Source organism: Panthera uncia, chromosome E1 (assembly GCF_023721935.1).
Source record: "Panthera uncia isolate 11264 chromosome E1, Puncia_PCG_1.0, whole genome shotgun sequence".
Lineage (NCBI taxonomy): Eukaryota > Metazoa > Chordata > Mammalia > Carnivora > Felidae > Panthera > Panthera uncia.
This window is the reverse complement of record NC_064814.1, coordinates 37024680-37096768: the sequence shown is the minus strand read 5'-3', so window position 1 is coordinate 37096768 and position 72089 is coordinate 37024680. Positions and strand designations below refer to the sequence as shown.

General features: G+C 42.5%; 2 protein-coding genes across 4 annotated transcripts; one reads left to right on the top strand and one right to left on the bottom strand.

The window, feature by feature from the left end:
• Nucleotides 1–35726: 35726 nt before the first annotated feature.
• Nucleotides 35727–67083, bottom strand: CCT6B (chaperonin containing TCP1 subunit 6B). Of its 3 annotated transcripts, none has more exons than XM_049636635.1 (14): nt 66847–67083; nt 65132–65195; nt 64185–64319; nt 58360–58533; nt 56161–56264; nt 50452–50562; nt 49905–50064; nt 47349–47431; nt 46672–46792; nt 46220–46367; nt 39718–39851; nt 37746–37848; nt 36422–36494; nt 35727–35911 (listed from the first exon to the last, which is right to left on the bottom strand). In XM_049636635.1, the coding sequence occupies exons 1-14, from the start codon at nt 66981–66983 to the stop codon at nt 35839–35841; spliced, it is 1620 nt and encodes a 539-aa protein (XP_049492592.1). In that variant the 5' UTR covers nt 66984–67083; the 3' UTR covers nt 35727–35838. The 3 variants fall into 3 exon arrangements, with proteins under 3 accessions (XP_049492592.1, XP_049492594.1, XP_049492593.1); XM_049636637.1 differs by having other exon boundaries at nt 35727–35906; XM_049636636.1 differs by having other exon boundaries at nt 46672–46768.
• A 39-nt stretch (nt 67084–67122) lies between these two features.
• Nucleotides 67123–68572, top strand: ZNF830 (zinc finger protein 830). The gene has a single exon (XM_049636638.1). It carries the CDS (start codon nt 67162–67164, stop codon nt 68275–68277), a length of 1116 nt encoding a protein of 371 aa, XP_049492595.1. The 5' UTR covers nt 67123–67161; the 3' UTR covers nt 68278–68572.
• The last annotated feature ends 3517 nt before the right edge of the window (nt 68573–72089 follow it).

Genomic DNA, 72089 nt, shown 5'->3' with positions numbered 1-72089 from the left:
TCAGAATCTTATAGGCCGTGCCCAGGCCCACCCAGCTGGTGAGTGGCAAAGCTCCCAAGTATACAGCAACCTGTCCCCTTGCTTCCTACCACCCAGCATCCCCTCTACACAAACATCCAGCATCTAGTTTTGGTAGGCAGATGTCCCATCCCTACCTCCTCTCCCTTCCCACAGGTCTGGTCCTGGTGGGGGGGGGGGTGCTCTGTTCTAGGGGAGACAAGAGACAAGAGGAAAAATCAGGCAAATGCCGCAGGCATGAGGGTTTGGAGAAATTCTCTGAACAGCTACACCCATCTTCCCTCCACCCCGTTCCTTCCCCAGGGAATCTTGGTGAAGAGAGACACACAGAGACAGAGGCCTCTTGTAAAACTAATTAAAAGGCCCTCCAAGCTTGACAAGCGGGTCCTTCGCTCCCCTGAAAACAGGCTCCTGCGCTCAGGTGGGCAGGTGCCCCCCTCTGCTGCGTGTGGTGAGTGTCTCTTCCCGAATCTTGCCCACCCTCATCCCCAGGGCTACAGCCCCAACCAGAGGCAAGGGGCTGGGTGCGCCCCCTCAGCCCTCACCTCTGCCCCGGCATGGGAGGAAAGAGAGCAGAGACTGGTTTCACTTTCCTCCTCAACCCTCACCCTCCTCTTTTTGCCAGACAGAAGAGCCACCCCCCCCCCCCCCCCCCCCCCCCCCCCCCCCCGCAAGCTCCCAGATCCTGTCCCCAGTCTTGTCAAACCTGGCCTCATCAGAGGGAAACAGGACTTCCCTGAACAGCCCCAGCAGCTCTGCCTCCCCCAGCCTGGGATGTGTCCTTTCATTGAAGCTGGAGCCTTTCTGAGTGCTCTTGGGGAAGTGGGAGAGCTGCCTACAGACTTGATCCCCAGGCCTCTGTAAATGTTATTTCGTTTTCAGGAAAACCCTGCCCTGCCTCCAAATCTTCCTTACGTGTCAATGCACAGTGGCTTTCCACTCTGTGAAGCCACCTTGAAATCACGCCCAGGGCTCACCATTCCCCACTCAGTGCCCACTATGCCGCCTCCCTCTTTTACCATCTCCATGACCCTGTGATATAACTGAGCTCCCTGACAGCAAGGCAGGGGCGCAGTGTGGCACCCACAGTGCCAGCACATAGCAGGTGCTCAATAAAGATTGGGTGGCGATGCGGTTTTCCCACTGCCTGGAATGGGAGCCCTCAGAAGGGTGAATCTCAAGGCTTTTTAGGTCTAGCGCTACGACAGGGCCCAGGGCAGAATCTACCTGAAGCAGGGCACGGCACGGGTACTCAGAGCACACTGCATGCATAGACTATGAGTAAAGCCAGCATCTAATTGGGCACTTACAAGGGTGCTGGGTGCTGCACTAAGCACTTTACACCCATTATCCTATTTATTCCTCACAATGACTATGTCGCATGGATACCATTAGCCCCATTTTCAGATGAGGCAATGGAAGATTGGAGGGTTAATTAAGGTGACTAGCGTGATACTGCTACTTAGCAGCAGAGCTACACTCAGATTGGACCTGTCTGACTCTGGAGTGCAGGCTCTTATCCACACCAGCCTCCTGGGCATTTACACCCCACCTCACTACACAGTGATCCCCTTGTTTGGGTTTAAGGCTCCGTATGAGTCCTTCACGCAGAGAACCAGAGGCTCAGCTGAAATCGACAATGCCACCCCTGCACCACCACCATCCCCCGCCACACACACACCATCCCTTGTTCAGGGACTCAGACTACAAGGGGACCATCAAAGGTAAAAACATCCTGGTCAATTACAGAGTCAATTCTCCGGCTCCAGGAGATAAGCCTCACCTGTCAGATGAAAGCCTTACCCCAGGCGCCCAGCCACCTGCAAATCATAATTAAAGGGAAGTCCACGGCCTCTGAGGCAGCTGAAACTCCAACTCGGCCCCACAGGCACACCTCACCCTGCCCTCCCCTTGCTCCAGCCACCCAGGCCTCCATCCAGTCCCCTTCCTGGACCAGGAGTCTTGAACGTGCCTCCCTTGTATGTTTTTTGTTTGTTTTGTCCTGATGAGTGGGAAAAGATACTAACAAAAAATTAAATCTAACAAATAACTTTACTTGCCGTTAATTGGCTACTAAGCAAACAGGCCACCATGGATGGGCACCTGGAGGGAGAAGAGACATCCTTGCCAGCCCAGGGCTCAGGGCCCAGCTCCCCAGAGGTTTCAGGTTGGAGGGCAGCTGGGGGGTACTCAGAGCCATGCACACACTGAAAAGAACTTGAGTCACTTTTAAAAGAAGGGGATGGTCTGTCTTGAGCAAATCACTTTACCTTCTGAGCCTCCATGTGCTCACCTGCAAAATGGGTGGGTCTCCTAACGGATCTCAGAGGCTGCCGTGGGGAATTCAAACAGTTCACTTAGGGGAAAGCTTTACAGGGAGCCCAGGGCCATGCAGATATATGGGACTGTGACAGCTAATAGTGACAATGGTATACACCCTTACAGAGTGCTCACATGGAGCAGGTGCTGTCCGAGGTTGCTTTATGTCCATTAAAGCTTATTTTGTTCTCAGCACAACCCTCTGAAGTGGAATTATTGCCGCCCCGTTTTACAGATGAGAATATTGAGGCACAGGGAGGTTAAATAAGTTGCCCAAGAACACCCAGTTCATGTGTGGCTGCAGCAAGCTGGTGAGGCAGGGCAGTTTGGCTCTCGACTCTGCTCTAATCACTGAACCACGCTGCCTCTCTGGAGCAGGGAGAAAGATCAGGGAGTCAGCCTCTCTGGACAAGATGGCCAGAGGCACCTGCCCCTGAGTGAGCGCCTACTATGTGCCAAGCACTTTCCTCACTTAATTCAACAGCCCTGCCCACCTCTACTTCACCCCTACCCCACACCCCACCACCACAAGCTGCACACCAGGTGATTGAGGGCCAGAAAGCCCAAGGTCTCCTGGCTGGCAGGGATATGAGCTATGTATTCTCATTCCCCTTTCCCTTTTACTTCCACTCCACCCCAAACTTGTCTTCCTGAGCCCAAAGCCCCTACCAAGCCCTGCATTTCTCAGTTCCAGGGACTGGATGCCCTCGGGGATGGGCAGTGAGGTCACTAGAGGCTGGACATAGGCCACACCCTGCCTTATACCTCCTGCCACAGGGTCCATCTCTCCCTACCCAGGTTGCCAGCTCCTTGGTTCCCCACCCCCTCTTCCCATTGCTACATCCAAACAGCCTGTCTGATCCAGGGCACCAAAAAGAGCCCTGCAGAGGGGGCACCTAGCATGGTCAAAGCTGGGCACTGGAGAGCTTTGGACCATGGGTGAGAACTGCTCCCCTGGACCAGACTGAGGTGCTCCTCAGCATTCTCAGATGCTCCCACCCACATGCCCAGGTGTGCCCCTGGTTACCCTCAGGGCACGACCTTCCCTCCTGTCCCCACTCACAGGCCCAGGGGAAGGGAAGAGGCTGTCCGGCTCTTCTGCCTCTTCCTCCAGGAGCCCCAACCTAACCCTTAGAGTAACTGGGCTCCACAGGACTCTACAGAGGGTGCGTGGGGTAAGGCTGCCCCCCACAGGCAGCCGGGGAAGGAGGTTGCTTTGCTCAGAAAACCTGCAATCTCTGTAAACTGGGGGTGGACAGTCTCTATGCTGGATTGTGTCTGGGACCCTGAGCCTCACCCTCAAACCCTGAAGCTGGGAGAAATCCATTTACAAGGATATTAGGAGCGGGCTCAGAGTAGAGACTGTGGGTGAAGGGCTTCCAGGTCCAGCACATGGATGTGGGACTCCGGAAGGAGGTAGGCAGATAATCCCTGAATCAGAACTCTCCCCAAAAGCAGGGTCAGGGGACATGTGCCAGCACTCTCCCCCGCACCCCATTCCTCTTTCACTGTTCCTACTGCTGGCTCTGGGCCTTAAAAACTCCCGTCCTATATGCACCCTCCCACAACCCCTAATTGTCCAGAAGTGTTCCTAGGATCCAACCAGGATGCCCTCTGCTGCAACTAAAGCCCAGGCGCAGATTCTCTGGTCCTGGTTGGTCTGGGTGCGTGGGGGAAGATGAGTGAGTGGGCACGGCTTTGTGCCCTCAGGGCTGCCTGGAGTAGAGAAGTGAGCAGAACACTATTGGAAGGGAACACGGGGTGGGGGCGGGGGGAGCCCCAGGGGAAATCTTCAGGCCAAAGGCAGCAAAGCCAAGAACAGAGCATTCCTTTAGATGTCTCTGTAGGAATACAGTCCAAAGCCCCGTTTCCGTAAAAACAACACCCTCACTGCTCTTTCACCTAATCGGAATGTGTCTATAGGAAGGACTGCATGCCTACACCAACAGGAACACCACTAATTAGTATTTAAAACCCAGCAGGAGGGGCGCCTGGGTGGCTCAGTCGGTTGAGCGTCCGACTTCGGCTCGGGTCATGATCTCGCAGTTTGTGAGTTCAAGCCCCGCGTCAGGCTCTGTGCTGACAGCTCAGAGCCTGGACCCTGCTTCGGATTCTGTGTCTCCCTCGCTCTCTGCCCCTCCCCCACTTGCACTCTTTCATGCTCTCTCTCATGCGTACTCTCTCTCTCAAAAATAAATAAACGTTAAAAAAATTTAAAAAAACAAAAACAAATAACGGCAGGAGCAGAGGCTAGCATGTGCCCACCCCAGGGGCCAGGCCAGGGCCTTGACACAGCATTGTCTTCTTGGGTTTGAACGCCAGCCAGCTCTCCACCTCCCTTTTTGAGCCACGGCCTCTTCATCCGTTAGGAGGAAGAATAATTCTTGCCTCATTTGGCACTTGAAGGAATTCGAGTGGCGTATTGCTTCGGGAGGTTTGAACACAAGGCCAGGTACCTACCCAGTGCTCCACCGGCATTCGAAAGCCAGTCTTTCTAGGGATGGCCTTGACTGGGTTCCAAGTCATCTCAGCCAGCTTATCCAAGCATCTTGGGTAAACTGCCCTCTCTGAGCTTCACCTATCACACGTGGTAGGTCTGTGCTGAGTCAGCATCCTTGGTAACCAGATGCTGCCAACCAACTGTTAGAGCCAGGAACCCTGACATTTTGGAAGGAATTGTGAAGCCAGCTGAGGGGTTTCCTGATGCCCCCCTCCAGTGTTAAGTTTCCTCCACCCAGTCATACCCATAGTATTTCAGTGCCCAGTTTTTTAGGGTCAGAGTCCCTGACCCCTCAGCAGGGAAGAAGCAAAAAGCTGTGCCTATGGATTGGCGATGATCACCACCAGCTCCCGCGGTGTCGTGTGGGAGGGACTCAAGTCAGCCGCCTGTCCGCATCTCAGGGCCCTCACACAGTGCCGGGCTTGCCCCAAGCTCCAGCTCTGAGACCCCTTCCATCAACTCACTGCACATCTGTCTGCTTGAGCACAGGAACGTCCAGGAGGACAAGAAGAGTGGGCTTCTGCCTGGCTCCACTCAAGCCTCTGTCCTGGGGATCCCTCAGAGCTGGCCTGCCCTTGGCTAAGATGGTCCTTCTAAGCCCCCCTATCTACAGGAGTCAGGCTGTGGCTGGAGACCCGGAGCCCTCCTAGGAGACGAGCCATGGGGCATCAACTTGACAGGGCCACTCACAGGAAAGGCCCAGAGAAGACAAGAGGCAAAGAGTGAGCCATCCGTGGCAAACTTGAGAGCAGACCTCAGGCCTGCTGAGTCCTGGGTCAGAGGACCTTTCTCCTGAGCTGGGAATGGCTTCACTGTCTCTACAGAACGTTACTCAGTGCTAAAGTGCACAGGGCAGATCTGAGTTCAAAGCCTGGCTCTCCCACTTCCTGTCAGGTACCTCAGACAAACCCACTTAGGCTCTCTGAGCCTCTGGTGGTTGTTGTCGTTGCTGTTGTTTAATCTGTAAAATAGTGGCATAATTGCCTACTTCACGGGTAGCTGTGAGGATTCAGAGAGATGATGGAAAGGAGTTCGGTAAAAGGATGCAGCCATGCCTGGCACATGATGAGCATACAGTATGGGGAAGCAGTTGCCACGGCCCCCATTTTATATTCACACGCACACATGCGTGCACACACACACATGCATACACAGTGTGTGCACATGGGCACACACACCCCCCACACACAAACACACCCACTCACTCACACACTCATACACACACACACACACACACACACACACACACACACACACAATGCAAACTGCAAATATTAATGAAAAGAAAGAAAAAATCTCAAGCCAACAACCTGGGACTTTGTCCTATCCCTGCACCCATTTGCTTCTGACGGCACTGGATGCGGGAGACAGGACAGAGGGTAGACTAGGAAGCGGGAGCGCAGGACGTGACAAGGGGCAGGAATTCAGCCAGGAGCTAACAATCAAACTGGACCTAGGTTTTCCACAGTAGCCCTGCTCACCTCTCCCAACCAGCCCCTGCTGGTCACCTAGCAACAAGCATCTATCCCGAACCCTTCCTAAATCGCTGAGATTAGGCACTGCTCCTCATCAGTGCCTTCCATAACTCCCCATCACCCTCCCTCCAGGCATTAGCTGCCCTCACCTGGAAATCTATACCTCAGGCATCCTCTGGGTCCACTTCTCAGGGTCAGGACAACGTAGAAAGCATTGCTGGGACCTGTGACAAGGTGTTCCATGTGGAGGGAAGGGACAGCCATCCTGGGGCTGGGCAGGATCAGGGCCAAGGAGGAAGCCCACAGTCCCGCCCTGAGAAGGAAGTGCACCCCGGCAGGATCCAGAGCCACCTGAGAACACTTTCCAGAAGACACAGCTGTGAAAACCCAGGGCTATTTAATGCCAGGGACCAATGTTTTGGGGAAGCCAGAGTGGAGCAGGGAAAAGAAGTGAACAGAAGCACTTGCTGGGTTCGTACTGACTGCGTGCTGAGCATTTTACACACGCTGTCTCAATCCACAAACCCCGCTGGGTTAGGACTTCGACCCTCATTTTACCAATAAAGCGGCTGAGGTCGGAGGAGAGAGGTCCCTCCCCCACAATCAGAGAGCAGATGTGTGACAGCCCTGGGAAGGGAACTCGAATCCGACTGACCCCGGGATGCAGCAATGTCAGGGCTGGTGTCTGTGAGAGGGTCCTCGAGACAGACCCTGCTCAAAAACAGGTCTGCGAAGAGTGCCCAGCACCCACAGGGCCAATCAGGGCTTAAACCAGTCAGTGCAGCCCTCCCCCACCCCTCCAGGGGCCATGCCTCCACCTCCCCATAGCCCTGGGCTCTGGGCTGCCCTGGAGGGGCCCCTCTGGAGGGTTCTTCCAAGTCCCAAGGTCTCTGACAGGCAACGGCCATGCACCCCATGAGGCTTCCATGCCTTTCTGGCAGCCCTGAGCTGCCTCTGAGAGCCAAGGGCTCTTTATTCCCTACCCAGAACCACCCTGAGAGGTAGGCTGTGCACACGGCTAGCAGCATGGAGGGACAGTGATGGCAACAGGATGCCTGCCCCTCATAAGGCCGCCAGTGCCCCCAGGATGGGTGCAGGGCATGGAGATCTGTACCCGGGATGGCCAGAGCCCTCCCCGCAATCGTCCTTCTGTCCACTTCGCAGCCCCCAGAACAGGCTGCCCTCTCTCCCACCTTCATGCCAGCCTTTGTCTCACACTGTTCCACCCCCAACATCGCTTCCTCCTTTCTTCCTGTCATTCAGTAGCTCTTGCTGGTGGCTGCACACTTGAATCATGAGGGGAGAGTCTGAATCGATGGGTCTGGGTGGGGCCCGGGCATCAGAATTTTTTAAAAGCTTCCCAGGGGATATCCCACCACACCAATGTGAGACCTTTAGTGGACTGCCCCTTTTCCTCATACCTCGGCCCTGAAGTCACCTCTTCTAGGGAGCCTTCCCTCACCACCCCTCCACCCCCAGCCTGGGCTGGGTGCCTCCCTCTGAGTCCCCAGGTGCCCTGATACCTCCACTACCAAAACCCTTATCACACAATACTATAACTGAGTTTATTACAAATCTGTCCAGGGCCAGGACCGCGTCTTATTCTTTTCTGCATCCCCAGCACCCAGGGACTGCCACAAAGAAGAGGCTTCAGAAATGTTTGGTGAATGGATAAAGGATTCAAGGAACAAATGAATGAATGAATGAACCCAGGTGCTAGTGCTCTGCTTGCTGACATCTCTTCCCCTTCTTCCTCGGCCAAGCCTCCCAGATTGCTAAGCTGCCCAAAGTCCCCTCTGCCTAATCAGCCTGCCCCAGCCTCCCAGCCTTGGCCTATGCAGGGTCAGATGCCTGGGGTGCCCACCACACAGGCGTAAACCTCTCAGATCATTCTAAATGCTGCCCAGGTCTCACCTGCTTCAGGAAGCACCCAGTTAACCAGGCGGACCCCAACAATGCCCCTTGATGTAAAACACCTGGCTTCTTTCCTACCACTTTCCTCCAACATGCAGTCTTGGACGGTCAGCACCTGGACTGACCTCACAGATGACAACACTTGGCAATAAATTCAGGACTATGACTCAAGAGACTTGAGTTCCTGCCACCAACTTGCTGTGTGACACCGGGCTAATCACTTAACCTCTCTGTGTCTCAGGTTTCTCGTCTGTAAATTGAGGGAAATAATAGTACCCTCCACATAGAGTTGCGATGAGGATTAATGAGTTAATAGACCTATCCTTAGAGTAACACTAGGCACAGGGTAAGTGCTATTACCATACTGTTCACTACTCTTATCAACCAATCACTAGGCTTGAGGCTTTTCCAGCCTGATGGATTATTTTACTATATCATCTGGCCCAAGCCCCCACCCGTAGGCAGAGCCACCAGCAAGAGGCAGTGACAGTCCTGAACTTCTGCCAGCTGGCCCCGGGTCTGAGTCTGTTGATACTTCTGTAAACACAGCCAAGGTACGCCCAGGCCACCACCCAGCCAGGACCAAGGCTGGATTTTTCAGCCCCCATTTCCCGTCACGAAGGCCCAGCTTGATTCCCTCTGCACACACTCGCCCCTCCCTTTAAACAGACGGGAGCACCAAAGCGCGAAGACATGGAAATTACCAAACGCAATTTCTCTCCAGAGATGACAAATCTGCTGCAATTTGTATTTCCAAACAGGAGCTGCAGTTCCCGGGCAGCTCCCAGGCGGGTTCCCAGCCCCCAGGGACCACCTCCTGGCCGGCACAAGCGCTCCCAGCTCCACCCCTGCAGAGGAGGGGGAACACACACGCGCACACACACACACACACACACACACACACCCCGCCCCCATCTTCACTCCAGGGTCAGCAGTGCTACCGCAGGAAGGGGTCAGAGCAAGGGTAGGAGACCGAGGAGAGAACCAGGTAGTAGGTCCCTCAGGGTTCACTCGGCCACACCTGCTCTATCTGCACAGATGTCAGAGCACCCAACAACGGGTCATGACCCGGCTGAAGGACCGGCCCTGCCCCCAATAAACAATCCCAGTGACAGAGCCCACCATGCAACATGTAAGCTGGGCCTCTTTATTTGCAAAATCGCATTTACTCCTGGCTCCCCTACCCTGGGAGTTGGGTGGTCCTTTTCCCATTTTATGGGAGAGGATATGTATGAGAGGGGCCCCTGGGGCTGGCCCAAAGTTGCACAGTTAGTAGGACATGATGTTGAACCTCTCACGTCCCTGACTCCAAAGCTAGCGTGCTTCCCGACCACCACCTTGGGTACCTCATCGAATCTTAGTTTTGTCATCTGCAAACTGGTTTGGACCAATGTTTCTTAATATATATTTCTAAATATACGCCCCTGTTTAAGCAACATTGAGAGCTCACGCCCTTTCTGTGACCTGCCCAATGAAAAAACAGAAGACTTTTGGTTTGTTTTCCAAAACAAAATTCTGAGAGAAGGTTCATTTCCAAAGATCCTGACACCAAAGTTGCTTTTGCCCATGCTAACTCCTCCCTGCTCCCAGGAGATTCGGATGCACTCCTTACAGGAGCACAGGGCCTCCACTGCTCACCCCACCATGCCCTGTTGAGAAGCTCCAGGCTCAGACCCTGGGGTGCTATCACTGCTCACACACTAGGAGAGGTAGCAGGACCTATGTCTGGGGCACCCCTCTGCACTGACAGCCTGAGAAAGTCACCTCTCCCCTCCAACGCTCTGTCTGTAACACAGGAATAACAATAGTTCCTAGTGGTGCTGTGAGAGCATTGACTGAGTAAATACCTAGAACACTGCCTGGCCCGTGGCAAGTGCTAAGTGTTAACTCTTGTTAGGTTCTAGGGATGTTTCTTCACAGAGTGTAGCAAGTGCAAGTGCCTGTCCCCTGGCTGGGCCCTAGGAGATCATTTTGTGGACATGTTCCATTACTGTAGCCTCTAACAGTGCTCAGGATGCACCCAAGAGTACAGTGGGTCCCATCATCTGTGAAAACCCAAACGAATCACAGCCTCTGATTTGTTTGGGCTCAATTCAAACAAAGTCAAACAAACCACAGCCTCTGATTTGTTTGGGTTTCATTTCAAATATGAAGGACTTCCATTTGAGGAACTAGCCATCTGGGAAATATTTTAAGTTAGATCTTTACCTCACTCCATGCACCAAAATAAATTCCAGATGGATCTCAGATTTAAACATAAACAATGAAACCATAAATGTACTTCCAAAACATGAATCTGAAAGTGGGAAAAACACCTTTCTAAGTAGGACGCAAAACCCAGAAACCATAAAAGAAAAGACGGGTCAATTCAACTACATATGATTGTCTATTTCACATGAAAAAAAAAAAAACTATAAATAAAATTAAAAGACAAATGTAAAGTCAAGGGAATACATTTCAATACAGGTTTCAGAAAAAGGCCTCATAAAGAAGGGCTGGAAATGAATGCGAAAATAACAAAGACCCAGTTTGAAAAAAATGGGTAAAGAACAGACAATTCACAGAAAAGGAAACAAAAATAGTCCTCAGACCTAAGACCTAAGATCCTCAGCCTTATTAACAAGGAAACACACAAAACCAGGAGCAGGATACCTATGGCTTTCTATCAATCATTTAAAAAAAAAAAAAAAATGTCAATTATACTTCAGTAAAGCTGGAAAAAGCTTTTTTTAATGTTAAAGTTTGAGAATACTCCTTTGGAGAAACAGGAAGTGCCCCATTTTGCTGGTGAATTGATAAAATATATAGCAGTTTGGCCAAATTTGACACAGCACTTCCGAATCTTATCCTACCTGTGCAAAATGACTTATGAACCAGGATATCACTGTTGCATGATCAATTCCACACCTGTGGGCATAATTAACCAAATGTAGGACCTTGGGCAAAGTGACTTAACCTCTTTGGGCCTCAGTTTCCTCATCTGTAAAATGGGGATAATAACAGAACCTGCCTCAGAGGTTGTAAAGCTTCTCGAAGAGTCACCTGGTGTGTAGTAAGTGCCCACCAAGTGTTACCATTCATATTATCATCATGATTAATGTTGTCACCAGCGGGCCCCACCTGGAGACTAGCTCCGAACACCAGTGTGGAGTTTGGGAATAGCTGAGTTGCCCATCATCTTCCATTAGGAGGAATCTCAGTCAGGCAAGACGAAATTGCAACTGTAACTAAGTAGAAACCCATCGCTATATTCTGCCCAACACGTACAGAAGCTTGGTCAGCAACGGAAACAGGAAAAATGGCTTTCCCAGAAGCAAATCTTGAGAGGGCCCATCCCAGCTCTTGCCCTGGGAACATTTTGGCTAAGTAGATGGGACCATTCCGTCTTGGAAAATCTATTCAAGTGATGGGTGAAAGCCTTGCTCACTCAAGGCCAACTAATAATAAAAGTAACCGATAACATGCTGTAATGTATTTTCTAAATGCCAAACAGAGCTAAGCATTTAACATACAATAGTCCTTTATTCCTCACACAACATTATCAGGTAGGTATTATTGTTCTTCCCATTTTATAGAAGAAGAAACTGAGGCTCCAAGGTGGAGAGACTGAAACAGCAGGTAAGTGGCAGAGCCCACATTTGGACCTGGGTCTCTGGTGCATCAGCCGTGCCAAGGTGGGTGTTCTGTCCACCTGGCAGGTGTATCTCCATGTAGAAACCACAGGGTAGCACCCTGGCTTCTTTTACGTAGCTGTCATTATGAATCAGGCCCAAAGGCAGAACCTTTCTGAGCACAAGGACGAAACTGGGGTTTGGAGCTTAGGAGGCACAGGCCGGGTCATGTGACCCATCCAGCCCATGTGAGGCACACATTGCGGTCCTTATCCCTATTTCAGAGGGGAAACAGGCTTGAGGTGCCATACCTAGCAACGGCAATTGTCTCCTGTCTCCTTCCTACCACATCTTTCTGTGGCACCTCAGGGCCTAAGAAACCGAGGCAAAGGCCTGGACAGCAGGCAGGGGGAAGTGAGGTCCCCTGCCTGCTCCTCCAATGAGAGGTCCCAGAGCAGAATCTGAAGTCTGTCCCCTCAGGCACAAGGGCAGGCACACGTGGGCTGCCAGCTGTCGTGGCCAATTACCTTCCTGGTAAAGGAGGGGTCAGCACTGGGGGAGGGGTGCGCAGTGAGAGCACAGCTTCCTGGAATCCTTGTAGTCCCTTTACCACAAGATAAATTGTTGCCTCTGATTCCGCTTCTCCCTCCCTCGCCCCAGCCCTACTGGGCTTCCTAAAACAATAAGAAAACACATTTCTCATCACTGCATTTAATCCTTCAGGCAGAGAAGGGGAGCTGCGCATCTGGTTCCAGGCTTGAGATGGGAAGGGGAGGAGAGGCCCAGGGAGGGGCTGTGCGAGGGCCAGTGGAGTCCAGGAAGAGACTCAGGGGGGGAGATGGCTGGAAACAAAATTCTTGGGGGAGGGGGCACAGCTTGCTCTACTGTGTATTTAGTGCCTGAATCACGCTTTCACTCTGCTAGGATCCACAGAGGCAGGCCCTGTTTTATGCTGGACAGGCAGAAAGGAGAAATACAGGCCAGGATTCATAGTGCAATGGGCACACAGACCTATAGGCCACTAGCTATGTAGATTACAGCATTCCACAAACTCCAATAGGGGAAAGTTATGGGCTTTGAGGGAGCAAGGACCAAGGGAAGACTTCACTCTGGCTGTGGAAGATTCTGCAGGGGACGGGGGCCTTTGTGCTGCTCCTCAGAAATTCACCAGGCTGGTGACAATGCGGAGGAAAAAATGTTAATTTAATTACGGCATTCTTCTCCTGCAACGGTCCTTACTCTAAACGTGTGAACAGGGCTTTACAGTTTTCAAAGGTGCCATCATCTCATTTCATCTCATGCCATTCCTGCAAAGCAAAGATTATTATTCTATTCTACTTACCCTGCAGAAGGGGAAGAAGAGGCCCATGGGGTGAAATGGCTCCCCTGGGTCTCCACAGCCAATCAATGGCACAACTGGAATTCAAGCTCTTTCTACAACCCCAGGGATGCCAGTGTGTCCCCAGGAGAAGGGTGCTGCAGGGGAGGCAGTGAGGGCAGAGTGGGCCCAAGGTGGGGTTAAGGAGGGCTGCGGAGAAACGGCCATGGCTCTGTGAAACAGGTCAGCTGCCATCCCCAGGCCCAAGCCAATCCGCCCACATTGCTAGGTCTGAACTGAGAGAGCCCCTGCCCTCGGGGGTGACATTCTCACTCGGCCAGACAGCCATAGTGGGCGGTGGACGTGGTGAGGGTTTTGAAGAAAAGGATATCTGGTCTGTCAGCTTAGATTTGTTCTTGCCTGCAATTATGGAAAGAGAGATATATAAGGAATCAGCTGCTATTCTGAAAATGGACCGAAGGAAAAGGAGCAAGGACATAACTTTTTGTAGCACTTACAGTGTACCAGGTACAAAGGTAGGTTTTTCATCTCCTTGACTCCTCCTGATAACCCTATCAAGGGAAATACCACAATCCCCATTACACCCACTAGGAAACTGAGGCTCAGAGAGGTGAAGCTACTTGCCCGAGGTCTCTGACTCAGACCCTCAGCTGACGCTCCTTCCTTTCCACCATAAATGTCCAGAAGAGGAGCAACCACAGGTGGTCAGAACCCGAGGAGCTGGGGGTCACTGTGTGGCATCCTCCTGGATACCCTAGGGGTCTGCAGAGAGACCCCTTCACCTTCCTTTTAAGATGATCAGGGCCAATAAACATAATTTAGTGCTAACATTGATTTATCAGAGCATGACCCTGGGAGTGGCAACCACAAAGCTAAACCAAATCACAAGAGAGAACCAGAATTCCAAAGGCTGCCATTTTAATGTGTCAGGAAGTGTGAACCTAACAGAAAGAATCTAAACAGAACTGCAGCATTCTCCTCAAGGTCAAAGGTTATTAAAACCTGGAGATAGGAAGATATTTCAAGATCTCAAGAGGCCAACAAAAGCCATGTCTGAGCACATGTTGTGGTGGCCTAGGAGGGGTTGCATATTTCCATAGTGGAGTGAGTAATGAAGGCGCTCGAGTCCTGGGGCACGGACTACATAACCACCTCCTTCTTTACTTTATAGCATCCCTGACAGAGCATCTAAATATGGAGCTTGGCGGGCTCCATCTATGCCGCTGATAAGAATCCAGCCAGAGTTCTGGCCGATGACTCTGATTAGGCAACCTTAACTGTCAAAGAAGGTGACTCCCCAAACCACTTAGGAAGGTGTAATTATCTCCTTAGTGGGTAAAGACCTTCCATCCTCATAGAAATATTTGAGAAATTCAAACCCACAGGGTGAACATTTTTAGATGTTAAAGGCTCTGTGCATATTGGCGCTGTATTTACAGTATTTTGAGAACTTGGCCTATTTGAATAGCAAGTTGGCCTTTAGTTCCAATCTAAAATGTAATTTAACAATTGAGTTATATTTGTGACTTTAAGGTGAAAAAATCATCTTAAATTCATATGTGTGAAGTGCTAGAACACTTAAGATAACTTAAGATTCCTTTGCATTTATAAAAATTACCTAATTACTTGGGAAGATTTCACAGATAATAAATCATAGTACTTAAAAATAAAATGAAATCTATGAAATATATCAAATGATGTTTTAAGTATTTGAAGGTGTGTGTGTTCTCTCTAAATAAACTTTTTTAAAACATAAAGAAAAGGGGGGTACCCGGGTGGCTCAGTCGAGCATCCAACTTCAGCTAAGGTCATAATCTCACAGTTCGTGGGTTCAAGCCCTGCATCGGGCTCTGTGCTGATGGCTTGGAGCCTGGAACCTACTTCGGATTCTGTGTTTCCTTCTCTCTCTGCCCCTCCCTTGTTCACTCTCTGTCTTTCTCTCTCTCTCAAAAATGAACATTAAAAAAAATTTTTAATTTAAAAAAAAAACATAAGCATCCTCTGAATATCCTTTCTGTGCAAACTGTCTTGAGGCTTGAAAGAAATCTCACACTGGGGCACCTGGGTGGCTCTGTTAACCATCTGACTTTGGCTTAGGTCATGATCTCACAGTTCGTGAGTTTGAGCCCCACATCGGGCTGTCAGCACAGAGCCTGCTTTGGATCCTCTGTCCCCCTCTCTCTCTGACCCTACCCTTGCTGGCACACACATGTGCTCTCAAAAATAAATTTTAAACAGATTTTTTTTAAAAAGAAAGAAATCTCACACTGACACGGAGCACTTCCTACGTGCTCAGAGCTTATACTTTAAATGAATGATCTCACTTAGTCCTTATAACAACTCCATAAAGCAGGTACAATTACTATTTCCATCTTCTAGGCACTGAGCGCTGGAGCCAGGATTCTGAACTGGGGCTGCTGGGGTTTCAGAGCTATCTGCCTTAAGCCCTATGCCCCAGTTCCCACATAAGAAAGAACCCCGTCAGGGCTGGCTTGGAAACACCAATGAAACAACCCGGTAGCCGGCCTCATCTTATGTGCATGAGTGTTTGAGCCATGACCCCCGTCCTCATCTCCGGATTTTATCTCTAGGGCTTCGCTACTCACTATGTGCTCCAAGAGCTAGCAGCACACGCATCACCTGGGAGCTCGTCAGAAAGGCGGAGTCTTAGGTCCCACCCCAACCTTTCTGGATAAGCACCTGCATTCACAGGAGTCCCAAGTGACGCGGGTGCCCACCAGAGTTTGACAAGTCCTGCTCTACAGCATTTCCTTGGACCCACCTCACTCAACCTGACAAAACAGGTTGCTGCTCCTGGTCCCTGTCCCCAGAAGATGCCAGCCTCCTGGGGATATGTGCAGTGTTAATACAGAGAGGCGCAAAGCCACTTGGCCCAGCCCTTAGTGAGAGTGGGGCTCTCCCACCACTCAAAGTTCTTCTACCAGCAGTTGCTGAGAAAGGTAAATTTTGTTGAACTGCTCAAGGCCACACTAATCTTTAATTATGCCATTAATGTTGGTCTCCCCCCACAAGATAGCTGTTAGGCTGGCAGTTACTGCGCTGCCCTGGCTTTAAACAGCTTGCAGATTTCCTGACAGTATTAATGGAAGTTTTGCAAATTGATTTGGGGAGATTAGATGGAGAGAGGCTGGCGTGACTCGATGTGAAGCCCATTCTAAGCAGCTCAGATCCTTCTGCCCTTGATCTCCACCCAGGGCAAGAGAGGAAAGAGAAAAAGTCAGGCCAAAGCCAAAAGTGGGCCTGTGACCCCAGGCCTGTCACTTCATGTCTGGGCCTCTTCTTTAAAATGAGCAGGTTGGGCTTGTCCAGATTCACCAGTGATTTCTCCTGGCTTGCTTCACTCCAATTTCTAAGTCTCGGAGGCTGCCAGAATGGCTTGCCTGAGAGGAAACAAGCTTCCTTTCTTCCTTCTTTCCCTCATCCATTCAATCATTCATCTTTTCACTCAGCACACATGACCAAGGATCTGTAGGAGGCTCCACAGTAGGGGACACAGGTTTAAATCAGCTGCTTCTGGCTGGCATATAGTCACCCTCACCATGGTCTGAGCTCAGCATCAGGTTCAGAGTTCATCATCCCCTCTGCTCCAAGAGCCACAGGACGAGGACCAGAAGAGACAGGGAGATGGGGCAGAAAGAGAATTGGCCTTGTGCCAGGCCTGGGTTCTGAATCAGCTCCGGCTCTAACGACTGTGTTAGTGATTTGGGCAAGTCCCTGTGTGTCTAGCCATCAGTCTCCTTTTCTGGAAAATGGGGAAATGGGAATGATAACTCTTGGTCTTGCTTGGTGGGGGAGGGAGGTGGTAGTTGAAAAGAATGTCATTAGTGAACCAGATGGCCTTTTGTGTGTTGATGAGGGAGAAGGATTGCTTCTATCCTGTTGCCAGGGAGCTGCCCTTCCCATCTCCAAGAAATCCAGCCACAGGGCAGAGTATCCAGGAGATCAAGCCTTGGCTGAAACCGCCAGGACTCCCTGCCCTTAACTCCTGACAGTGACCTCAAAGCCTTTAAAATATTCCCAGGGAGGGGCACCGGGGTGGCTCTGTCAGTTGGGCATCCGACTCTTAATCTCAGCTCGGGTCTTGATCTTGAGGTCATGGGTTCAGTCCCCTTGGTTGAGCCCCACATTGGGCCCCTTGTTGAGCATGAAGCCTACTTGAAAAAAAAAAAAAAAAAAAAAAAAAAAACAAGGGGCACCTGTGTGGCTCAGTCGGTTAAACGTCCGACTGTGGCTCAGGTCATGATCTCACTGTTCATGAGTTTGAGCCCCACATCAGGCTCTGTGCTGACAGCTCAGAGCCTGGAGCTGCTTCAGATTCTGTGTCTCCTTCTCTCTCGGCCCCTCCCCTGCTCAAACTCTGTCTGTCCCTCTCAAAAATAAACATAAAAAAATTAAAAAAAAAAAAACAAAACTGAAAACATTCCCAGGGAGACAGGCAGGGCAGGGGCAATAGCAAGACAGACCAAGGGCGGAAGGAAGCAGTCAGGGCAGTATAAAAGCCATGGTCTGCCCCCACTCCCTGTAGAAGGCCCTCATCCCTAAACCATCCCACTGCACAAAGCCAAGCAAAATCCCGACTCCAGTATCCCAGGTTGGGAAAGTAGCTGACTTGGGGAATGGCTTGGCCACACACCGTCAGAGAACTTGGGAGATGCTCTGGGCCTCCTGGCTCCTCTCATGCCTAAGGTGTATTCTTCTAGGCTGGACTGTCCCTGTATCTCTGGACCTGTTCTTCTAGCCACCAGCTTCTGGGTCTTAGCTCCTCTCTCCTCCTCTCTGATAAGCTGGCTAACCAAGTTCCTAAATTCTGCCCAGCACACTACCCTGGACTCCAGGGCTGCTGTTGCCTATAAGTTCACCTGGCCCACCCCCTCCACCATCACTGCCACCAGCAGCAAGAAGGGTTTGTTTATGGGCCTGGGTTTTCTTCTAAAATTAAGTTTTCAATTAAAGTTGAGAAGTAGGAGAAAATGCAGCCTCAGGCAGGCAGCCCCTCTCTGAGGCTTCCTCTCAAACAGATGGTTTGTAGCATTTTTAATTAATGAGAGGTGTGCAGATGGGGGCCCTTAATAGCCTGCAGCAAAATGTAGAGGCTGGGGAGGGGTGGAGCAGGCTGGCCCTGAGCAGGCTCTGGGCCAGGGGATGATGCCCAAGTTGGGAAAGGAACCCTGCCCTTCAGCCCTGTCTCTCCACGGCCAGTCCTGCCTGCAGCAGCCACACCTGCCCTAAGGATGAGAAAGTCTTGCACCCTGGATTCTCTGCGCTGTGCCAGCATGCCCTACAAGAAGGACAGAGGGTAGGAGGGCAAGCCACTTACACAGTGACCAGTTTTGCCTGAGGTCAACTGTTTGATCCCTGTGAAAATGAAGAGGATGACAACATATATGAAACAGACTATAACTAACTTTGATTGCAGGTGCCAAGGATCTGGGGCCAGGAGAGGAGAAAACAGAGGTCCCAGAACAGCACCCCAAGCCCTGCTGTTGAAGCCCACCAGGTGACAACCAGCCTCCTCCTTCCTATCCCACCCCAGAGTTCACCCCCCACCTCAGGCTCAAGAAGGAAAAAATGGTCAGAGAAAGGTCAGCATTAACCAGCATTCCACTCCATCAACAAAAGCTCCTGGAGCCCCTGCTAATGTGCCAGGGACTGTTCTAGGCACTGAGGACTCACCTGGGGACAGAAAGCCTCTTCCATTCCGGTGCAGGGCAGATCAGCAATTAACAATGAGCATTTTATTGAAATCTCAGGTAGTGATGAGTAGTCCGAGGAAAAATAAAGCAGACAATACAGAACATGGGAGGAGGCAGGATTTAAAAAAAAAATAATAATAATAATAATAATAATAAGTGGGACTAAATTAAGTAAAGGAGTAAAGCATGCAGGGGCCTAGGGGAAGAGTGTTCTAGGCGGTGAGAAAAGCAAAGTCCCCAAGACAGAAACAGCCAGGGAGACCAGCTTGGCTGAAGAGAAGTGGCAGGGGTGGTGCAAGGTAAGGCCTTTAGGCCACAGTGGCGGGTGGGGACTGGAGACACAGGAGAGCCCTCCTGACACAAGCTGTCACCCCAACTGCCGCCACAGCAACACATCTACTCCCAAGCTCCACTCTGATGCCGCTTAAGGTTCTGTGGGGAGAAGGAGGTGGCAAACTCTGTCATCCACTGAGGCATCGCCAAAGAGAAGCAGGTGGTGAGGGAGGGCCACCGAGGTGGCCACAGGGACAGGAGAAGAGGTGCTTCATTCTTCACAAGAAACAGGATTATGGATTTCAGTGGGGAAGGGAAAAGGGTACACAGTGTAGACAAAGTAGGCAGAGAGAAGGAACATGCCAAATAAAAAGAGCAGCTTAACAGCGTGTGGAGGGAGTGGTTCTTAAAGCTTTGTGTTAAGTCTCTTCATCTTGCGAACAACTCTGTGAGGCCAACAACTATGATGATGCCATTTTACAGATGAGGAAACTGAGGCACAGAGCAGTTAAGTAACTTACTCAAAGAGTAAGCGAGTGAAGGGACAGAGCAGGGACCCATCCCGTGTTGGCTGGCTTTATGGTCCACGCTCACGGCTTTGGAAAATGCTATGTAGGGACAGGGACCTGCACAAAGATGTCTTGAAGAAGGCTGGGCAAGGTTGGGGCGGGGGGTGGGCAGGGAGCTCAAGGGGTGACTTATCTCCCATACTGTTTTTCTCCCCATGAAATTCAATGATGATGCTATCCATTCAGTGCTTGAGAATTTCACAAAGTGCTTTCCTTCCTATTTGATCCTTTCATGGGTTGTGAAGAAACTCATCATCATGCCCAAGTTATAGACAAGGACACTGAGACTCAAGAGGTTAGGTAACCTTACCAGGAAGTGGCAAACACAAGATTCAAGTACGAGCTTTGCCTGACTCCAAATCCCATGCTCTTTCATTCATCCAAAAGCACTTATGGGCATCTACGTAGTGGCAGGCACTGAACCAAGTATTCATACATGGGAAAGGTGCTTCTCTCAGAAGGATCCCTTGGTTTGTGCCTGTCTCCTACATCCTTCACTCGGCCCCATAAGGAACATGCATCTCATTCCTGGCTGAAGCAAGTGACAGCCTTGGGGTAGATAGGGGAAAAACACTCGTGAGCTCCTGCTCTGAGCTTGGTTTTTTGTGTATTACATCACAGAGTCCTTCCATCAGCTAGCTCAGCAAGGTAGATGTGGCTAGAGCTGCTTGGCCAATCCAGTGTCATGCTTCCCTACTTCTGGAGAATGAGAACTCTGGTTTTACAGAGAGTGTCAATGAGCCTAACTAAAGACTCGTTTTAAAGTCTCTACTTCAATTAGGTATAGCCATAAGACTCAGTTGTAGCCAACGAAATGTCAAAGAAGTCATTGTGTGAGACTTCTGGAAAAGATCCTTAAATCGAACAGACTCTGAGGTAGGCCCTTTGGGCTATTTCTCCTTTTCTCCCACTTCCTGCCTGGAACTCAGTTATGATGACTGAATATCTTATAGACATCATGGATCATAAAGGACACTCTGAGGATGGGAATCTTATGTTCAGAATAGTGGAACAAAAAAAGTAGGGTCCTGGGTCCCAGATGATACTGAGGAACCACTATACAAGCCTGATCTCCCTGCCTCTGAACATGGGTCAGAAATAAACCTCTTTATTATTAATCAAGTTACTACTATTCCTCATCTCATTTGCTGGCAGTCAAATGCATGCCTTAACAGATACAATGGTTATTACCATCATCCCCATCTGGAAACTGAGGCTGACACATTGTCCCAAATCCCACAGCCAAGTAAGGGAAAGAAACAGGATTCAAAGTTGAATCTGTTTCCAAAAGCCACGCCCCTCCTGTCCCTTTGGTAAGAGCCTTCCCTGTTCACTCTCAGTAATTCATGAGAAGGCACAGGCATTACAGCGATTTTAAACAGCCAACATCCCTACATCCCTTGTTCTTGTCTTAGAGATACACACCAGAGCAGATTGTCTTCCCAGTTACCCGTACACTCTAGTAGATGAATTAACCACATACCAGGTAGCAGGCAGATTTTTAATTTCCCATTCAATACCTCCTCTGTCTCCAAGTCCCAAGTTGCCAGGTTCTTCAGGACTCCAGGAAGAAAGTCCCCAAAACCATTCTCATACAAACTTGACAATCTTCTCTTAGGACACCTTGTGCTTATTAATTCCTTAGAGTTTCTAGATACCAGACAATGTTGTCTGGGAACACAGTTCTTCCTCTAATACTATGTTAAATTGAAGAGATGAGTGGGGGCATCTGGATGGTTCAGTCGGTTAAGCGTCCCCCTCTTGATTTTGGCTCAGGTCACAATCTCACAGTTCATAGGTTCAAGTCCGGCATTGGGCTCGGCACAGCCTGCTTGGGACTCTCTCTCTCTCTCCCTCTCCCTCTCTCTCTTTGCTCCTCCCCTGCTTACATTCTCTCTCTCTCAAAATAAATAAATAAATAAAACTTGAAGGAAAAAAAAGAGGTGAGTGGACATCTTTGGTTAAGGAAGTTTCCTTCTACTCTTAAGTTTATTGAGTTGTACCATGAAATTTGTTAATGATCTTCCTTATGTGTGCATATTGAGATAATTGTATGGGTTTTGCCCTTTATTCTATTAATATGGCATATTATATTAATTGATTTTTTAATATAAAAACAACTTTTCATTCCTGGGATAAATCCCACTTGGGTCATATACTGCATAATCTTTTTTGTGATACTGGATTCAGCTTGCTAATATTTATTGAGGATTTCTGCTTAGATATTGTTCTATAGTTTTCTTGTGATATCAGGAATATTGTGTTGGGGGCCCCCAAGACCATCCTCAGGTTCACTGATTCACTAAGAAGACTCAAAGTGCTCAGTATATAGTCATACTCATGGCTATAATTTATTACAGAAAAAGAATACAAAGAAAAATCAACAAAGGCACATGGGACTAAGTCCAAAAGAAGTCAAGTGCAAGTTTTCCAAGGCCCTCTCTCACTGGAGTCAGTCAGGATGCTCTTAATTCTCCCAGCAAAAAACTGTGACACCTGTGAAGTGTTGCCAACCAGGGAAGGACATCAGAGGCTCAGTGACCAGGGTTTTTACTGGAGGCTGGTCACGTGGGTGCCCTATGCCTGAGATAAACCCAAGTTCCAGACTCCCAAAAGGAAAGCAAATGTTCAGCATAAACCATATTATTGACAGCTTATCTTAGGCACAGTGAGCCACTCTTACCAGTTATGGTGGTGGGAACACCCCCAAATCCAAGCTACCGGATGCCGACTAGGAACAAATCTTGGAAGCAGGCCTTTGAAAGGAGTCAGGCCTGCTATGTTAGCTCTTTTCTGCACACTTGCATTTAATTTTTTTAATATTTATATCTGAGAGAGACAGAGAGACAGAGTATAAGCAGTGAGGGGCAGAGAGAGAGGGAGACACAGAATCCGAAGCAGGCCCCAGGCTCTGAGCTGTCAGCACAGAGCCCGATGTGGGGCTCAAACTCACGAACGGTGAGATCATGACCTGAGATGAAGTCAGATGCTTAAATGACTGAGCCACCCAGGCACCCCTCTACACACCTGCATTTAAAACAAAAACCCAGAAAGCCGATAATGCTTAATACAAAAGAATTAAATGCTGATGTTGGAATTTTAGCCACAGGAGGTAGAAAAGTTTGAGTGTCAGGACATTGTTGGTGCCCTGAGACCATACTCTTTCAGCTTACCCACATGTGTGTGTAAGATCAAGCCTGCATCTCCAGAAAATTTAATTTGGAGCAACAGAAAAGAACTCCCAACTCATGTCACACAATGCTTAAGCAGAAATATTTTCCCTACACTGTAGGGAAAATGGCTTCATAGGCCTTATGGTCTTTCAGCAATATTAGGCCCCCGCCCCCCCCCAAAAAAACTATGTAAGTTTCATCAGTCATATTCTAGGGTAGAGACTGACAGCGTATCAAATGGGGAAACAGGAAAGAAAACACTCATTTGACTCACCACTTTGGCATATTCTCAGGCACCCAACCTGTCTCCAGGCAGCATGATCCTGGTCCCACAGTCAAAGCAATGTTGACACTTCTTGAGCTCCAACAGCTAAAGCCAGAAGCTTCCAGGGTTATTGTCACTAGTTGATTTTACTCTATTTATGTCACCAGCTATGCCCCTAACACTTCTCTTATGCATACCATTGATAGTAATTAAAATAATAGCTAAACAGCTGTTAAGTACAAAATATGAACCAAGAACTCTGTGAAGCAATTTATACATACTAACTTATGCCCACAACAACCCTGTAAGATAGGTACAATATTGTCCCCCTTTTACAGATGAGAAAATTTTAGTTAACTGGCCCCAGGTTACACAGCCAATAGATGGTAGAGACAGAATATGATCCCACACACTCTGGTTCCAGAGCCAGAATTCTTAACTGCCAGCACAACCCAGTTCTACAAAGACAACTCCATGACAGAAAGTCTCCAACACTGTCTTTCCCACAGGATAGCCCATCACATTCTCTGAGCCAGATCGGGGGTGAGAGAGAAAAGAGAACTTCTTGAGGCTGTTAGTGAAGACAAAGAAGCAGGTAATACAAATGATATACAATTGGGTAGATTCCTGAAGAAAGTTTCCTTCAGTGGTACCATCTTCCAGAGGACATCTGGAAATGCAAGGGCATTCTTAGTTGTCACAAGGAATGGGGGTGTACTGCCTGAGTGCTAGGAATGTGGAACATCGCCAATGGATAGGACAGTCAAGCACAATGAATGGTGACTCCCATATGTCAACAGCACCCCCGCTAACAAACACTGCATACAACTCCAGGGCTAGAGAAGAAAGAGGCAACAGGAAAGGTCCTTTTAAGCTCACTGCTTTCACAGCCTTACCCTATGCATCTTGAGCTTTTGTGAAGTACCTGCCAGGCAAGCATATGGCCCGAACCTGTTCTTCAACCTCTGCATCTAGATTTATCTCCTGCATGGGCAGGAGCCAGATTTAGGCCCACAGGCTATTTGTCCAACAAGACACTTGGCTCCATCCTGGCCCAGGGAACTAGCAGACACGGGGCTATGCCAGCTGACTCTGGGACAAAGCAACTGAGAAATGTTAAGAAAGTCTCAGAAGGAAGGAAACTGCAGTCATTGCTCATTGTGACTGTCATCAGCTCAGTTCTGTACCATCAAGAGCACAGAGAACATGGCAAACCTGATCATGGGAAAACCATTCTTACCATTTGTAGGCTCTGGGGAAATATCAGCACTCTGGTACTTCTCTCTCTGTCCCCAAACATAATGCCCAGTAAAGGCTCAGTGAAGACTCCAACTCAGATGCCCAAGTCTCCTTTTTAAAGAAAGGCTAATATTTATGAAAAAAGTAAAGAGCAGTGTAATCAAGAATTCATAAGTGTATGTTGTAAGGCAATCTTTAGAAATAGCTTAGCAGCAGGTCGCCTGGGTGGCTCAGTTGGTTAAGCACCCAACTTCATTTCAGGTCATGATCTCACAGACTGTGGGTTCAAGCCCCATGTCGGGCTCTGTGCTGACAGCTTGGAGCCTGGAGCCTGCTTCAGATTCTGTGTCTGCCTCTCTCTCTGCTCCTACCCTCCTCACTCTCTCAAAAATGAATAAACATTAAAAAAATAAAAAAATAAAAAAAAGAAATAGCTTAGCAGCAGCTGTTTGTGTTTCACTAAGGCATTAAATCACTGATCTTCTAAATTCTAAAACACTGATCTTCCAGTTTCCCATTCCTGTCCCTTTCCCATATAGCCTAAACATCTGGCCAGGAAAAGTATGATTGAAGATTAACTCTAATTCATGAGGCACCTGATTTCCTGGTTGATAAGCTTAAAGACCTTAATCTAGAATAGGATAAGGAAAGCAAGTCTATTTACAGAGTCACTAGGGATGTCCTTAATGATTGTATCCCTGTTCCCCTAGATCTCTTTGACAATTATATAGGCAGCTGTAAAGGAAGAGTGAATGGATTGTTACAAGGCCTTAATACTTAGAGATATTAAACTGAATTATGTTCAAGAGCCAAAACCCTGGGATGGCAGTGTATTGTGGGAGGTTGGGAGGGTAGTAATGTATGACTATCAGACAGGATCAAAACATAAAGCAATAGTGATGGCACCAATAAAGTGATCTCAAAGAAAGAGTTATTGTTATGGAATGGACTATAAAAAAAAAAAAGATAGGTAAGAAACAAACTGTTAGGAGAATGGCAGACAGGGGGATAACATTCTTGGCTCATGATACTTTAACTGAAACTGAGAGGTTTATGAAACAAACTTGGGATAAAGTCTTTTTTTTAAATTATTTTTAAGGGAATTGTTACAAATTTTCACATATTTAAAAGTTGGCTACTCTACAGAAGACAGAAAATTAGTTAAGCAATTTGCATTAAAACAGGATAGGTCTGGCAGTTGTAGCACATATAAGATTTAGCTGATGTGGATGACCTCCCGTCAATTCACAAACACAAGAAAATGCCAGATAAAATGCAGCATACTTGAAACTATACGGCACATTATGATATACTATTTTATACTCATTAGGATGGCCATTATGGAAAAAAAATAACAGGGGCATCTGGGTGGCTCCGTCGGCTAAGCATCCAACTCTTGGTTTTGGCTCAGGTCACAATCTCCCAGTTTGTGGATTCGAGGCCCATGTTGGGCTCTGTGCTGACAGCTCGGATCCTGGAGCCTGCTTCAGATTCTGTCTCTGTCTTTCTGCCCCTCCCCTGCTTGCTCGCTCTCTCTCTAAAATATAAAATAAAATAAAATAAAATAAAATAAAATAAAATAAAATAAAATAAAACAAATCAAATAAAACAAAATAAAACAAAATAAAACAAAAAAAACAAAATAAAATAAAATAAAATAAAATAAAATAAAATAAAATAAAACAAAATAAAAATAACAGAAAAGAACAGGTGTTGGCCAGGACGCAGAGAAATTGGAACCCTTGTGTACTGCTGGTAGTTATGTAAAATGTATGGTGATGGCTCAAAAATTTAAACACAGGTTATCACATGATCCAACAATTCCGCTTCTGCGTATATATCTCAAAAACTGAAAGCAAGGACACAAAGAGATATTTATATACACATGTTCATACCCATTATTCACAATAGCCAAAAGGTAGAAGCAACCCAAGTGCCCATCAACAGATGAGTAGATAAATGAAATATGGTGTACCTATGCAATGGAACATTATTCAGTCTTAAAAAGGAAGGAAATTCCAACACTTGCCATAATAGAGATAAATCTTAAAGCCATTATGCTAAGTGAAATAAGCCAGTCACAGAAGGACAAATACGATATGATTCTACTCATATGAGGTACTTAGAGTAGTCAGACTCATAGAAACAGAAAGTAGAATGGCGGTTGCCAGAGACTGTGGAGAGAAGATAATAGGGAGTTGTTGTTTAATGGGTAAAGCATTTCGGTTTTGAAAGAAAAAAGTTCTGGAGATGGATGGTGGTAATGGCGGCACATCAATATGAACGACTTAATGCCACTGAACTGTACACTTTAAATGATTAAAATAGTAAATTTTATGTTATGCATATTTTACACAATTTGAATAATAGCAGAAAACAAGCAAACAAACAAAAAATAAAAACTATCCTGAACTTTAAAAGAGAGGTATATTTTCCTCATGAGAAAACCCACAGAGAATGATAAACTCTAAAGATGAATAGTAGATAGAAGCCCAGGAAAATAAGAAACTAGACATAAGATCCAGTCCAGGTGTCAAGTTTTGATGCCCACACAGAAACATGGCCATCCTGGAAGAACAGAGTTGATACCAGGCCCTAAGTGAGAGAAGGGCCTTGGAAAGGCCACCTCTCTGTGATGCTACACAAACTCTCCCCACCTTACTGCCACGCAAAGCAGTAAGGGAACTTGCTCCGCTCAGGGCTCCTACAAGAAACTGAAGCCCGAAGTCTGCACTGTGCTCAGGCTCGGATGAAGATTTCATGCTACCTGATGGGGCACCTGGCTGGCTGAGCTGGTAGAGCTTGTGACTCTTGATCTCAGGGCTATGAGTTCAAGCCCCACATTGGCCATAAAGCTTACTGTTAAAAAAAAAAAACAAAAAAACAAAACTTTATGCTACCGGAGTTTTTAAAAAAGGTAAAAGTGAGTTCCCATGCTCTATAAATTGGTGATGGGAACACAAACTGGTACAACCCCTAGTGAGGGGAATTTGGCAATATTGTTGAAATTGCAAAGCATATACTATAGCAGAAAACAAGGAAATAATATTTTCAAAGTGCTGAGGGAAAATAATGGTTAACTTAGAATTCTCCACTCAGCTAAATTACCACTCAGTGGTAGGGGGGCAGTGTAAAAAACCTCTTGAGGGAAGCAAAACCGAGAATATCACTGCCAGACTCACACGACAAGGACTAAGGATATATGCATCAGTAAGAAAGAAAGTGAGCCCAGATGGAAAAAGATAGTTACAAGAAAGAATGGTGAACAAAGAAATGAGTAAGCATATGGAAATTATAAACAATAACTGGCTATATAAAACAATAATTATTATTATGACTAAGGGGATTTAAAAATAAGATGGAACAAAATACTGAATAAGAACACATGTAAAACAAGAGGGGATGACTATATTTAAAATGTTTTAACGAGTTTATAATGCTAGGGAGGAGCAGAAAGTTAGTAACTACATTAAGTATGCAAGTTAAAATTTTTAAAGTAATAATAAGATAGATGATTTCCAAACTAGCAGAGGTAAAAGAGGGGGAATAAACTATAAAATTGTGCCATTCCAAAAGAAGTAAAAGAAGAAAAGCATAAAAAAGAGAGGTAAGCAGAAAGTACCAAAATTATATGGAAGAAATAAATCCAATATATCAGTAATCATAAAAAATTAACTTGCCAGTTAAAAGTGTCAGAGGAGCACATGGGTGGCTCAGTCAAACATCTGACTCTTGATTTCAGCTCAGGTCATGATCTCATAGTTTGTGGGTTTGAGCCCCGTGTCAGTCTCCACACTGACAGTGTGAAGCCTGCTTGGGATTCTCTCTCTCCCTCTCTCTCTCTCTCTCTCTGCCCTTCCCTCACTTGCACTTTCTCTCTCTTTCAAAAGTAAATAGATAAACTTTACAAAGACAGTGTCAGGGGCATCTGGGTGGTTCGGGTGGTTCAGTTGGTTAAGCGTCTGACTTCAGCTCTGGTCGTGATCTCATAGTTCATGAGATGAAGTGCCACACAGGGCTCTATGCTGACAGCATAGAGCCTGGAGCCTGCTTCAGATTCTGTGTCTCCCTCTCTCTCTGCCCCTTCCCCGCCTGCGGTCTGTGTCTCTTTCTGTCTCACAAAAATAAACATTAAAAAAATATTTTAATGTCAGAAATTTAAAAATAAAAATCTAGTTATAGGCTGTTTTTAGAGTCATACTTAAAACTTAATAACAAAGAAAGTAAAAGAATGGAAAAAGAAAAATATTATCTTCTCTCCACCCACCCCATCCACCCCATCATAGCTAAAAGAGCCAGAATCTCTAGAGTAACACAAAACAAGATAAGACTTCAAAGGAAAAAGCATCAATTTATAGAGGGTTTCTATAAAAATATAAATTATCAGAACAGACTCAAAGGAAAACACTTAAGACCTATAACAATGAAAAAAATCAGTAGTCAAAAATCTATTCTTCCCATTTAAAAACTGTCCAGAAATTGTCCAGAGAGAACTCTCCATTTTAATGACTCAACTATTCCAAAGAAAAGAGTATGAAAAATAACTCCCAACTCATTTTATGAGGTAACTATGTCATTTATACCAAACAAGGATACAGATGGTCCCCAGCTTACAATGGTCCAATTTACAATTTTTTGACTACACAATGCTGCAAAAGCATGTTTAAGGTATGCTAGGCTAAGTTACACGGTGTTAGGTAGGTTAGGTACATCAAATGCATTTTTAACTTAGTATCTTTTCTTTACTTTTTTTTAAAATTTATTTTGAGAGAGAGAGGGAGTGAGAGAATCCCAAGCAGGTTCTGCCCTATCAGACCAGAGCCCAAATCGGGGCTCGAACTCACAAACCATGAGATCATGACCCAGGCCGAAACCAAGAGTCAGCCGCTTAACTGACTGAGCCACCCCTCAACTTACAATATTTTCAACTTATGATGGGTTTATCAGGATTTAATTTCATCATAAGTCAAGGAAAGGCTGTAGTGAAAAAGTAGAACCAATACTGCTTATGAACACATGCATAAATTTAAATCAATATTAGCATCAAGTGCAGCAACATACAAAAAGTTAATACAAAATTTCATTGAATCCAAAATGTCACTGACTGTAAGATACACCATTACTTTAAATACTAAGAAAGAAAATCTGCTGTCATTCAACCATAACATAATGCTTTCTTATCACTCATACATTTTATTCCATACTTAACTGAAGAAGCTTTTTTAGACTCACATAGGTTTTGTCATCTATCATTCTCATGCATCCATAACAAGGAAAACATAAGCAAAAAAAAAAAAAAGGTAAGATCCCCATATTTACAGTCTAGCTCCTCTAAATCACTTTTAAACTCAGTCTTTGATATTCATTCTTGCCATCAAGAGGTGGTGGTACATTTCATTGAAGATACTCTACTGCTATTTCTGGCATTTTCTTCTAAGCCACTGGCACACATTCTGAAAGTTTTGATGCTGAAAGTTTCTTTACCGTACCAGAAGACAACAACAAAAGTTTTCAATCAAAAATCAGGACTCAAATTTCTTCTCAAGTGATCCTTACATGGTTGCTGATTAAAACACTAAGGAATTACAGGTGACCAAGTTCAAACAAAAGCAATTAGAAGATGCCATTGACTGTGAAATATATTCTAATGACAGAAATGTGAAAAATCTGCATCTCAGAATCAACAAATGTGGTATATCAAATCAAACAGGATTTATCTCAGGAATACAAGAATAGTTTAACATTAGAAACTATTAAAGTAAGTCACCACATTAACAGATTAAAGAAAAAAATCTCAATGTACAGAAAGCATTTGATAAAACTCAATAAGCATAACTTTTTTATTTATTTATTTTTTAACATTTTATTTTATTTTTGAGACAGAGAGAGACAGAGCATGAACGGGGGAGGGTCAGAGAGAGAGGGAGACACAAAATTGGAAGCAGGCTCCAGGCTCTGAGCCATCAGCCCAGAGCCTGACGCGGGGCTCGAACTCACAGACCGCGAGATTGTGACCTGAGCCGAAGTCGGACGCTCAACCGACTGAGCCACCCAGGCGCCCCAAGCATAACTTTTTAAAAAAAACCTCTTAGCAAAACAGAAATAGAAAGGAACAGACTTAAGCCTTTATAGCTAGCTACCTGCCAACATTTCACAACAAAAACAAACAAAACTAGTAAAATAGTAGAAACATCCCCTCTAAAGGCAAGAACAAAATATAAGTGACTGCCATCACTGCTTCCATTTAATATTATAACATGTAAGGTCTCAGAAACTTCAGTGCAACAGAAAAAAAGCAGAGGCAGTACAAGGATTGGTAACACAAAAGAATTATTATTATCAACCCAAATAATCCAAAATAATCTACAGAAAAACTACTGCAATAATAAGAGTTTGGCAAGGTTGTGGAATACAAAAGCCAATATATAAACCTCCATAAAGGGCCAATAGTACAGTGACAAATAATTAAAAAGTACATTTTTTTAAACATCCTATTAATAATAGCTTCCAAAATAAGACACATAGGAATAAATCTAACCAAAGATACATTTTTATATGGAAAATCTAAAGCTTTATTGTAAAAAAAACATTTACTAATGTAAAACAACTGAAGCACTTAGTAAGATACAAATGAAGTGATATCAAATATTTATGAGGTGTGTATATATATTCTACATTCATTTCTACCTGAAAAAAATCTATAAAATAATTGCAGTTCTAATCAAAACACATAACAAACTGATCCTAAAATTCATATGAAAGAAAGAAAAGATGAGATCCAGGAATAGCCAAAACAATTTGGAAGAAAATAAAGAAGGGGTTGGGGGACCATCCTACCACATATCAAGAATTTTTATAAAGTTTTAAGAATTAAAACAATATTGCATACCAATATTGTTTTATGACAATCTACCAGACCTTATGACAATCTACCAGACCAAGGGAACAAAATATTTAAACCAGAAATAAACACAAATTTAAAAATTTGATCAATTCAAGGCAATGCAATGTATGATAGAGGTGATATCATAAATCAGCCAGTCTGAGAATACTTGGTTGGCTATGGGCGGGGGGGGGGGGGGGGGGGGGGGGGGGGAGAAGAACAAAAAAAAGAAATAGATCCACAACACATACAAAAATGAAAATAAATTCCAATGAATTAAAGGCCTAAAAGTGATAAAATTTGAAAACTCATAAAATATAAGAAAATATCTTTATTGCTGAAGTAGAGGCGCGAAAAATTCAGTATATAAGAATAAAAATATATGTGTCAAATTATTTTGTGTACTTTGCAAAGGTAAGAAGACCTCAGTCTGGGAGAAAATATTGCGAAATATGGATAGACAGACAGATAGATATACCAATCTGAAAGACAAATCCAATGAAAAAATACATAACAATGTGAATAGGCAATTTTATAGAACTGAAAATGGCCAACAGATTTATGAAAATATGTTCAATTACACTAGTAATCACGGCAATCCCTATTAAGACAAGATATAAATTTTTTTTTTATTTAAAAAAAATTTTTTAAGTTTATTTATTCTTGAGAGAGAGAGAGAGACAGAGCATGAGTAGGGGAGGGGCAGAGAGAAAGGAGGAGACACAGAATCTGAAGCAGGCTCCCGGCTCTGAGCTGTCAGCATAGAGCCCGACACCAGCCTCAAACTCACGAACTGCGAGATCGTGACCTGAGCTGAAGCCGGACGCTTAACCGACTGAGCCACCCAGACACCCCAAGACAAGATATAATTTTATACCCTTCAGGTGGGCAAGAATTACAACTTTAAAAATACCAAGACTTGGTAAGGTTATAAGGGCAAGTAACTATTATATATTGCTGTGGAGAATGTAAAGTGAAATAATCACTTAGTAAATATAAAGATGAGGAACATTAAACCCAAGCCATTCCATTTCTAGGTATAATCTCTAGGAACACTCTCATATATGTGCCCAAGAAGACATATACACAGAAATTCAATGCTGCAATGTTTAAAATGATGTAGAGTTAGAAATAACCAAAAGGTCCATTGATGGATAAGTACATTATAGTATAGAAACACACTTGAAAACAGCTAAAATGAAAGGATAAATGAATGGATAAATCGCAAAACCATATGTCAAGTAGGAAATTAAAGCAGTAAAAGTATATACATTTTATACACTTTTAAAACCCAAAAAGAAAAATTTTGCATTGCTACAGGCATATGCATACATATAAAAAGGTTTTTTTTTTAAGTACATGAGGATGATACATATCAAAGATCAAAGACTACCTCTAGGCAGTCTTTTTCTAGGGAGAAAGAGTGGGAAAAGCAAATGATGGTGTGTGGGAGGGAAAGAGTGGCAATTTAACAGCATCTGCACTTTATTTCTTTAAAGAAAATCTGAAGCCAACATGACAAAATGTTACTATTTGTTAAAGCTAGGTGGAGGGTACAAAGGTGTTAATCATACTTTTTCAATCTTTTCAATATATTTGAAATATTCCATAATTTAAACATTTTACATAGAAAAGAGAAAGTCTGGCAGTATGCATAATATACACATCTTAAAAGGTCTATCCTATAAAACAAAGATAGAAGCTAAAGGAAGAGATGTTTGTTTTTACTGGGAAAAAAAAATTGAAAACTCAATTAAATAATCACAGAATAGCCATACAATGAAATGTCATGTAACCACAAAAAAATTATATAGCTCAGAAGCACGGTTATTAACCCAGAAAGATGTTGACAACATACCAAGTCAGGGGGAAAAGGGGTATAAAAATACAGGTTTTTGTTCTTTTTTAAAATTTTTTTAATGTTTAGAGAGAGAGAGAGAGAGAGAGAGAAAGTGGGAGAGGGGCAGAGAGAGAAGGGAGACAGAAGATACAAAGAGGGTTCCACGCTGACAGCAGAGAGCCCAATGCAGGGCTGGAGCCCATGAACCGTGAGATCATGACCTGAGCCAAAGTTGGACATTTAACCAATTGAGCCACCCAGGTGCCCCAAAAGTACAGGTTTTCAACAAAGTCAGGAAATGGTTAAACAAACCTCCCATATGCACTAACAGAGGCCCAAGTCCCACTAAGGCACCTGCCATATTTTAATCTCCTTATCAACTTGTGTCCATGGAAAGAAATGAACTACAAGCAGCCCAATGATAATAAGAAGTACAATAGATTCATTCCAGTGTTTCAAACAAGAAAGCTTTTGCTATAATACTGAAACAGAAGAGCTGCATTCAAAGCCAAAAACAATTATTTCCCAATGTTGGTGCCAACAATCCCCACCTTTGCAGATGAAACCTGCTCTATTTAACCATCCAGTCGGAGAACTAGCACAGAAGCATAAGTTGCTGATCATATATACCAAAAATCCAGGTAAAATATAACATACTACAATCAAAATAAACTGTCATGTATCAGTGAAATCCAAAGCTATAGTCACAAAGTGATGTCATATTTGTAAGAGGAACGAGTGGCAGCAAGAAGTTACTGAAGGACTTTCGAGGGAGAATAAAATGTTTGCCTGTTATATTTATATCTTCTGATAAACTGGAAATTGACTTGAGTACTAGAAAACCTGTGCTCCCTATTTTGTTCACTAAAAGTTGTCGAAAGGTCTAAGAATCATAATGGATTCTATTTTATGAAAAGTACAGTAGCCTATGAAAGGAAAACTGTTTCCTCTTCTCACAACACTTCTGACTCCAAATGTGTATGGGGTTTTCACACAGCAATCAATTCTACAACTCTCCAGATACCAAGTGGGTGTTCTACAAACAATTCTGACACCAACTACCTGGAGTTAGTGCAGACCCCACAGACCAAGGGCTCACTCCCACAAGACTGCCCCCCACTTCACCTGATCTTAGCCAAAAGGCCGAGAAGCAATTAAGACTGACCTCCCACTTCAGACACCAATTGCAAGTAATGGGTACCCATATTAACTCACACTTCTGTCCAACAGGGCTAGAAATCAGGGTGCCCATGACCCCCTCCTCATGTTTGATAATCTGCTACAGCAGCTCACAGAACTCACGTACTTAGATTTAGTAGCTTATTATAAAGGATATTATAAAAGATATAAATGAACAACCTAATGAAGAGGTCCATGGTGTGAGGTCAGAAGGTTCCCAGACCCAGGAGCTTCTGTTCCCAGGAGGGTTGGAGCACACTCTCTTTTTTTTTTTTTTTTTTTTTTTTTTTTTTTTTTTTTTTTTTTTTTTTTTTTTTTTTTTTTTTTTTTTTACAGAGAGAGACAGAGCATGAACGGGGGGGGAGCAGAGAGAGAGGGAGACACAGAATTGGAAACAGGCTCCAGGCTCCCAGCCATCAACCCAGAGCCTGACGCGGGGCTCGAACTCACGGACCGCGAGATCGTGACCTGGCTGAAGTCGGACGCCTAACCGACTGCGCCACCCAGGCGCCCCGGAGCACACTCTCTTTACACAGGCTTCATCACATAGGCATGACCTATGACCTAGCAACTCAATCTCCAGCCCTTCTACCTATCCCAGAGGTAGAGGGGTAGAGTGGGAGGTGTGAGGGAGAGGCTGAAAGTTCTAACCCTCCCATCACAAGGTTGGTCCCTCAAGGCATCCAACTGCCCTCCTAAGGGCCCATCAGTCATTCATTAGCATACAAAAAGACACTCATTAATTTCAGAGATTCCAGTGGTGTTAGAAGCTCTCTAGGCCTGGGAGTGCCTGGATGGCTCCATCGGTTGAGCATCCAACTTCTGCTCAGGTCATGATCTTGTGGTTTCTGTGTTCAAGTCCCACATCAGGCTCTGTGCTGATAGCTCAGAGCCCGGAGCCTGCTTTGGATTCTGTGTCTCTGTCTCTCTGTTCTTCCTTTGCTAGTTTTCTCTCTCTCTGTCACTCAAAAATAAGTAAACATTTAAAAAAAAAAAAGAAGCTCTCCAGCCTGGGAAGTGGAAACTAAGACCAAATACTATAACCAAAAAAAAAAAAAAAGCTCCTATCACCCCTATTCCTCAAGAAATTACAGTTTTAAAAGCTCTTGTGCCAGGAACCGAGGATGAAGACCAAATATATATTTCTATTATTTCATAATATTATACATACAATAAAGGGTAAGAAGTTAGAAATCTTTTTTTGTATATACTTATTTAAGTAATTTCTACCCTCAATGTGGAGCTCGAGCTCACAACCCCAAGATCAAGAGTCACATGCTCTTCTGAGCCAGCCAAGTGCCCCAAATGTTAGAACTCTTAAGAACAAATATTTTCACTATTATTCCTTTACTGTGAAAATATTTCTTGTATTCTTTATACTTTGATGAAGTATTATTGAGACTGCTAAGACCAACAAATATAAACTGGATTTATTGTACAAAACTTGAGAATGGCTCAGTATATAACGGTAGTTGGATATAAGGTATACTAAATCTCAGCTTCCAGAAGAGTTGGTTTTGAACTCAATCACCCTTTAAGAGAAGACATACCAGCTCGCATAATTTCATCAACCAGGAGAATGTTGGTGGCAATCACTGTGCTGAGGAAAAAGATAATAGGGTGAGTACAGTCTACCAACCCACTCCCATCTTTTCCCCCGGCAATCTTTAGCTACTAAAAGTACTTTGTTCATCAATGATGTTGGTATGAGATCTTATGAGACAAAGCTATTATAAATACAAACATCAACTCTTGTATTATAATTTCAACTCCTTTGCTGATAAAGTAAAAGTTTGATTTTATAGTGTAGCAAAACTGAGCTCATTTTTGGCACATCATTTGCCTTTCCCCACTATGCATTTGGTACTATTTTAATTTCCCTCTTTCCCTTCCCCCTCAAATAAACAGTAAGATAAACATTTCTTATATATCACACTACTAGAATTAAAATGGAAAAGGGACTGAAAATGATGGAAGCTATGTTAATAACTGGATACCACACCTTTTCATACACTTAACCATTTTTCTACTATAGAGTAGTAAAAATAATAGACAAGTTTTAATGTTATTATGTCCCTAAAAGTCTTTATTTTTATTAATATGAATTTACCAAGAGTGAAGAAGTTGTTTTTTCACACAATAGTTATCCCAAACTCCTGCATCAGCTGCTAACATTGGCTCACCTGCAAAGTAAAAACAATGTTAACAGTACAATCTTGGTATATTCTGTTAATGCTGGTTATATATTCTAACAGTACTTAATGTACCAACAAAGCTATAGTGTCCAGGTCACAATGAACTCCATGGTATCAAATCAAATCCAGTGGCCAGTTCTCAGGCCTCATCTATCAGCAACACTTAACACGGCCTCCTCACTACTCTTTCTCACTTGCCTCCCAGGCCACCATGTTCAGCCTGACTTTTTTCTTTTTTGTTAGTGGCTCCTTTTCTGTTGACTTTCTTGGATTTTCCTCTTCTTCCCTTAATTTTGGAATACCCAAAAGCTCAGTCCTGGATTATTTCCTTCTCCCTCTACACTCACTCCTTAGGTGATTTCATCCAGTCTTCTTGATTTAAACCATGTGCACTTTGGCAACTCGCAAGTTTTTATCTCCAATCCAGACCTCTTTTTTTTTTTAAGTTTTTCTTTTAATTATTGATTTTTGAGACACACACACACACAGAGTGCGAGGCGGGGAGGAGCAGAGATAGAGGGAGACCCAGAATCTGAAGCAGGCTCCAGGCTCCAGGCTGTCAGCACAGAGCCCAGGGTGGCTTCAAACTCACGAACCAGAAGATCTTGACCTGAGCGGAAATCGGCGCTTAACCAACTGAGCCACCCAAGTGCCCCCAACCCAGAATTATTTCTTGAGCTCCATACTCATACTTCCAATTGTCTATTTCACTTGAAAGTCAAAGACACTTCAAACTGAGCTTTGCCAAAACTCAGTGCTGACCTCCCCCCACACAACCTGCTGCACCCACAGTTCTTCAATGAGGTTAATGGCAATTTCAACCTTCCAGCTGTTCAGTGGACTTCCCTCCACAGAACAACCACAGTGATCCTTTTAAACATAATTAGGCCATGTCCCACCTCTACTAAAAATTGCTCCCTATTTCACTACAGTCAAAGTCAAAGTCCTTGGACTGGCCCATATGCCCCTGCATGATCTTTCTATTACTTCTCTCATCTCCTTCCTCCTCCTCAAAAACTTCAAACACTGGCTTTTCCACTGGCTGTTCCCTCTGCCTAGGATACACTTTCCCCAGTTCCCCAACATGGCTACTTGGTCACTTCCTTTGATTTCTTTCTACAGACATATCCTCAATTAGCTCTACCCTGACCACCCTCTCTTTTTAAATTGCAAACTTCTGGGTCACTGGAGTATAACCTCTTTCTTTACTGAGCAGCTAATTTTTCTTCACTTTCTTACCTGTATTCAAGTCTATGCCAACAGGTTGTTTTGATTCTGAATGTTCAGCCTGAACTTTTACTAGAGTTTCCTGCAGGTCATAACCAGAATTCTGAGCAAGAACCTTTAGGAATAAAAATAATAATAAATATATGTATGAAATACGTTCACACATATATTTGAATATCAAAGATAATAAATAAGGCACTGCTCTCTAGTCTTGTGAAAACACACTTATTATACAGTAATCCCCTCCTTTTAAAGAATTCCATTCTTTGAGAGAGAGTGCATGCACACAAGCAAGCGGGCAAAGGGCAGAGGGGGAGGGAGATGAAGAATCTTAAGCAGGTTCCATGCCCAGCACAGAGCCCAACTCAGGGCTCAGTCTCACAACTGTGAGATCATGGCCTGAGACAAAATCAAGAGTCTAATGCTTAACCAACTGAGCCACCCAGGTACCCTTGAAGAATTCTGTCCTTAATCTAATCCAAATTAGTATTTTATGTCTCTAGCAGCTTTTATATTTACTTAAACATTTTCCGTATGTACATCACACTAAATTCTGAGGACATTATAGTACCCCCATCCCTACCCCACTACAGTAATTTCCCTCCTTGCAAAAGATCTCTTAAAAAATGGAAAGAGGGACACCTGGCTGGCTCAGTTGGAAGAGTGTGTAACTCCATCTCAAGGTTGTGAGTTTGAGCTTCACATTGGGTGTAGAGGATAGATACATAGATAGATAGATAGATAGATAGATAGATAGATAGAGTAAAGAAGTAGAATGGTATGGTTTCTTCTCGTCCCTCTAGCCACACATTTTCCAGCTTTTCCTAGATACCTGCTAAAAGAACCCTTCATATTTGCAGGATGCTTGTGTCCCTCACCAACATGAAGAGAGTCATGACCTGTGACAACAGGAATGGAGCTAATAGCACTCCAGACCAGGTTTATTTCCAAGTAGTACAAAACCAACAGCTGATAAGTAAGGAACCACCACTGTATACCAGGCTTACCAGTTTGTGTCAACTACAGGATCATTACTTAACTGACTTTGCTGTTTTGGGGAAAGAGAAAAATAGATATCTGATTCTCAAAGATTCCACAAATTGTGAATAATTTAAAGCAATTACCAAAGAGACTTTGCTAGCACTGTTCTTTTTTTTATTTTTTTATTTAAAAAAATGTTTTAATGTTTATTTATTTTTGAGACAGAGAGAGAGCGTGAACAGGGGAGGGGCAGAGAGAGAGAGGGAGACACAGAATCTGAAACAGGCTCCAGGCTCTGAGCGGTCAGCACAGAGCCCGACGCGGGGCTCGAAATCACAGACCGTGAGATCATGACCTGAGCCGAAGTCGGACGCTTAACCGACCGAGCCACCCAGGCGCACCGCTAGCATTGTTCTTAATGTTTTTAATTCATGGTAATAACATCTTTGACATGGTCTTCTGTGTTTCTAAGTGGTTCACAACCAGATTAAGGCAAAGGAAAAGGAATGGTAGTCTGTTTCCTTTGTTGACACATGGAAAAAATACCTGGTTTCTCTCCTTTTCCAGGAATTATAATGAAAATGACAAAAGCATGCTAGTATTTGGAGTTCTCATTCCCACAGTTTAAAATAATAATTAATACTTTGGATACCACCAACAAAACAAAAATCTATGCAAAAGTCTAGTTAAATTTTAAGTTCTAAATTTCTTCATTATGATTAATCATAAACCATTTTTGAAGGAAATTTCTGGACTTACTTCCACTTTTGGAGCTCAGAGATTAGCAAGGGGGTAACTTAGTGATTTCAGGAAACTCTGACAAGGATTCTGAGCTATTATCCCAAAAGTTTCCCTGCTTTTGCTGTAAAATATCTTAGACAAAACTGTGTGGGGAAATGCAAATTAAAACTCTCTCTACTCTGGTGTTAGATAATGTGGGCAATTTGTAATCCAACACCCTTAGATCTAACCAGTTGTTCTTTAGCCATTAGGATAGTTGTACCTTAGGAATAATGAGTAAGGCATTAGCAAAAGCTTGTACTCCAAGACGAGCTCTTCCTTTTACACTATGCTTGTAATTAACAAGAGCTTCAGCTATTGCCACTTCAACTGCACCTGCTCCTGGAACCACACAACCTATTGGAGGAAAAAAGATTGGCAAGACATTCCATACAGGGAAAAATAATTAAACAAAATAAACAAACAAAAAAAATAGAGAAAAAAGCAATTAGCTATTCAGGTGTGTTCTATTACCTGTTATATGGCCTACATCTAAAATATACCTAAGTAGACACAGAAATAAAGTAAGTTGCATAGTTCAGTGATTACTTAGATGTCTTATGAAGCATCCTGAAGTTACATACCATTAAAAAATTAGGCATGGTACAGACAACTGGCTGCAACCAGCTTATTTAATTGTTTGTAAAAGTAGACATTCTTCCCACCTTCATCTTATTCCTTTATGACTACATGTAAAAGGTAATTATTTATCACGTATAGGGACAGGTAATAGATTGTAACATCCAATTTGAAAAAAATGTAGGCCAAGATGATTTGGCCACCATTTTGGTATGGAATTCTTGGGACTTAATGAAGTATTTGTTTTCTATACTGAAGCAAAACCCAAACTGCTACCTAAGGAAAAAATATAGGTGTTTTCATTATTCTAAGGCAAAAGCTCTGTTTAAAAACATCAATTTTCACAACAGGATATGACTTTTATACCTGCTGGTATGGTTTTATAAAGTTTATGACTCTCCTTTGAATCAGCAAATTTGTTTTGGAATCACCCATCTTTAAAACAAAACAAGAAGAATCTCTCCTTTGTCCCACATCATTTTTTTTAATATTTGCTTATCTATTTTGAGAGAGAGAGAGTGAGCAGGAGAGGGGCAGAGAGAGAAGGAGAGAAAGAATCCCAAGCAGGCACCGCGCTGTCAGCACAGAACCCGATGCAGGGCTTGAACCCATGAACCGTGAGATCATAACCTGGGCCGGAATCAAGAGTAGGATGCTTAAAATGACTGAGCCACCCAGGTGTCCCTATCCCACATCATTTTTTAATTACTAGCCCCTTCTTCTGCTTCTCTGTACAACAAAACTGTTCAAAAGAGTTGTCTACCCACAAGATGATTGCATCCTTGCTTCCCATTCACACTTTTAAAAAGTTAAAAGCTCCCGAGGTGTCTGGGTGGCTCACTCTATTGAGTGCCTGACTTCGGCTCAGGTCATGATCTCACAGTTTGTGGGTTCGAGCCCCACATTGGGCTCTGTGTTGACAGCTCAGAGCCTGGAGCCTGTTTCAGATTCTGTGTCTCCCTCTCTCTCTGCCCCTCCCCCACTCGCACTCTGTCTCCCTCTGTCTCAAAAATAAATAAACATTAAAAAAAAAAATTTTTTTTAAGTTAAAAGTTCCCTGTGGTGTTACACTGTATGTTAATTATACTGGAATTAAAACATAATTTTAAAAAACTTTTTTAAGTTCCTGTGAAATACTGAATATACACAAAAGAATATTTATATGTGTAAAGTACAAAGAATAAATGCACAAATAAATGTACTCATGTACTTCCCACCCGGCTTAAGAAACGGAACATTGCCAGTAACTTTGAAAACCTCCCTGATATCATTCTGTGAAAACACAACATATCACAATTTGTGGGATGCTACTCAAGCAATACCTGAAGAGAAACTTATATCACTAAACACCTATGCTAGAAAGAAGAAGGGTCTCAAACCAACGACCTCAGCTTTCACCTTAAGAACTAGAAAAGAGCAAATAAAACCTAATATAAACAGAAAAAAGAAATAATGAGAGTGGAAATCAATGAAATAAAAATGAACAGTGTCCAAAAAAAATAAACAATGTCAGAAATGAAAAAGGTAATATCACTATAGATTCCACAGACATGAGAAGCATAATAATAAGGGAATATTATGAACAATTTTATGCTAATAAATTTGAAAAGTTAAGGGATTAGCAAACTTTCTATAAAAGATCAGATATAAATACTTCAGGTTCTATGAACCACACCATCTCTTTTTAACTAATCAACTCTGCCACCACAGCACAAAAAGAGCCACAGACAATACATATATGAATGGGTATAGCTGTACCCCAATAAAACTTTATTTACCAAAACCAGGCAGCAAAAAGGATTTAGCTCATGGGCAGTAGTTTGATCATCTTAACAGGTGAAATGGACAAATTTCTTGAAAGACACAAACTCAAAAAAGACAGATAACCTGAATACCCCGTCTCTATTAAAAAGATTGAATTCATAGTAAAATTTTCCCATTAAGAAAACTCCAGACCCAGATAGCTTTACTGGTGAATTCTACCAAACATTTAAGAAATAAATACCAATTCTACACAAGATTTCAACGCTTTCAGAAAATTAAAGAGGAGAGAATACTTTCCAACTCATTCTATGAGGTCACCATTATTCTAACAGCAAAAAAGATAAAGGCATTACAAGAAAGAAAATACACAAGTACCCCTTATGAACATAGATATAAAAATTCTTAACAGCATAGAGGCGCCTGGGTGGCTCAGTCGGTTAAGAGTCCTACTTCCACCCAGGTCATGATCTCAGAGTTCATGAGATCTAGCCCTATGTTGGGCTCCACGCTAGGCATGGAGCCTGCTTAGGATTCTCTCTCTACCTCTCTCTCTGCCCTTCCCTCATTTCCACTCTCTCTCTCTCTCTCTCAAAATAAATAAATAAAACTTAAAAAAATTCTTAACAGCATATTAGCAAATCAAGTCCAATAATATATAGAAATACATAGCAGCATTACTTACAATACCCAAAAGATGAAGTGATCTAAGTTTCCATCACTGGATAAATAGATAAATAAAATGTGGTTTATACATACAATACAGTATTATTCAGCCTGAAGAAGCAAGGAAATTCTGACACATCATTCAAGGATGAACCTTGAAGACATCGTGCTAAGTGAAATAAGCCGGCCCAAAAAGACAGATACTGGATGATTCCACTCAAATGAGGTACATAGAATAGTCAAATTCATAGAGACAGAAAGCATAATAGTGGCTTCCAAGAGCTGGGAGGAGAGGGGAATGGAGAGTTATTATTTAATGGGTATAAAGTTTCAGTACTTAAGATGGAAAATGTTCTGTGGATACATGATCATGATGGCTACACAACAGTGTGAAAGAAAGTATTTATTGCCACTGAACTGTAATACTTACAAATGATTAAAATGAAAAACTATATACTTATATCCACAATTTAAAAAAAATAATTTTAAAAACTGTAATCCGTTTTTAAAGAAAATAATACATCATAAGTAAGTAGGGTTTACCCCAAGAATGTAAGTTTGGTTGAACATTTGAAAATCAATGTAATTTACCACATTAATAAACTTAAAGAGAAAAAACATATAATCATCTCAATAGATCAACAGAAAAGCAACTGACAAAATCCAACATCTATTCATGATAAAAAGTCTCAGCAAGAGAGGGGAACTTCCTCAATATGACAGAGGGCTTCTATGAAAACCCTACAGCTAAATATCATACATAATAGAGAAAGGCTGAATATTTTCCCCCCATTATCAGGAGCAAGGAAAGAATGCCCACTCTCACTATTTCCATTCAACAATGTATTGCAGCTTCTAGCCCATGAAATAAAGAGAAAAAGGAAATAAAAAATATCCAGATTGGAAAGAAACAAGTAAAACGGTCTTTATTAGCAGACAACATGATTATTTATATAGACAACTCAATTAAATCTGTAAGAAAGCTACTAGAATAAGTGAGTTTAACAAGGTTGCAGAATTCAAGATCAGTAAACAAAAATCAGTATCTATATGTTAATCAGAAATTAAAATTTTAAAAACATCATGTATAATAGGATCAAAATTCATGAAATACATAGATACATCTGAAAAAAATATATGCCACTAAGAATCACAAAATATTGCTGGGGTAAAAAAATATATATATATATATACACACATATATATACACACATATATATACACATATACATATATGTGTATATATATACATATATGTGTATATATGTGTGTATATATATATATATATTGCTGAGACAGAGTCAAGCAATGTATATGTACACATATACATATATGTGTATATATATACATATATGTGTATATATATGTGTGTATATATATATATATATATTGCTGAGACAGAGTCAAGAAGGCCCAAATAGGGGCGCCTGGAGAGCTCAGTCAGTTGAGTCTGACTCTTGATTTTGGCTCAGGTCATGATCTCCTGGTTCATGGGATCCAGCCCTGCATCAACCTCTGTACTAACAATGTGGAGCCTGCTTGGGATTCTCTCCACCTCTCTCTCTCTCCCTACGTCTCTCTCTCTCTCTCTCTCTCTCTCTAAAAATAAATAAATAAACTTAAAAAAAATAAACTTATTTTTAAAACAGAAGGCTGAAATAAATAGATACACCATGACTCAATATTGTTAAGATATCAAGATTATCAATTATTCCCAAAATGTTCTACAGATTCAGTGAAATTCTAATCAAAATCTCAGCAGTCTTTTTAGTAGTGACAAGCTGATTCTAAAATTCATATGGAAATGCAAAAGATTTTAAATAACCAAAATAACTTAGAAAAGAACAACATGAGAGGATTAACATTGCTGATTCCAAGACTTATTATAAAGTTACAGTAATCAGGATAGTACATTAATATTGAGACAGACAAACACATCAGTGGAACAGAATAAAAACCCAGAAATAAAACAACACAAATATGGACAAATGGTCTTCATCAAAGATGCAAAAGCAACACATTGCTTTTCACATTGGTGAAAGAAGAGTCTTTTCAACAAACGTAGCTATAACACTTTGATCAAAGGTATATTATGGTATACCTAAGAGTTGATTTGCTGGGTCATATAGTATCTCTGTGTTTAACTTTGAAAAAAGAAAAATTTTTTAATGTTTATTTATTTTTGATAGAACACAAGCGGGGGAGGAGAAGAGAGAGAAGGAGACACAGAATCTGAAGCAGGCTCCAGGCTCTGAGCTATCAGCACAGAGCCCAATGCGGGGCTCAAACTCACAAACCGTGAGATCATGACCCGAGCCAAAGTCGGACACCCAACTGACCAAGCCACCCAGGTGCCCCTAATTTTTAAATTTTTAAATGTTTATTCATTTTTGAGAGACAGAGACAGAGTGCAAGCAGGGGAGAGGCAGAGAGAGAGGGAGACACAGAATCCAAAACAGGCTCCAGGCTCTGAGCTGTCAGCACAGAGCCCGACGCGGGGCTCGAACCCACGGACCATGAGATCATGACCTGAGCTGGTCAGTCACCCAATGAACTGAGCCACCCAGGCACCCTGTCTCTGTGTTTAACTTGTTAAGGAACTCCCAGCTATTTTCCAACAGTTCCCACCAGCAATGTTGAAGGCTCCAATCTCTCCACATCTTTGCCAACATTTATTATCATCCAGGTTTTTTGATTTATAGCCATCCTAACAGTTGTGAAATGGTATCTCTTTATGGTTTTCATTTTCATTTTCCCAATGACTATGTTGAGCATTTTCCATGTGCTTATCGTTCTATTTTAAACGTCTGTTTTTTATTGAATTATCTACCTCAACTCCTTTTAGAAGGTAGTTTATAAATTATCAATAAATAATAAATGCTAATATTCCGTCTTAATCATTCTTAAAATTACACTACATCTAAGGTAACAGAATGAGTTCTAAGCTATTAAATCCTTTTCATGGTTTTAAAAATAAATTTCTAAAAATAAAAAAACTTTATTATAGTGTGGGGTAACAGTCTTTCCATCCTGGAACTATGGCCTAGTTTGTCCATAACCTTGCAGAGAAGGCCCCAGGGCTGGTGAATGAACACCAGCATTTGGTGCTGGTAAGGTCACAACTTACCTGAAGCCCCGACTGGCCACATTTTGGCACTATGCCAAATTAAGCTGGCTCCTCCAATTCCTGCTGAGATCCCTACAGCTATTCAGAGCTTGAAAAAAATAGCCAAAAGCACTCAAACTGGTAGCTTCAAAAGGTTCACAGTTAAGGAATCTCGCTGACTGGTTTGGAGGCCACTGAGGTGTGGATGTGGTTTTATGTCGGTAAGATCATAGGCAAGCATGGCACCATTGGCTATAATGTTTGAAGACCAATCTTTAACATCTATTTACATTTGGTTTGTTATTTGAGCCCTCTTGGACCATGTGTAATCACACTGGTATTTGAATAAACTAAGATAACGTATCAAAAAAAAGATACTATAGCGTTAAATTAAGTGCTTTTTCATTTCATAAACAGAAGCTAATTAAAAGGGCAGCATACTCACTACAAATAATGCAAAGGAAAAATCTTCACAATCCAAATTATAAATTGTCCAAAGTGAAATAAAGAAGAGTAATCAGTCATATCTTCTAAAATACTGTGTGTAGCATGACAGATTTAGTACCGCTTTTAAAATACATAAGGTTCATATCCATCATAAAAAAGAGCCTACCATCTTCAATGGCATTTTTGATGGCACGAAGTCCATCCCTTAGAGCATCCTTGATTTGTGTGAGAGTATGCTTATTTGGTCCTTTAACCAACAAGGTGACAGAACGAGGGTTAACACAGGCCTCGATAAAAGTGAACTTTTCTTCACCCTAGAGGGTAATCCAAGAAGATATAACTCTAATATTTAATGTCATTATGAAGTGAAGTCCTAGTTTATAATATTAGAATCCAATCTTGCAAATTTTTCTCATCAAACATAACTAAATAGACACTAAGAGCAGTTAAGTTATATTTGAACTCTTAACAAACATTTAGAAAGATAAATTGTAAAATACATCCTGGGGATTATTCAGATATCAAAAGGTAAAGCCTGAATGAAAAGATTTAGTACGTAAAAAAAAAAAAAAAAAGTTTACTCTTCACTTTATAACCACTGCCCACAGATATACTCACTAATGTACACTCATGTACAAGACCAGCATGCCCCAAACAATGTATATTGAGGTCTTCAAGAGAATTCACAGCCATTCCACCACAAGCAAGAGAGAGTCTGAAATTACAGAGGTCGTCGTAGCTTTGATTATGGTAAGCATGAAAGACTTAATTTCTCAAAGGTGAAAAAATACCTAACACAGAAGACTGCATTGTCACTGTATTGTATTGTTTTTAAAATCTGGGTTTTTAAAAAAATTTTTAAGTTAATTTATTTTTGAGAGAGAGAGAGAGAGAGCACACAGGGGAGGGGCAGAGAGAGAGGGAGAGAGAGAAAATCTCAAGCAGGCTCCGCACTGTCAGTGCAGAGCCCAATGTGGGGTCCAAACTCACGAAACCATGAGATCATGACCTGAGCTGAAACCAAGAGTCATATGCTTAACTGACTGAGCCACCCAGGCACCCCTAAAATCTGTTTTAAGAAGATGAAAACCTTTGTCCTGCAACAAATTCTGAGGTAGGTTAACAATCTTGATTTTTGACATTTCCATTATTTATTGAAATTAAAAACAAAATTTGGAACATGTATGCTACTGCTTTGCTCAACAATGTTTACATGCAAGTTAAAAGGAATATCATGGAATCATTTCAATTTAATCTGCTAAAAACTTAGGATACATAATTATCTGCAAGCTTACCTTTCCATATTTCTTCTTTTTGCCCTGCGAAGAGCTACTATGCCATGTTTTGCAAGAGCATCTAAGGAAAATGGATCAATTCCCTAAAATCAAATTAGCAAAAAGTTATAAGCACATCTTAAGCCACTAGTTCTCAAACTTTACCTCAGCACTGCTTCACATTCTTAAAAATTAAGAACCCAAAAAACTTTTGTTTATGTGGACTCTATCTACAAGTTATCATAAATTAAAATTCAAAACAATAGTAAACTCATTTTATGTTAACATAAACAACATTTTTAAGTGAAAACTTACTATACTTTCATAAACAAAAAAAATATGTAGGTTAAAGTAATGGCACTGTTTCACATTTTTTATATCGTTTTAATGTCGGTCTTAACAGAAGACATATGGAGTCTCATCTGCTTCTGCCTTCAATATGGTGTGATATTTTGTTTTGGTTAAAGAATATGAAGAAAGCTTGGCCTCACACAAATACATACTGGGAAAAAGAGGAATATTTTAATAACTTTTCAGATAAATGTGGGTGTTCTTCTTTGATACTACACCAAAACTCAGTAAATAATAGTTTCTTAAAGGTTAGTTTCGAGGTGAAATATGGAACTTATCAATAAACTTTTCTTCTTTAAAATTTTTTTAAAATGTTTATTTTTAAGATAGAGAGAGGGACAGAGTGTGAGCGGGGGAGGGATAGAGAGAGAGGGAGACACAAAATCCGAAGCAGGCTGCAGGGTCTGAGCTGTCAGCACAGAGCCCAGCACGGGGCTCAAACTAACGAACCCTGAGATCATGACCTGAGCCAAAGTCCGACACTTAACCAACTAAGCCACCCATGGGCCCCTCAATAAAATTTTCATACTCTCTCATATGAAAATCCACCTGTCTGGGGCACCTGGGTGGCTCAGTTAAGCGTCCAACTCCTGATTTTGGCTCAGGTCATGATCTCACAGTTCATGATTTCAAGCCCCATGTAGGTCTCTGCACTGACAGTGCGGGGCCTGTTGAGATCCTCTCTCTTCCTCTCTCTCTGCCCCTCCCCTGCTCACTCATGCTCACTCCCTCTCTCTCTCTCTCTCGAAAATAAATAAACTTTAAAATAATAATAATAATAAAATAAAATCCACTTGCCTGTCTTACACTTCAAGTGTATTATTTACCCATGTATGATTTTGTTAAATCATATGGTTTTTTTGTCATTTAGAAAACCTTGAGGGTGGGGGATAGGCTGGATGGGTGATGGGTATTAAAGAGGGGACTTGTGATGAGTACTGGGTGTTGTATGTAAGTGATGAATCACTGAATTCTATTCCTGAAACTAATATTGCACTGTATGTTACCTAACTAGAATTTAAATAAAAATCTGAAAAGAAAAAAAGAAGAAAACATTGGTTCACTGTGTTAAGCAGAGCTTCCAAATGCTGATACATTTCATAGTTCTACAATATCAGAAATATCACATTTGCTAATATCACCATTAACATTATCAGAAAAGTCCTTTGGGGTGCCTGGGTGGCTCAGTCGGTTAAACGTCCGACTTCAGCTCAGGTCACGATCTCGCGGTCCGTGAGTTCGAGCCCCGCGTCGGGCTCTGGGCTGATGGCTCAGAGCCTGGAGCCTGCTTCTGATTCTGTGTCTCCCTCTCTCTCTGCCCCTCCCCCATTCATGCTCTGTCTCTCTCTGTCTCAAAAATAAATAAAACGTTAAAAAAAAAATTAAAAAAAAGAAAAGTCCTTTAAGTATTGGAGAGCTGTGACATTCACAATGGCAGATACGAGTTTTCCAAAATTTTAATTTTTGCTTGAAAGCTCAAATTTATTGGCAACAAATACTGTCAACTGTTTTCCTTGAAGTGACAGAACCACTTCTTCCTTTTTGAGAAAAACCTGCCAAATACCCACATCTAAATAACCACAGTTTGTCAGTTACTTTTTTTTTTAAGTAATCTGTCTGCCCAACGTATGCCTTGAACTCACAACCCTGAGATCAATAGTCACTTGCTCCACCCACTGAACCAACCAGCTGCCCCTGTCAGTTAATTCTTTAAAGTAAAAATGGCATTCCATGAAAAAAGTGGCTAGGTCAGCTTGCAACTCTATTATACAAGAGTTTTCCTTCAAGATAACCATATTCTGATGTGCAGATTTCACACTCCGTCACACAGAATTATAAAAGGATGCCTATGTAAGGATCAAAATTCAATAAAATTAATAAGTTTTACCACTTCATCAAGATATTCTCCAATGAAACTTTTTTTTTTAACTGCAAGTGTACGGTAGAATGGGAAAAAGAATATAATGACTATTAGTACAGTTTGGTGCTACTGCTTTGATTTGTACTAATGCACCAGTAGTTTTACCTAACGTTGCCTTTGCATGATCACTGCAAATGTCAGCACAATGTGAAAGGCATTATTATTACTATTATTATCATGAAAATAATTTTGACCTCATAGACTCCCTGAAATGGTCTTATGGACTCCCGGGAATCCACAGACCACACTCTGAGAAATGGTGAAAAACATTTACACATAGTTAAAATCAAAATTTTCTTTCTCACCTTTTGATTAATGACAACAAATCCTTTACTGGACTGAGCACAGACTTTGTCTTTCAGGTCTATTATTTTTTGTACTCGATCTTCAATAAATTTTCTTTCAGCTTTTACCAGTTTCTCTTTCTCTTCAGCAGACTTATAAAAGAAACCAGAGCTCACCTCTCTAAAAGATTAATAAAAACAAGCTAGTAAAGGCAGAAGAGAGAGGAGGAAAAGGCAGAAGGCGTTTACACTAAACATCTGGCAGGGAAGCAAGAGATTAAAATAACACTTTTAGAAAATACAATTTCAGGAGTGCCTAGGTGGCTCAGTCGGTGAGTGTCTGACTTCAGCTCAGGTCATGATCTCACAGCTTGGGAGCTCGAGCCCTGTGTTGGTCTCTGTGCTGACAGCACAGAGCCTGGAGCCTGCTTCGGATTCTGTGTCTCCCTCTCTCTCTGCCCCTCCCCTGCTCACGCTCTTTTGTGTGTCTCTCTCTCAAATAAATGTTAAAAGAAAATTTAAAAAGAAAATACAATTTCAAAATTCACAAAGAGTAACTGACACGTACGTTTTTTCATATTCTAGTGATACATTGCAAGAAAGGATAAACGCATCTTCTACTAGTTTCTTCATATCTGGATGACGGGCACCATGATCCAGAACTAATCCTCTGATCAACCTATTAAAAATATGTAATGTTTCTCCTCTGAATATACACTCTAAAATTTGTTATAAAATAAGGATTGTATTCTTAAAATTGTAACAGAACTACTGGGGCACACATTGTTTCCTTGCACCAACTTTAAGCCTAACACATAATTAGCAAAATTAGAAAAGAAAATTTATTTTAACACAGTGTGACTGGGAAGTCACAATGAAAAGTCAACCCAGAATTATTCTCTAAATTATGTGGCTCACACGTATGACACAGCTGGTCAAGTAATGAAAGGTAGGCACACAGTGAGTTTCTTAGGAACATTTGTTCAAAATAATTATATGGAAGCACCAAACATTGTTAACCTAAATGTCCAATAATAAGGCATTGTTCAGCAAATAAATGACCCAACTATTTCATGGTCGTGAAAACTATGTAATGACATGGAAAAATATTTACAGTGGTAGCTGATAAACAAACACAGAATAACAAACTACCTATAAAGCATGATTATAACTACTCTTTTAGAAAATAAGCACTTCAGTACTGACAAGAAAAAATGAAAAGAAATTAAGAGTAGAGTTATGCTTGGGTGGTAGGAATACAGATAATTCAGGAGTGGGAGACGCTTTTTTCCTATCGTTGAAATTTTCTTTCAAGAGTAAATATTTTCATAACTTTTAAAACTTCATTTATACCCAATTAGGGAGTGGTATTTCTATTTACAAATCTCTTATAACCAATATTTGTCATACATAAACATAAAAGAAATAATAGTTAAAATAGTTAAACACAATTATAAGGAAGTTTTCAAACTTTTAATTTAACTACTAATTTTAATCTGACTACAACATTTTAATCTAATTATCCAACTCCCAGCTGAAAGTGCAGATCTTTTCTTTAGGAAGAAAACAAGCAAACTATATGTTCAACACTTGTCACTCTCCAGGTCTCTTTACTCTTCCCCCCTCTCTCATTCTCAGCAAGTGACCTTGTGCTTTGAGAAAACACACTGTCCCATCACTACCTCTACCAGTCCACCTGCACTTGACCCTGAACCTCCTGTTCCTATGAGCGAACTGTCCATGCTCTTCTCTCAGGTTAACCCCTGCATGTGTGTACTCTATTCCCTTTCTGGTCTCTGCTCCGGCATCATCCCCTCTTCCCCCATGTCAGTTCCTCCTGCCTCCAGGAACATTCTCGTCAGGACACAGACTTGCCATGAAAATTCTCATCTTTAAAACAAAGAATGCTTCTCCTTCAAGTCCCTTCCCATCCCCCCTTCTAGCTACTGCCCGTTTCTCTGCTAACCTCCTTGGAGCTGTGTATGCTTGCACCCTCACTTCTTCCTTAACCACTTCTCTCTTTCAAGCCCACTTCAATCCAACTTTCACACCTACTCCTTTATTGAATCAGTTCCCATCCAAGTCACCAAAAACATTAAATGCCTTCCATATCTAATGGTCAATTTTCAATCCACAACAACTTGCTCTAAGTTTCAGCAGCATATGACATACTTGATTATTCTCCCCTTGAAACATTTTCCTCTCTTAGCTTCTGGGACAATACTTTCTCTTGGCTTTCCTCCTATCTCAGTGACCATCCCTTCTGGTGCTGAATCCTTCTCATCTTCTCAATTTCTTTTTTTTTTTTTTAAGCTTATTTATTTTGACAGAGAGAGAGTGTGTGAGCAGGGAAGGGGCAGAGAGAGGGGGAGAGAGAATCCGAAGCAGGCTCCATGCTGTCAGCACAGAGCCTGACATGTCTCAAACTCACAGACCATGAGATCATGACCTGAGCCTTAATCAAGAGTTGGACACTTAAGCGACTGAGCCACCCAGGCACTCCTTGTCTTCTCAATTTCTAAACATTTGAGTTTCCAGGGACCAACTTTAAACTTCTATCTATATTCACTTCTTTTTTTTTTTTTTTAACGTTTATTTATTTTTGAGACAGAGAGAGACAGAGCATGAACGGGGGAGGGTCACAGAGAGAGGGAGACACAGAATCTGAAACAGGCTCCAGGCTCTGAGCTGTCAGCACAGAGCCCGACGCGGGGCTCGAACCCACGGACCGTGAGATCATGACCTGAGCCGAAGTCGGACGCTTAACCGACCGAGCCACCCAGGTGCCCCTAAACTTCTATCTATATTCACTTCTCAGCTGATCTCACTACCTCTCATAAGCTTTAAGTCATCTATACACAGATGACTCCCAAATATTTTTCTAGATCAGACCTCTATTCTGAACTGCAGACACACCTCTCCAACTCCCTACTCACACATGGATGCCTAACAGGCATCTTAAAACATAACATTTCCCAAACTGCGCTCTTGATTTATTTCCCCAAATCTGTTCCTCCGAGTCTTTTCTATCCCAAGAAATGGCATTTCCCCTTCTCCAGATGCTCCATGCAAAGCCCCAAGAGACATCCTTGACACTATTTCTGTCACACTCTATGTCAAACCATCAACAGATCCTATTGTTCCTTCTAAGTGTTTTCACCCCTCACCCGTATTACAACAGATTCCTGACTGGGCTCCACTTCTGCCCTTGCCCTGCTTCACAGTGCATTCTCCCCACAATAACCACAGAGATACTTCTGAAATATAAATCAGAACTGCTATTGCCCTCAGCAATAGTAGACTAATTTGGACCAACCCTACTACCAAAAGCAAAATGCTGGATTAAAAACAAAAACCTTAGGAGCACCTGGGTGGCTCAGTTGGTTAGGTGTCCAACTTTGGCTCACGTTCGTGGGTTTGAGCTCTGCATTGGGCTCTGTGCTGACAGCTCAAGCCTGGAGCCTGCTTCAGATTCTGTGTTTCCCGCTCTCTCTGCCTCTCCCCCACTCACATTCTGTCTCTCAAAAATAAATAAACATTAAAAAAAAATTAAACGCTTAAAAACACTGGAGAGCTCTAAAATAGTAAAGAAAACATGAACTCCAAAGGATAAGAAAAGAACTGCAAGTACTCTTATCCTAAAGTCACTTGACAATTCAGATCAATCTGAACTTGGGTTTCAACAACCTCACTATGAGAGGGGGACAGAATGAAAAGCTCAGGGCTCATCGAAGGTAGAGGGTCTAATAGGAGACACTCTTCACTTTAAGTAGGAACACCAAAGGGCTACATACTCAGGGCATAAACCAGAAGGATGAACTAGAAGCAAGCAGTCCTCATATGAATCAGCAGTTAGAACTACCAACTGGATATTTGGGATGGCTGGGTGGCTCACTCGGTTAAGCGTCTGACTCTTGGTTTTGGCTCAGGTCATGATCTCACGGTTCATGAGATCAAGCCCTGTGTGGGGCTCTGTGCTGACAGTGAGGAGCCTGCTTCAGATTCTCTCTCTCCCCCTCTCTGCCCCTTGCCTGATCATATGCTTCCTCTCTCTCTCTCTCTCGAAATAAACAAACATTTAAAAAAACAAAACTAGGGGCGCCTGGGTGGCTCAGTCGGTTAAGTGACTGACTTCGGCTCAGGTCATGATCTCACAGTTCATGGGTTCAAGACCCGCATCGGGCTCTATGCTGACAGAGCCTGGAGACTCTCAGAGCCTGGAGACTGCTTCTGATTCTGTGTCTTCTTCTCTCTCTGCCCCTCCCCCTGCTTGCAGTCTGCCTCTCTCTCTCTCTCAAAAATAAATAAATATTAAAAATTTTTTTTAAACACAACTAGATATTAAAAACAAAAAAAAAAAAAACAAAACCCTCAAGCTGTGGATTTAATTTAAAGTATTCCCCAGGCTCCTTGCAACAGCAAATTCAAATCCTCTGTGCAGAAATGCACCTTCATCCTAGGTCTCAGATAATTTCTACAAATACCTTTTTCAAACATGATGAATGGCACATATAGAAACAAAACACAGGGGCGCCTGGGTGGCTCAGTCAGTTAAGTGTCCAACTTTGGCTCAGGTCATGATCTCACAGTTTGTGCATTCGAGCCCAACGTTGGGCTCTGTGCTGACCGCTCAGAGCCTGGAGCCTGCTTCAGATTCTGTGTCTCCCTCTCTCTCTGCCCCTCCCCTGCTCGTACACTTTCTCTCTCTCAAAAATAAATAAACATTGGGGCGCCTGGGTGGCGCAGTCGGTTAAGCGTCCGGCTTCAGCCAGGTCACGATCTCGCGGTCCGTGAGTTCGAGCCCCGCGTCAGGCTCTGGGCTGATGGCTCGGAGCCTGGAGCCTGCTTCCGATTCTGTGTCTCCCTCTCTCTCTGCCCCTCCCCCGTTCATGCTCTGTCTCTCTCTGTCCCAAAAATAAATAAAAAACGTTGAAAAAAATAAATAAATAAATAAATAAACATTAAAAAAATTTTTTTTAATAATAAAAGGCAGGCTTGGAAAGATCTGCAGGGAATAAGACGCCATAAAAAGTGCAATGGCCAATCTAAGAAAAACCAAATAAAACTTCAAGAAATAAGTAAATAAAGATATCCACAAACACACACATATATTAAAATAAAGTGTTTTCAAATGAAATATGATATTTGGATTGGCTTCAAAATAATCCAGGTTTGGGACGAGGAAGAGAAAGAGGAGTTTATAAGGGGAAATAAAAGGAAAAATAAAATGGGCCACAGATTGAAAATTGATAAACATGAGTGACAGGTATGTGAGAGTTCACTATTCTATTCTTTCTGCTTTTATATATGTTTAGAATTTTCCATAAAAGAAAGTTTAAAATTCATTAAGTCCAAAATCAACAACATGCTACATATTGAGTACATACTTACCCAGACCATGTCAATTGTCTGACCTCTCTTTCCTCTCCAACTTCAACTCCTACTCTTTTTTCCTCTTACTTACTGTGCTCCAGGCACACTGGGACACCCCAGCACACTGGTTCCTTGGGGCCTTTTCAACCGTCATTCCCTTGACTTAGAACTCTTCATCCAAATATACACATGGCTAGCTCCCTTATTTCTTCAGATACCTCCTTAGCTCTCGAGTTTAGTTTCCAATCATAAGGATCTTCCCTGAGCACTCCAAAATCACACACATGCTCTCAGTCACTCTAGTTTCTTCCCAGCATTTATTATCACTTATGTATTTATTATCTCCCACAACTAAAAACATAATCTTCTTAGAGAAAGAAATTCTGTTTTGTATTACTCTTCATTCCTAGCACCCAAAACAATGACTGGCTCAGGGTAAGTATTCACTTAATATATGTTGAATTAACAGACTGATGTTGAGGGGCGCCTGAGTGGCTCAGTCAGTTGAATGTCCAACGTCGGCTCAAGTCATGATCTCATGATTCATGAGTTCAAGCCCCACATTGGGCTCACTGTTGTCAGTGCAGAGCCCGCTTCGGATCCTCTGTTCCCCTCCCTCTCCGCTCCTCCCCCGCCTGTGCTCTCTCTCAAAAATAAACATTTTTAAAAAAATAGACTGATATTGAATTAAAGTAACTAATGAAATTAATGAAAAAAAAGTATCTGAACTACACCAAATATTCTAGAATCCATGTATTATCAAAGTTTATGTAATTTAGGGGCACCTGGCTGGCTCAGTCACAGGAGCATACAACTTTGATCTTGGGGTTGTAAGTTCAAGCCCCATGTTGGTGTAGAGATTACTTAAAAATAAAACCTTAAAAAAAAAGTGTATGTAATTTACTTTGTATCTGTTTCTGATTTATGCTTCATCTCCATGATTTCTATCATGAAGAGATCAATAGGATAACCCGGTCTTCTAATAGCCAAAACAGAATCCACCACAGCCTGAAAGAGAAGTGAATGAGAACAGTAAATTACTGGTCTACTAAAAGAAATCACTGGCCCAAGTAATCATCAGACTAAACAGATAAAGGGCTTCAGGCCCCAAAATATAGGGCAAGGCCACAAAGGCCACTCTGTTATGGACATTAGTAATAACCAATGCCAGTGGGTACTTTAGACCCTGAAGGAACTTCAGAGATCATCAGGCCCAAAGCCTTCATTTTACAGTTAAGTAAACTCTGAAACTTTTAAGAATTTACAGACTTAACACAAGGTCTAAAAGCAGAGCCAGGCCTAGAATTCCGTTTTCTTTAACTGCCAAGCCACTGCTCTACTACCAACACTATGCAAACTTTTCCACCAAAAGACATATTTAATGGAAAAGAAGGAAATGTAATCTGAGGTAAAAGCTAAAATTTGCTGGTTACACTAACACGAAGTGTCTTAAATTTTGTGTTTTATCATGAAAAGCTTCTACGTCATGCCATGATATACATTTCTTTTAATGTGAAAGTAATTTTTTCCCCAAAATTGCAGCGTGAAATTGATACTCCAGAAAGACATGTGTTATTTATTCTGCCACATAACCCCAGGGATATATAGCATGGTACAATAATATATCCTATTGCTTAGCTCAGAAAGCTTGGATGGTTCAGTCGGTTAAATGTCCGACTTCAGCTCAGGACATGATCACACGGTTCGTGGGTTCCAGCCCCGCATCGGGCTCTGTGCTGACAGCTCAGAGCCTGAAGCCTGCTTTGGATTCTGTATGTCCCTCTCTCTCTCTGCCCCTCCCCCATTCGTGCTCTGTCTCTCAAAACTAAATAAATGTTAAAAAAAATTTTTTTTTAAAGAAAGTAATATGAAATTACATAAATTAAGTATTACAATATAACCACCCTAAAATATAAATAAAGCAAAAAACTATACCTTAGTTTACCTGAGATAACATGATACTTGGTTTTGGAACCTAACAGGGAATAATGACAAAGACCACAGGATAATGAGAGTATCAGTGTTTCTACAACTCCAAAAGAGAATGGGAGCACTAACCAGATAACATGAAGATTCTGGATCACTTGATATATGTACTCCAACAGGAGAAAATACTGTAGTCTTTATTTGAACTCTGCTGAGCAAGAAATTGTCTGATCTTAATCTGATTTGCAAAGTAGGTTTTCCTATTGGTAAGGGGAATTGATCAGAAACAAATCAGGTGTTCTAGTCCATTTGTCATTTATATTTCTCAGAGTAAATTAGCAAGACAGCATTCTGATTTATATATCAATGTCTTGTGATTTTGGTTATGAATTCATCATTCCTGATAAACCAATATATTCAAGTTGCAGAAAATACAAAGCTGAGGAACAATGATATCAAACTATAGCCACCTGATAAAAGCCTTCCCAAAATACCCAATCTACTCCTTAAATTACATACATTTTACCTTTAGAAGTAAACAAAACAAACACGCATTTCCCAGATGTGAAGATTATCTGTCAGATCAATCACGCTTCATTAAAGTGGTAACCTTAACAACCTATGTGTCACCTCACATAATAAATATTGACCTCTAGGTTTTAAGAGACCAGCACCTCACCCCAATGACATCCACAAGGGTTGATCCACAGGCAGCCAAGCTCCCTTCATGTTAACTTAAAAGAAAGTTTAATATAGAGGCTCTTAAATACTGAGAACAAACTGAGGGTTGATGGGGGGTGGGGGAGAGGGGAAAGTGGGTGATGGGCATTGAGGAGGGCACCTGTTGGGATGAGCACTGGGTGTTGTATGGAAACCAATTTGACAATAAATTATATTTAATATAAAAATAAAAGAAGGTTTAAGAAGGCAGCCAGGCCCCTTTCATTAACTTTCATGTTAACTTAAAAGAAGGTTTAATATGACACTTTTGAAAAATTACACATACTGTTCTGACCAATCAAGTCTAGACTATAACTAAGTGAATAAATGTTTGCCTTCTGTATTTTATTTCATGTTCAAAAGAACCACATACGATAGTTGATTCTTATAGGAAAAATAAAAATATCATCATGCATTAGTCTATATTTGTTCTGAATGCAAAAGTTTAATCACAAACCTCTGTTAACACATCAGCCAATTCAGCAGGAACTTTAGTTTGTAGAGATGTTCTAGCCACATCTAAGAGGACTTCTCTTTTCATCTCTTTGTTAATTTTAACCTTTTCCAGAACTTCAAGTGCTTTTATCTTCGCAGCTTCAAATCCTTCAGCTATTATTCTAGGGTGCAGGCCCTGTCACATCAACATAAAACTAAAAATCATAAAGTAAGTCATCCAAAGTAAAAGTAACCATCTTCTCCTGTTAATAGGTTATGTCCAAAGAAAGTAATATTACCCACATCAATGGCACTCAATACAAATGCATGTACATAACTTATGAAAGTAATTTTTCAGTGCTTCATATTTAAAACAACCTCAAACTTACAGAAAAAAATTTATGTCCAGGACAAAACATTACAAAACTCCTCTTTATTTCCAAAAATTATGACACACTGTCATGTGGTACCCTTCCGAATGGGCACAAAAGAAAAGACTCCTTTAATGCAGAGGAAAAGAACCAACGCTGATTTGGAGGAAAGTACAGACAAACACCACCTTCACCAAATGTTAACATCACAGCAATGGGACAAATAGACATCATGTACCTCCTGATACAATGCATTAAGAACACTACCACACGTCTATGGTATTTCATGCCAGAAGTTTATTACCTGAGTCTAATTGTGATAGTCAAATTGAGGACTTTGTACAAAATAATTGGTTGTACTCTAAAAGCAGCAATGTCATAAAACACAAAAGACAGCTCAGGATAATTCCAGTTTAAAAGAGACTAAAGGAGGGCACCTGGGTGGCTCAGTCAGTTAAGCATCTGACTTTTTTTTAGATATACTTATTTTGGGAGAGCGCAAGAGGGGAGGGACAGAGAGGAGGGACAGAGGATCCAAAGTGGACTCTGCACTGATAGGCTGACAGCAGCATGCCTGGTGTGAGGCTTGAACTCACAAACCACCTGAACTGAAGTCAGACGCTCAACTAGCTAAGCCACCAGGAGCCCCTAAATAAATGAAGCCTGGAGACTGCTTCAGATTCTGTGTCTCCCTCTCTCTTGGCCCCTCCCCAGCATGCGCTCTCTCTCTCTCTCTCTCTCTCTCAAAAAACAGATAAACATTAAAAAAATTTTTTGAGAAAATGTTAAAAATTAAAAAATAAAGAAGACTATAGGGATAGGACAACTGAATGCAATGCATGAATGTAGATTTTCTTCTGCTATAAAGGACACTGTTGGGACAAATGATAAAATAGGAATAAAATCTATAGATTATATTACTGTATCAATGTATCAATGTTAATATTTATTTCTTGGTTTTGATCACTATTCTGTGATTACATAAGAGAATATCCTGGTTTTAAGAAATATACAGTGAGGGGCGCCTGGGTGGCTCAGTCAGTTAAGTGTCCAACTCTTGATTTCGGCTTAGGTCACGATCTCACAGTTTGTGAGATCCAGACCTACATCAGGCTCTGCACAGACAGCACTGGAGCCTGCTTGGATTCTCTCTCTCTCTCTCTCTCTCTGTCTCTCAAAATAAATAAAATTTTTAAAAAAAAATTTTTTAAGAAACATACACTGAAACATTTAGATGATCATGTCTGCAACTTACACCATTCAAAAAATATGTACATACATACATATATGCATACACCATATATACGTTTATATCTGAGAAAGAGAGAAATGTTATTCTTTGGAATATTCCTGAAACATTTCTATAGGCTTGATATTATAACAAAATAATTTTTTTTATTTAAAAAAAATTTTTTTAACGTTTTTTTTAATTTTTGAGACAGAGAGAGACAGAGCATGAACGGGGGAGGGTCACAGAGAGAGGGAGACACAGAATCTGAAACAGGCTCCAGGCTCTGAGCGGTCAGCACAGAGCCCGACGCGGGGCTCGAACCCACGGACCGTGAGATCATGACCTGAGCCGAAGCTGGACGCTCAACCGTCCAAGCCACCCAGGCGCCCCAACAAAATAATTTTTTTAATTGTCTTTTCTGGAAAAATATATAAACTTATTGAAAGCTGGAACTGGGTCTAATTTATTCCCTTCCTCCATTCCTCTACATCAGTCCTACAATAATTTTTTAAAGTTAACATTTCTTAAGGATTTGTGCCAGGTTCTAATCTAAAAGGCTTATTTCATTCAATCCTCTCAACACTACGAAGTGGGTATTATTTCTGTTTCACAGATGAGGAAATTGAGGTTTATAAGAATAATGTAACTTGCTTTAGATCACCAGGATATTAAGTGGTAGAGCCAGGATTTAAACCTACGAAGCCTGACTCCAGACCCTGTGTTATTAAACATTTTCAAAACACTTCCTCAGTCTCGGATCTCACAATTTCTCACCCGGACTATGATCCTCTAGTCTTGACTCCCTTAAAGCTGTCCCTCGAATATTTAAAATGGCAATCTGACCAGATCAGTCATTAATATGTTAACATGAACATTCTTCGTGGTTAGCATACCACATGCCCTTTGTAATCCAGCTTCCACCTACTTCTCCTGCCTTTCATTGCCGTCCCACAGCACTTTAAAGTCTGGCCAACACCAAAATGTTTGCAGCTTTACACACATACCATGCTGCTTCTCTTCTCTGTTAATTTTGCCTCTGTTAATTTTGTTCCTTCTGCCTGGAATGTCTTTCTCCTTGCCCCTCACTCTTTCCACTGGTTCATTGCCTCTCATCCTAAAGATTTAACCCAGGTCTTACTTCCTCCAAAGAGTGCTTCCTAATTCGGGCAAGTTTAGGATATCACTCCTTCCTCAGTGTTTCTATCACATCTGGTACTTAGGTCTATCACTATACTGACACAGTTTCACAATTATGTCAACGCCCGTCAGCATCTCCCCCTTCCCAAACTTTTTTTTCCCTAACCAAACCCTAATCTTGTTTAGGTATCTCTTCCTCAGGTCTTCAGAGGAAGCTACCCTCTCTACCTAACTCAAGGGGTAGATCCTGATTGGATTAAGTCAATTCCCCTAAAACCTGTTATTGATTTGGGATGGACACAGATCAAAGTTGGCCCAATTATATTATAAAGGAAGGACTTAAACTCCATAATTGGGCAAATAGTTTTATCCTCCCTCTCCTGCTGAATGTTATTAAAGGAAGCAAGTAGTCCTACTTTTCTCTGACAGTCTTATAATCAGGACAGAAATAAGCTTTATCATGAAACAGCACTATAAATGGAAGAGCTAAGACACAGAAAGGACCAGGGTACTTGATGACTAATAGACATTTTCAATCAACCAAACTTGGATGTTCTGTAATGGGAGATAACTTACTGTTTAAGTGACTTTCAGTCAAGTTTCTACTGCTTACAGCCAAAGGCATCCTAAATGAGGTATGTTGCAGGTACTGAATTGTTAGACAATTCCCAATACTAAATGAAATGCAAAGAAGTACTAATCTTAGCACTTGGACCAGGTAATGCTTTGCTGAAATGGTTCTTGAAAGAAAGGAAAAAACCCAAATACTTAATTAGATTAGACAGATAAATAATGCCAAGAAAAGGATACAGATTGAACAAAGGCAGTGCATAGAAATGTGTGTAGTGATTTCAGAGGCTAGTGAGTAGACTGGAGGAGTCTGGCTAGAGTAGATGGTTTATAAGGAAAATAAAATAGAAAGGTAGGTAAATTCACAGTGTGAAAACCTTCAATTATTTTTCCCCAGTTATTTTTTAAAAGGTACATAATTTGGTTTAGACTTCATCCGTGATGTTTTCTTTTTTAGGTCATTATTCATGAGTATATGGCTAATTTTTTACCTTCTTATATACCTTAAATATTTCATTTTTAAAAAAGGGATATCATTCCAATGAAAGGAATTATTTTGGCAAAAAAAAAGAGTTCATTATTACTTCCATTTACAATTGTACTAAAACCGGGGTGCCTGGGTGGCTCAGTCGGTTGAGCGTCCGGCTTCAGGTCAAGTCATGATCTCACGGCTCGTGAGTTCAAGCCCCACGTCAGGCTCTGTGCTGACAGCTCAGAGCCTGGAGACTGCTTCGGATTCTGTGTCTCCCTCTCTCTCTCTGCCCCAACCCACTCTCATTCTGTCTCTGTCTCTCTCAAAAATAAATAAACATTAAAAAAAGAAAATTTACAATTGTACTAAAGTATCTTGATAAAAATTGGCACAAAAACAGACACTCAGATCAATGGAACAGAATGGAAAACCCAGAAATGGACCCACAAACGTATGACCAACTAATCTTTCACAAAGCAGAAAAGAATATCCAGTGGAATAAAGACAGTCTCTTCAGCAAGTGGTGCTGGGAAAACTGGCCAGTGACATGCAGAAGAATGAACCTGGACCACTTTCTTACACCATACACAAAAATAAACTCAAAATGGATAAAAGACCTAAATATAAGAAAGAAAGCCATCAAAATCCTGGAAGAGAAAGCAGGCAAAAACCTCTTTGATCTTGGCCGCAGCAACTTCTTACTCAACACGTCTCCAGAGGCAAGGGAAACAAAAGCAAAAATGAACTATTGGGACCTCATCAAGATAAAAAAAAACCTTCTGCACAGGGTAGGAAACAATCAGCAAAACTAAAAGGCAACAGACAGAATGGGAGAAGATATCTGCAAATGACAAATCAGATAAAGGGTTAGTATCCAAAATCTATAAAGAACTTATCAAACTCAACACTCAGAAAACAAATAATCCAGTGATGAAATGGGCAAAAGACATGAATAGACACTTCTCCAAAGAAGACATCCAGATGGCCAACCGACACATGAAAAAATGCTCAACATCACTCATCATCAGGGAAATACGAATCGAAACCACAATGAGACATCACCTCACACCAGTCAGAATGGCTAACATTAACAACTCAGGCAACAACAGATGTTGGCGAGGATGCGGAGAGAGACGATCTCTTGGGCACTGCTGGTGGAAACGCAAACTTGGGCAGCCACTCTGGAAAACAGTATGGAGGTTCTTCAAAAAATTAAAAATAGAACTACCCTACAACCCAGCAACTGCACTACTAGGTATTTATCCAAGGGATACAGGCATGCTGTTTTGAAGGGGCACATGCACCCCAATGTGTATAGCGGCACTATCAACAATAGCCAAAGTATGGAAAGAGTCCAACTGTCCATCGATGGATGAATGGATAAAGAAGATGTGGTATATATATACAATGGAGTATTACTCGGCAATCAAAAAGAATGAAATCTTGCCATTTGCAACTACGTGGATGGAACTAGAGGGTATTATGCTAAGCGAAATTAGTCAGAGAAAGACAAATATCATATGACTTCACTTATATGAGGACTTTAAGACACAGAACAGATGAACACAAGAGAAGGGAAGCAAAAATAATATAAAAACAGGGAGGGGGACAAAACATAAGAGACTTCAATACGGAGAACAAACAGGGTTGCTAGAGGGGGTGTGGGAGGGGGGGATGGGCTAAATGGGTAAGAGGTATTAAGGAATCTACTCCTGAAATCACTGTTGCACTATATGCTAACTAATTTGGGTGTAAATTAAAAAAATAAAATTAAATTTAAAAAATAAATATTAAAAAAAAATTTTAAGTATCTTGATAAAAATTAACTTTTGCCCTCTAAAATTAAACCATTGTACGAGTGAAAACAACAATTTCCACCTGGGTGGCTCGGTCGGCTAAGCATCCAACTTCAGCTCAGGTCGTGATCTCACAGTTCGTGGGTTCGAGTCTGGCGATGAAGCCTCTGTCTATCCCCCCTTTTCTGCCCCTCCCCCCGATTCAAAAATAAACAAACATTTAAAACAGTGAAGTACTACATGAATGTGAATTCTGTAATATGCTAATACCTCAGATATGTAAAGATCAGCTTGTTTTAGTAACTCTCCAATAATTAGAACATTGGAAGTAGTACCATCTCCTGTAATGTCATCCTGGGCTGTTGCCACTTTTGCTATCAAGGAAGCTGTTGGGTGTTGAATTTGCTGGAAAAAGCAAGCAACAGATTAAAAGAACGAGATTGAAAAAAAAAAAAACCAGTCCAATGCAAACAAGATAACCTAAGGGCCACCAGTAAAATTAAGAAATGAAATAAGCCTCACTCTACACGTTCACAAATTCTGTAGTATCAATACTTAATAAATGTCAATACCCAAAATTTTTAAATTGAGAACTAATGAGGTTTGAACATTTTAGAAGAGTCTTTGCTTTAGAATGCAATGACATTTCCAAAATAACATTAAATCCTTCAATCTCTAAGATGAATATATTTACTAAAATTGCAAAGGATTTTTTATATTTTCATGATTACAAAGAACATAACACAGTGCCTTTAAAAGATGGAACTAATTTGGAAGTATCTCTAAGCTATTACTTGGACTGTATGAAGATTTGAAAACAACCAAAAATATCTTTTATTAAGGTTTAACCCAGCAAGTATAACTCATTACTGCAGTATGAGCAAGCTGACAGCCTTGGTTTAAGGATATACAATTTGTGGGGCACCTGGGTGGCTTCATCGGTTGGGCGTCTGACTTCGGCTAAGGTCATGATCTCACATCTCATGGGTTCGAGCCCTGCGTCGGCCTCTGGGCTGACAGCTGGGAGCCTGGAGCCTGCTTCAGATTCTATGTCTCCCTCTCTCTCTGCTCCTCCCCAACTCGTGCTCTGTCTCTCTCTCTCTCTCTCTCTCTCTCTCTCAAAAATAAACATTAAAAAAAATTTTTTTTAAGGATATACAATTTGTACTATGTTCTAGGCTTATTAAGGTTTCTTAGAGTCAGTAGCATCAGCTCACCATCTCATGGAGCAGTACGTTGCCATCTTTGGTGAGTTTGATGTCACCTGCACCAGAAATAAGCCTGTTCAGAAAACAGTGATGTTATTAAACCTCAGATGGCAAGGGTCAAGCAAGATATTCTCAGTTTTTCCCAGTGTACAATCCTTGATATCAGGAACGGGGCTTCAAAACATCTATGTGCCACAGGGAGATTCCATGGTAACCACCACCATGTACAGCCTACAGAATCACTTCTCCCCATGTGGACTGCTATAGCAATTTCATTCCAAATGGAGCATTTACAAGTTTAAGGGTAACAGAAATTGATGAGTTATGAATGGCAGTTTGGTCCAAGAAGAGTATTTGTAAGTCTACAAACCACAAATTTGTAAATTTGCTGTAGGTTTGTGTGTGTGTGTGTGTGTGTGTGTGTGTGTGTGTGTGAAATGTTACCATTCATTCACTCAACTTACTTTCTTCCCTCATCCCTCACATTTATTAGATCATCAAGTTCTGTCAATTGTACAACCTAAGTATTTCTTGAATCTACTCCCTCCGCTCCATGTTCAACTGTCATCTCTAGCCTGGACTACTTAAGCAGCATCCTAATATCTCTGAATTTGAATCTACCCTCCACACTACATTTATCTTTCTAAAAGGCAATGTGGCTCAGTCAGTTCTCTGATCAAAAATCTTTCAATGATTCTTACAAACATGGGGAAAAAATCTTTCAATGAATTTTATGTTCTCCATCACCTTCAGGGTAAAATCCAGACTATTTGGCAATGACCTAGTTCACCCTTCCCAAACTGGTTTATGTCCATTTTTCCTGACATCTACCAAATGAGATCTGGTGGGAAAATACTATGGTTCCTTTAATACGTCATGCTTGTTTTCACTTCTGTTGGATTTACACCACTGGACTTTCTCATTCCTTAACTTACCAGGAGGCCTTTACTCCCTTCTCCAACTGGTGAACTCTAACTTAATTTTCAAGACTCTGATCAAAAATCTGTTTTCGGGAGGTTTTTCCTTCTCCCTACCACCATTAGTAATTGGTCCCTTTCCTCAGTATTATATTTGCGATATATATGATCAATAACATATATGATACCTTCACCATCTGTGTTCCCAGCATCCAATTAGTACACAGGCATTCTCTTTTACCGTTAATATTAATTTTGCTCATTCCTCTTAGAATGCATCTTTCCCCCTTACAAATTTTTTGCTCTTTTTTCCTCACTCTTCCAAAGAAACTTGTGATACAAAGTAAATGCATGCTGATGGCGCGAAGCGTTCAAGTTAAGTTTCCTAAGGACGCACTCTGGAAGGGGAACTTGGATTTGCAACCGCAAGGCCTGTGTGCCCTTAACGCTACAACACACTGCCAAACACAAATCAACCTAAGGGCATACAGTCTCAAAGAGCAGGGGAGTTAAATCGCTTATGTTTCTAAAGAGACACCAGATGAAATGACTTTCCAACTGCACAAGAGCGTTAACGTGGGCGGGGGGCAGGGGGTAGGGGGTGGGGAGTGGGTGTCACAGCTTCATTGGGGGCCCTCTCCTCGGGCTCCTCCCATCCCAGGCCAGGGATGACCTCAGGGCAAGAATGAGAACGAGGACAACCAGGCCCACAGGTGCGTCCCGTCGCTCCAGGCCCTTCATGGAACGTCGGCCTCAGAGCGCGCAGCGACACCCAACAAGCCCCCGGCTCCCTAACCGCCGCCTCACATTTTCATGGTGCCCTTGGGCCCCAAGTTGGTACGTAGCACATCTTGCAGCCCTCGGGCGGCGCATATGTTGACGGCCAAGGCCGACCGGGCCCGCGCCATCTCTGCCTTGGAGTTCACCGCCGTGATCGCAGCCATAGCACCGTTGAGCGTGCGACCGGGCCGGCAAAGACGGCCTTAGCGCGGATCCTGAGGGAAATCCCGGCGCCTCCGCCCGCGCTCGCGAACCCTCAGCCAATCCTCGCCAGCACAGGAAGTGACGTTACCAGGCCTCGCCCTCACGGAAGCCAGAATCACCTTGGGTCAGGGCGCCAAGATGGCGTCCTCCGCCTCCGCTCGCACTCCGGCGGGGAAGCGAGTGGTGAATCAGGACGAACTGCGGCGCTTGATGAAGGAGAAGCAGCGTCTGAGCACCAACCGGAAACGGATAGAATCTCCATTTGCGAAGTACAACCGTTTGGGGCAGCTAAGCTGTGCCCTGTGCAACACCCCGGTGAAGAGCGAGCTCCTGTGGCAGACTCACGTCCTGGGAAAGCAGCACCGGGAGAAAGTGGCCGAGCTGAAAGGCGCGAAGGAAGCCACCCGGGGTCCGTCCGCCAGCTCAGTGCCTCAGTCAGCCAAGAGGAAGGTGTCGGAGGCGGACGGTCAAGATGCCAAAAGACCCAAGGCCTCCCCGCTGCCCCAGGTACAGCCCTCCACATCCGCTTTGTCCACCAACTTTGACAAAGCAGGGAAGGAGTCCACTAGAGCGACCCTCATTAAGGTTTCAGGACTCGGTTTACTCCCTGATTATGAAGATGAGGAAGAGGAGGAGGAGGAGGAGGAGGGAGGAGAAGGGAAAAGGGGAGACGCCGGCAAGCAGCCGCCCGATGCACAGGGCAAGGAACACTCGCTTTCCTCCTCGAGGGAGGCAACAAGTAGTATGCTGCCAAGCGGCTTCTCGGATACAAATCCTCCCAAGGCCCCTTTAATTCCTCATTCAGGGTCAATTGAGAAAGCAGAAATACATGAAAAAGTAGTGGAAAGGAGAGAAAACACAGCGGAAGCATTACCGGAAGGCTTTTTTGATGACCCTGAAATAGACGCTAGGGTTCGAAAGGTTGATGCCCCAAAGGATCAGATGGACAAAGAGTGGGACGAATTTCAAAAGGCCATGAGACAGGTCAATACCATTTCCGAAGCCATAGTTGCTGAAGAGGATGAGGAGGGACGATTGGACCGGCAAATTGGGGAGATCGATGAGCAGATAGAATGTTACCGTCGGGTGGAAAAGCTTCGGAATCGCCAGGATGAAATTAAAAATAAGCTTAAAGAGGTTCTGACTATAAAAGAACTGCAGAAAAAGGAAGAGGAGAATGTTGACAGCGATGATGAGGGAGAACTACAAGATTTGTTGTCTCAGGATTGGAGGGTAAAAGGGGCTTTATTATAGGGTTTCAAAGACCCAAGATTTCTACACCCTCTACAGTGGTACCAAAAGTGCTGTCTCTGGATATGATATTAGTTACTTCATGCCTAACTGGGTTGTTAAGATACAATGAACCTGTGAAGATAGCACTTTGGAAAGTTGGTGTAAAATATTTTTGAGGTAAAGTTGTTTTTGAAATTTTTCAAGTATTACATACTATATTGCCAACTTTTTACACATTTACTCAAGTGTATAATTTTGAGTTAAGTCTGTAAGCTGTAACTGTTGTACATAGTTAAATATATATTTACTTAAGTAATTCTGTTTTGAAATTTATAAATTAATAGAAGTCGGGCTAGCAGAGAAGGCTTTAGGTGAAAATCAAGTGTAGTATTTGGGATGTATTTGGTTTTTTTCTTTTCTGATCCCCTAAATCAACTCAAGGGTGGAGGATGTTTTTTTATTTTAAGAACACTACTCAAACACATAAATCAGGGCAAATCAGTTCTCTGAATTTTCTGTTTCAAAAATGTGCCAGGGGAACATGGTGAAAACATGCCAAACATGACCAGCCTCCTTAACCCAAAAGTTTCTCTTGTGTTTTTTTTTTTTTTTTTTTTTGGGACAGAGAGAGACAGAGCATGAACGGGGGAGGGGCAGAGAGAGAGGGAGACACAGAATCGGAAACAGGCTCCAGGCTCCGAGCCATCGGCCCAGAGCCTGACGCGGGGCTCGAACTCACGGACCGCGAGATCGTGACCTGGCTGAAGTCGGAGGCTTAACCGACTGCGCCACCCAGGCGCCCCTCTCTTGTTTAAACCAATGATTCTTGGGTGTAGGTGCACAGGAAGATGACCCGCCAAGCTTTTGAAAAGGTGCATATGAGTGGCCTTGGAGCTTTTAAAAAATTCATGTGCCTGAGGCCTACTACTAGAGACTCAATAAACCTGGAGTGGGGCCCAGGCATTTGAATTAGTTTTGAAAGTTTCCCAGGTTATTCTAATATACACCAAAGTTGGAGAGCCATCTGGCCCTAAATCCAGAACACATATTTTTTCAGACTGTTTTTTAAGTACCACTTTTTATTTTTTCTGAAGATGTTCTTTTTCTTAAGTAATCTCTACACCCACCATGGGGCTTGAACCCACAACCCTGAGATCAAGCATTGCATGCTCCACCAACTGAGCCACCCAGGCACCCCAAGAAATACTACCTTTTATTTATATCTCATCTAGTCTTAAATGTTATTACATCTTGTAGAAAATTAGGGTTTAGGGGCACCTGGGTGGCTTAGTCAGTTAAGCATCTGACTTTGGCTCCGATCATGATTTCACGTTTTGTGAGTTCAAGCCCAGCATCAAGCTCTCTGCTGTCAGCACAGAGCCCACTCCAGATGCTCTGTCCTCTCTCTGCACCCCACCCCCCACTGGTTCTCGTTCTCTCTCTCTCTCTCTCTCTCTCAAAAAAAAAAAAAAAAGAAATTATTGTTCACAGTTTCTATCTATTGCAGGAAGAGAAGTTGTTTTCTCAAGGAGTTAACAATTGGCTTGTGCCAGTCAGATTGTTTAAATCACTACTTTTCCCTTTGCAGACAGACCTATTCAAATAGGAAAAAGGATTTAGCAGTGTTCCAGAGGTAGAAGTGCATACAGCTTACTCAAATGAAAGTCAGCAATAATAATAATAGCTAAGATATATAGTTATTACAGTATAAACCAGGCATGGTTCTAAGTGCTTTACATAAAGTCAGTCTAGTTGCTCTAAAGCCTAGGTTTTATGAAGGATAGTACCAAAAGATAAGGAATGAAAAAGCCTGGCTTGAATGCTAGATGAAGGAATCTTCCTTTGGGCAACGTAGGAAAAGTGGAAGTTTTTGAGCAGAGAATTATATTTGCAAAAAAATACTATGGAAGATGATTTTGTTGCAATATATAAAATGGAACGAGGGGCACCTGGGTGGCTCAGTCGGTTAAGCTGCTCTTGATTTCGGCTCAGGTCACAATCTCACAGCTCATGAGTTTGAGCCCCACGTGGGGCTTGGTGCTAATGGTGTGGAGCCTGCTTAGGATTTCCTTCCCTCCCTCTCTCTCTCCCTCCCGCCCCCTCCCACCCCCGCTCACACGCTCACTCTGTGCTCTCTAAAAAAAAAAAAAAAAAAAAAAAAATAGACTTTAAAATGGAACAAATGTGGATGGGGGAGAAAAGCTGGGAGACTACTTGGAAACTGAATTTTAAAAGCAAGGTGAGCAAGACTTGGATTAGTTACAAGAGAAAAGGAATAAAATTGAAAAACTTCACAGGAAGGGCTAACATTTTAGTAACTGGATATAGAAGAAAAACAGGGATAAAGATGGAATTCAAGGATTTGGGTTTTTTTTAGCGTGGGTGACTAAAGGCAATCTAACACTTACTGAACATGTTAACTATTTTGCTGTCTTTGCCAGAAAGTGTTTTCTTGAGCTGTCAGCTGGTAATAGCAACTTCGATTTGATAACGGCATGCCTGCCTTAAATGAATAAAACCACAGGTACTCACAGTTTTCTATCATCCATCACTTTATTATTTTAGAATGAGGTAATACTAAGGTGGGCTTGAGTAGAAGGTCCTGTTCTATGTTGGCTTAAGAGGCTAGGCTGATGATTTAGTAGAGCACTGTCCATTTAAAAATACGGTGTAGTGGGGCACCTGGGTGGCTCAGTTGGTTGAGTGCCTGACTGCAGCTCAGGTCATGATCTCAGTTTGTGGGTTCGAGCCCCACATTGGCCTCTGTGCTGACAGCTCAGAGCCTGGAGCCTGTTTCAGATTCTGTGTCTCCCTCTCTCTCTGCCCCTCCCCTGCTCACACCCTGTCTCTCTCTGTTCTCAAAAATGAATAAATGTTTAAAAAAAAATTTGTTTTAATACGATATAGGGGTGGTTGGGTGGCTCAGTCGGTTAAGGATCCAACTCTTGGTTTCGGCTCAGGTCACAATCTCACAGTTTTGTGAGTTCACGCCCCACATCTGGATATTCTCTTTCTCTCTCTCTCTCCCCCTCTCTCTCCCTCTCCCTCCCCCTCCCCCCCCTTCCCACTCGCATTGTCTCTGTCTCTAAATAAATAAATAGAACTTTTAAAAAATAAAAATAAGATGTAAGCCACATATATATTTTACATTGCTTAGGAGCCACATGAAAGTAAAAAGAAATGTGAAATTAGTATCAATGTATTTTGTTTTATACACTATACCCAAAACATTCACTTTTCAATATATAGTCAATATTTAAATACCATGAATGAAATAGTTTACCATTGGGGGTTCTACATTTCTGAAACCTGGCACATCTCAGTTTGGACTGGCTCCATTTCAAGTGTGAGCCATATGTGATAGATGGCTACAATAAAGGACAGTACATACTTAAAGGTGTGCAGGTAGAAAAATAAAACATGCACAGGAGGTAGCAAGCAGACCAGTATAGAGCAGAATGTTCATTTCAGACAACAGTGGAAGCTATGATTGGAAAGCTAGATTATGAACTGTTGTGGAAGGTCTTTAATGCCATGCTCTAAGGAGTTGGAACTTTCTCTAAGTTAACAATTGAGTATCCTTGAGGTTGTTGAGGCCTTAACTGTAACACAGTTAAAGAGTGCTAGGTATAGGGGCGCCTGGGTAGCTCAGTCAGTTAAGCGTTTGACATTGGCTCAGGTCATGATCTCACAGCTTGTGGGTTCCAGCCCCGAGTCAGGCTCTGCGCTGACAGCTCAGAGCCTGGAGCCTGCTTCAGATTCTGTCTTCCTCTCTCTCTGCCCCTCCCCTGCTTCTGCTCACTCGCGTGCTCTTTCTCCCTCTCTCCCTCTCT

What these genes read in the sequence shown, in the direction of transcription:
- CCT6B (XM_049636635.1), bottom strand. Translation starts at nt 66,983, where the DNA reads ATGGCTGCGATCACGGCGGTGAACTCCAAGGCAGAGATGGCGCGGGCC. An exon ending in CAAAAATGCCATTGAAGATG is followed by an intron (nt 39,852 to 46,219) that starts GTAGGCTCTTTT and finishes TTCCTCCAATAG; the next exon opens with GTTGTGTGGTTCCAGGAGCA. An exon ending in CCTTACTCATTATTCCTAAG is followed by an intron (nt 37,849 to 39,717) that starts GTACAACTATCC and finishes TTATTCCTAAAG; the next exon opens with GTTCTTGCTCAGAATTCTGG.
- ZNF830 (XM_049636638.1), top strand. Translation starts at nt 67,162, where the DNA reads ATGGCGTCCTCCGCCTCCGCTCGCACTCCGGCGGGGAAGCGAGTGGTG.